Source organism: Sodiomyces alcalophilus (genome assembly GCF_042370955.1).
Source record: "Sodiomyces alcalophilus JCM 7366 unplaced genomic scaffold ACRALscaffold_2, whole genome shotgun sequence".
Lineage (NCBI taxonomy): Eukaryota > Fungi > Ascomycota > Sordariomycetes > Glomerellales > Plectosphaerellaceae > Sodiomyces > Sodiomyces alcalophilus.
Window position 1 is genome coordinate 6,288,541 of NW_027263533.1, and position 65,210 is coordinate 6,353,750.

Here is a 65,210-nt window from a genome sequence, read left to right on the forward strand (position 1 = left end):
TATAAAATCGCAGCTATTCTGACCTGTTTTCTATTATGTTAAAGTACCCTAAAATATATTATATCCTCGAGGTAGGAAAAGGTGGTGGAAAAGTGGTAGAAAAGTGGTAGAAAAGTGGTGGAAAAAGAGGTATAAAAAGAGGTGGATAAAAAGGTAGAAAAAGGAGGTGAAAATTTTTTAATATAACACGTAGTAGTAGGTGCTTATATAACCTTATCTATTATATAGATAAGGTCTTATCTATTATATAGATAAGGTCTTATCTATTATATAGATAAGGTCTTATCTATTATATAGATAAGGTTATATAACCACGCACTACTACGTGTCACGTTAAAAAAATTTTACCTCCTTTTTCCACCTCTTTTCCCACCTCTTTTTCCACCTGCTTTTCCACCACTTTTTCCATCATGATAGCGTATATTCTTCTTAACTAGAGCTTTATACACGGAGGTTAAAATAAGCAGTGAATTTATAGTAACGGATATTCGTAATAAGCAAGGGAGAGAAAACCTTGTCCTGATTATATGTACCGGTACGGGATATTTACAGCCAAGATCGTGGCGTATGCATACTACTACGTGGGCTCGCGTAACCTTCCTAATTAAGTTTGGGACGCTTGCAAATAGTAGATAGGCCGCTTATAAATAGTGGTACTCTCACTTTCTATACTACCTACCTAACCTACTGCCTACTATATATATATTAGGTAGGTACGTATTCGTATATATACTATAATATATCCCGGGGCTATAGAGCTCTGAAAAAGTGCCTATATACTTCCGTGGGAGTTTTAAGTTATATGGTTTAGGTACTTAACTTATATATACTAAGTAGGTATAGTACTTATAACTTTCGGTGTCGTTTTTATAGATCCACTTAACGCCTTATTTCGCCTTATTTTATAGCCCGGATATTAATCCGTCTAGGCTCCCTAGTCTGGCCCTTTATTATCTCTTACTCCTCTATCCTTATCCTACCTTAAGTAGCTAGGAGTTAGAATTCCGACTATACGGTCCTTCTTTAATACCTATAGGGGCGAAAACCGAAGTATAAGACTTAGGGAACTAGTATATAACTTAGATAAAAACCCCTATGCTCTCCTCCTTTAGGATTGCTGCCTATGCGGGTGCCGCGGCGGCCCTATTACTAACTCGATATATATCCGAAACTCGTGGCTTCTATTCTAGGAACCCTATAACGTTTTGCCCGGCGCGGCTTTAAAGCCGACTACATGCTCGATTAACGGCGCGCGCGTGATTATCTCTATTTATTTTTATACGCCTTCCTATAAGCCCTAGGGCCAACCCCTACGGGCCTACTATAAGCGACTTATATATGCGTTTCCTAGGGCTTAAAACTCCTAAGCCTCCCTGTTCTATAGCTATAGGTGGAGCTAACGCGGGCTATAGGCCTCCGCAGAACGCTTACATAATAGCATAAAAGGCTGCCTCCGTATCGTGGAAGAGATACCGTGTATTTTACTTACACGCTTAGGGATAGCGCGATACCGTCTTCTTGTTTTTATCTATGGTAGGGCGATTAACTCCCCTATAGCACCTGTTATTAACTAGTAAAGCCCGGCGGAAGGTGGGTCTAACGGGCCCCCTATTTAACCCTTATTATACGTGCTAAGGCAGGCAAGGGCCCCCGAGAACAGGATCCGAGTAGCGTAAAAAAGGAAAGGGTTCCCTTTTTTACGTGCGCCTCTAGCCGGATTCGAACCGACCCGGTCACCTTAACCGTGTGCCAGGTATACTACCACTATACCATAGAGGCATAGGATTATTTAAGCCTAGGGCTAAGGCAAGGCTAGATCCTGTAATTATAGTATAATATATTAGAGTCAAGATATAATATATAGGCTTAATATAAAACCGTAGATTTAAAACGGAACTATAATAGGTATTAATGTGATTGGTAGTAGAGTGAATTAGGTCGACTAGTATTCGATAGTATTTAATAATAACTATAGAATATACTAGCTAACTAGGAAAAGAAGACAGATAGAAACAGAGGGAGACATAGCAGGTATATATATATAAAACAGATAAAGAAGAACCTATATTAAAGCAGTAGCAGTAAGCTTAATGTATTAGATAGTAAACTTAGTAAAGTGTTCTTTAGATTATATAGTAGGCTTTTTATTACGCAATACCCTCTTTGTTATGTCATAGATTATAACATTATATAATATACTTTTATCTCTGCCTATATCCTATATCTTTATATTATTCATAATATTGATTAATAATTAAGGCATAGCTACGTTATTAATTTAATATAACTAACTTAGTATAAGAATATATATATACATATGCTTCTGATCCTTCCATCTAGAGCTATATCATAGTTATTAATAGCAGGTATTACTAGAATATACAGTATACATACAAAATAAGTATAATTAAGTATAAATATAAATATATAAGGCAGTATATATACTAAGTCTAGTAATATAATGATATTAATATTAAATAGTAAATACTTAATATCTTAAATATAAAAGCATTTACTAAGCTATTATACTTCTAAGTATTATAGACTCGCTATATACAATATTATTACTGGTTAGGAACTAATACTCTAAGTATTTAAGATACTATTTTCTAAAACTTAGTAGACTATATAGTAAAGGTCTTTATAGCGAGCTAGAAACACAAACCTCTTATTAGTTATAAGTTATAGTTAATTATACTAGGGAACGTAGTTAATACTAGGGAACTTAGTTACTCTAAATAGGGTAGTACTAATAAGAGTAGATACTAGATACTACTAGTTATACTTATATATACACACTAATATATCTCTTATTTACCATATTTTATATATACTAAATATTAACTAATAATATAAGTAGAATATTTAATTAATACTAGTAGGGATCTAATTATATACTTATATTAGTAATATTAGTATATTAAATACTTATTATATATATTATTATTATTATTATTATTATTATTATTCTCTTACTCCGCTATCCTAACTAGTCTAGGAGCCCGGCTTAGGCTATACGGTCCTTCTTAGCTAGTTATAGGGGGGAAAACCCGTCCGGGTAGAAAAACCCCTATACTCTCCTTATTAGGATCGGTGACGCGTCGGGGCCTCGACGGCCCCGGTAGTGACTTAGTACGTATCTGGATCACACCTCTAGTCTAGTGGCTAACAGGAAGGTAGCAAGCTAGGGGTTTTGAGTTAGCCTAGGATACAGTATACTATACAGGGGGCCGAAAGAGATCCGTAGCGGCTCCGCGCTCCAGGAATCCTCCCTATATCGGAGTGGCCGGTTTATTTACGCCTTCCTTTTAGGCGGGGGATTTTAGTAGGGGCTCCTGCCTTTATTATATATGCCTACCGAATTCGGTAGCCTCCTATAGTTATAGCTAGGTTAATAGAAAATTTTAAGGACCTCCGCCCTTCTTCTTATTTTCCCTCCTTTAACCCTTTTATCGCGATATCGTAGGTTTCCCTTTAAGCCGCCCGCCCCCCTACCCCCACCTCTATTCCCGGCTCTATACCATTATTACTAATAAAGCATTAGATAGTCTATAGATAGACCGGGTCTTTATTTTCCGTTTTTTCACGGTGGCGTCTATTTATAAGTAGTAGCGTGGTAACGCGGGTAGGAAGTCGGCGGTTTTAGGGTGGGCTAATAAGATAGGCTATAGTTAGTTAAAGTAATAATCAGAATAATTAATAGCCCGGAGTCGTTAATATAAGTTTAAGGGGGTGCCGCGGGGGGCATATTAGATCTAAGCTCGGTATTAACTATTTCCTAGATACCGCCTAAAAGAAATAGTCTAAGAAAAGGGGTAATTCCCGCTATTATAAGGCTATAGCCGCGCGAGTACTATTATAGGTTTTCCTAGAGGTTCCCTTAGGGTACCGGAGTAATACCGCTAAGTGGCCGTCTTTAACTTTAAATAGATGTCTTAGATACACTAAACGCCTCGGGGGCGAAAAGCCCGAAGATATAAAAGTATATACTAACACTACTAGAAAAGGAGCGGTATACTACTAGTATACTAATAGTCGGCGGACTTATAAGAATATAAGTTAGTCTTATAGTGGTATCTTAGTGGTATTAGGGCGGTAATAGCGGGTTCTAATATCTAAAGTAGGTTCTAGCTATAGCTTTAAAGTATTAGTAGCGTATTCTTAAACGTTATTAGAAGGATATAGCGGCCGTTAGTAAAGGCGGTAACGGAGTAGTTATAAGTTATAGCCCTAGGGGTGCCGAAGCTATGCTATACTAACTTAGGATAGGCTCGAGGTCGACTTATAGCGGCGGTAGTATTCTTTAAGCGCGCCGCTAGGCGTGCTCGCCCCGCCGGCCGCCGCTATAATAGTAATACCACGCTAGCTAGCCTAGAACACCGATTAAATCGGTTAAAGAGAATAATCGCTATCCTATTAGCGGTGGCCGTATATATTCTTATAGTCCCTTTATAATAGAATAAAGCTAATATAGCGGGACAGGGCTATAAGTATAACTCTAATAATAATAATACTACTAAGAATAAGAATAAAGAGGAGGGTGCCGAGACTAAGGCTAAGTAAAGAGTAAAGGCCGCTATAGTATATCCCTTTAGTACCGCCGGGGCCCGGCTTATAGGGCCCTAGAGTAAATACGAACGTCTAGGTTAAGTACTATCTCTGTTTCGTGTATTCTATACCAGGCCGGTCCTATTATAGGGTCTTTAATATATAGTTTCTTATAATTTCTAGGGCGAGACGGAAGTTATTTAGACGGCTAAGATATAGGAACTATTTCGTAATTACTTTAGCCTTTTCGGGGTAGTTTAGGGCATCGAAAAGGTCTCCCTTAGTCGAGATCGGCCTCCCTATAGCGCTATAGAGGTCCCTTCGCGACTCTAGAATAGTGTTTTAGTATTATAGGATAATATATTTAGCTATCTCCGCCCCTTTATCGCCGTAGGGACACTAAGCAGTAGCGAAGCCGGGAACCCTGGCTCTAAAGAAGAAGGCCCTAAGGCCTAGTTTCTCGGAACGGATCTAGGTAAAGACGGAGCTTTATGGTTTTAGAAAGCCTTTATATCTTTAAAGGTCCTTTTTATATAGGTTTTAATCCGGTACCGCTATAGTATAGGTCGGGTTCCGTATAGACCCTATATCTCGCTACCTCTTCTTTTACTTTTCCCGGAGGGCGGTGTCTGTGTTAGAATTATTTATTTAGTTTTAGGCGGTAAAGGATTAAGCGGGCTAGGCGAGTACTTACTAGCTAATATAGTAACGCCTTAGTGCCGCTAATACTCTTATAGCGGCTTAGGTGCTAGCTAGGATAAGTCCCTTAGTTCTAGTATTTTAGTAGTTAAGAGCTCTCTTAGCTATAAGGCGGGTAAGATATAGATCGAGTAGGGGGATACACGTCTTTTTTTCTAGGATCCGGATTAGCGTGGCCTTATAGGCTCCTATAATAGTCCTAAGGCACTTATTCTAGGCCGAGCTTAGAGCCGTAGCGAGGCTATAGCAGTGCTTATCGGTGATTTTATAGAAGATAGGGGCGTAATAAGAGATAGCTAGGCGGATTATAGCGGTATAAAGGCGTTAGGCGTCGGCGAAGCTATAGCCCTAGGCTATTATAGCGAGCCGGGTTAGGGCGTAGTTCTATATCGCTAGTTTACTCTAGATCTCCTTCCCATACTATAAGAAACTGAGTTTCCGGTCTAGCTACACCCTAAAGAACCTAGCCTTTATCGAGGGTAGTACCGGTATAATACCGAGGTAGAGAGGTAATAGGGATAGGGAATAGGATTTTATAAAGGGTATAAAAACGTATCTTAAGGGCTTAAATTAAAGGCTACTTGCCTAGGACTAAGCCTTATATATCCGCTAGACGGAGGCGAGTCGGTACCGCGTTTAGGCCTCTATACGGCTAGAAGTAATAATATTTATATTATTAGTAAAGCCGATAATAATAGTTCTCGCGGCGTATTCGAGTTCTGTACATAGAGTAGAAATATATAAAATAAAGAGGATTAGGGAGACCGGAGACCCCTATAGTACGCCGGCGCTCGGGGCCGCGGGGTTACTATCTGGCTATCGAAGAGGAGGTGGACTATCCGGTCCTAAAGAAAGCTGCCGGTTAGCTAGATAGCCTAGTCTAGGAATCCCTTACGCTTAAGGGACTCGAGAAGACTAGTATAGGGGACGGTGTCGAAGGCCTCGCGTATATCTAGCTAGAGCATCGCGGGGGTGCCGCCTAGGGCCTAGGCGGCCCTGACGGCCTCTGTCGCGCGCCACACGGCCGTCTCTGTACTGCGCCCAGGTCTGTTCCCTATCTGGCCGTTTATTATATATATATATATATATATATATAATATTAAAAGGGCGATATACACTTAATGCCTTGAATATATATTAATAGAAGAATATATATAAGAAATTAATCTAAGCTCTAGTAGTATTACCTTATTTAGAAGAGGTAAGTATACTAGGTAGAAAAGTACTATCTTATAATAGAAATTAATATATAGACTAAAAGAATAAGATATCGTTTAATATATCTTTATCTTACTAACTTAAGATAGTATAATAACTAATATATATATATATATATTAAAACTACTTGTCATTTAATCTTAATGTATTGGGGTATTCTATATCGATAACTATATTATGTATTCTTATTTCTTTGACTCCTAATAGCCTTAGCGTATATAATATTTTAGGAATAGATGTATAATATTAAAGAAATATTATACTACGTGAATATACGTATTATAGAACTATTAGAATTATACCTAAGTGGATATGATATAAGCCAGGGAAAAGACATAGTATTAAATAAAAATAGTAACAAGACTAATTCTAAAGCTCTGCTATATAAATTATTATTTTAAAATTATTAATTTATACTATAGGCTTTAAGAATAATAGTTCTAATTCGGGAAAGTATAATATGGTTCTATAAATCAGATAATATCTATATATAGTAATGGCTATTTATAAAAGGAAGCTACTCTATAATAGTCCTAGAATAAAGGCAACTATTATAATACTAGATATACGTCTTTCTATATAAATAAGTGTAATAAGACGATCGCAGAGCCGTCGGTATATAATTAGACCGATTGCCAGGTATAGACCACTAATCCGAGCCTATATTATTATAGGTATAACGAGATATAGTTTAATGCCTTAAGTTAAAGTCTTATTTAAAAGTCAGCACTTAGTTAATGATAATATAACGACCACTCTGCGATTCTAACCTATTAAGCCTTTTCTATGATATCCTCTCCTTTAATAAATTCTACGAACTTTTCTTTTATTATAATAAGTTTGATAATTTATAAGGCTTTCTTTAATGAACTAAGTAGTTATATAAACTAGAGTTAGGCTATGGCTCATTAACTGGATTTATAGAGGTTATAATCATCTTATACCTTATAATAAGATTACTATTATATGTTTATGAATTTGGATAGTTTATTTAAATTAGGAAACTATTAATAAAGTATACTTCCCTAGAATATATACTATAGCCTGCTATCATTAAGCTATTCTGATTAGCATAACTTATACTAAGAGATATCTCGGCTAATATTATACCTTTATATTAAGTGTTTATAGTACCTAGTATAAGAATAGCTAGTTATAGGAGCATCGTAAGCAATATTATATAGAATATATACTATTTAAAGTATCCTTATATATATATATATCCAATTATAAATATATATAGTATGTCATCCCCTATTTAGAATATAGAAGATATACTAATTTAACTTGTATATATCGTTTAATATAGAAAAACTATACTGAAAAAAGTGTAATTTGTCCCCTTATATTACAAAATTACATTACAAATTACATATAATGTAATGTAATGTAATTTGTAATGTAATTTTTTTAATGGTCTGGCCCTAATAAAGGGCATAACTACGGAAAAGGTCTTTATAGTAGTATAAGCCGACGCCGCGCCCTATATCGCTACGCGTATAAAGGACTGTTGATATCATATTCATAACAAGTAATAATCATAATAATAATAAGTATAATATGTAAGTTAAAATAAACAGTATATGGTTATAGCTATGTAACTAGACATTTACTTTATAACCAGCTTAACATATACCAAAATACTATACGTATTATACGTGTATATATACTTGGCTTATGATATATATTAGATAAATACACTAGGTATCGTAAATACGACATCTTGGTTATTACTTAAGCTAATAACGTGGCGTGACAACCGTCGCATAGGCTGTTAACGTAACAGTCGCCACTCAATCTTCCAGGGTCTTTTGCCAGCCCCGGATCCAGGAAGAAATTCCAGAAATCAGTTCTTTATATATAACTATACGTTCGCGTAATAAGCAGTAATCCTACGGATCTACGAATTCAGCAGCTATTTGCTTGAATTTCCTCTCTTCCGCGCGTACAGCTGACTTTTCGTAGCCCAATTCATTAAAAAGGACTCCTAAAAGAACTACGATCTTGATAAGAATAAGCCGTTCTTTAACCTAAGGAAGGTAGCCGCCTCGCTAAACGACTAGAAGGACCTGTTTTAGAACTATTATAATATTAGGATATATAATAATCCCAGGGAGATCTGGATTAATAACTTCTTTAACGCTATATGGCCTGCCCTAGGTAACTAGGTGTATATAAAGGTGGTAGAACTAGATCTTAAAACGGTAACGGCGATAACCTTTGTCGTCGAAAGGAAGAAGGCGGCGGAGTAACTTAACGCGCTGCCTACTCGAAGCCATAGAACTGTAGCCTTCCCGGCCCTAAACGTAAGTAAAGGTAACGATAATAACGGGCTATAACGGGCCGTGAGGGCTAACCGGAATAAAGCCTAGCGGGGCTATATCGCCTATTCTAAAAGAAAGTTAACTAACTGTATAAGCTCTAAGCGTAAATAATCCCTTTTTAATAAGGATAAGTACCCCGTATACTACCGGCGCAGTCACGATCCATGAGGCTATTAGATACTACTCCTAAAGTTAGCCCCAGTGGGCTTTTAAGATAATGAACTCTATTAAGAGTGTTATAGATAAGTCCCTTAGAATGGACCGGGACCTATAAGGCGCCGTGGAGAAGATTAGATCCCGAAAAAAAAAAAGAAAAAAAGACCGTTACCGATAATAATAATAAAGCTACTCATAATAATCATAAAGCCTTAGAGAAGGCGTGACTATATACGGATACGGAATCACGTTGGCTAAAAGCCCTGGCAGCTACCCTCTTAGCCACCGTATATCCTCTATAGCAGTCCGCTCTACTAAATTCAGATACCACCGCCTACGGCTTTAATAATAGGAGCAGATTTACGGATTATAAACCGGCCTATCCTAGTACGTTAGAATCGCCGGAACTATAACGGTGCCGATTTAAGCATATAAAGACGGTATTATTTTAATAAAATAAATAGCCGGCCCGATTAAGTTCCGGTTAAAAGATATAGCCTATTATAAAGATTTTATCTATACCCTAGTCTCTAATAACAAAATACGTTAAAACGGTTACTAGTAGGATTAGGAGCCGCTAAAGGATTATATAAGGCACCGCGATCGTTAAAATCTTTATAAGGTAAGTATCCACTATAATTAAACCGTTATAAAGCTCTTTCTTGTCACTAACGCCCTAGCTACTACTCTTCTAGGTTAATAGTATTCTATCCTACTAGTCCACTTATTAAGTAAGGGCCCGGCTAAGGAGCCTAGACGAATTAATATCCGGGCTATAAAATAAGGCGAAATAAGGCGTTAAGTGGATATATGAAAACGATTCTGAAAGCCGTATATACTATACCTACTTTGTATATATACTTAGTACGTTGTGTACGTACCTCTGAATAAGTTCGATGCCCAGACTATTAGAACTCAGGATATCTAGGGGCGCGTATACGGAGTAATCGAAGCTCTATAGGCCCCCAGGCTTATAATAGAAAGGCCACCAAGGTATATCTTTAGGAATAGGTAAACTTACGCAGTGTGACTAGGTACCTTCTTATAATAAGTACCTACGTTGCGACTCAAACTGTAATTAGGTATATATTAATTAGGTATGGTACTTAGAGCTTTCGGAGTTACAGCCATGAATCCACTATCAGCCTTATTTCGTAAGTACTACTATTTGCAAGCGGCCTATCTACTATTTGTAAGCGTCTTAAGCCTAATTAGGAAGGTTACGCGAGCCCGCGTAGTAGTCTGTATACGCCACGATCTTAGCTATAGATGTCCCGTACTAGTACGTATTATAATAGAACTTTTATAGTGTTAAGTTTTAAGTGGAGTACCACTATTTGCAGCCGCCCTGTGTGGTATTTGCAGCCCTCTCTATCCTATTTCGGAAGGTTACGCGAGCGCGCGCAGTAGTCTATATACGCCACTATCTTGGCTGCAGATATCGCGTACCGGTACGTACCCCGGATCACGATAAAATTTTTATGGTGTTAAGACTGCCGCTGTTCACTGTGACTTATGTCGAATGCTCTGTACTGCAAAATCACTGCTATTTTTTGATTATTTTCATTATTTTTAAGTATGTTAGAATACCCGATATCCTTAACCTGTCCGAGGGCTAAAAAGAGGGTGGAAGAGTAGTGGAAAAGAGTGGTGGAAAAGGGTGGTGGAAAAGAGTAGTAGAAAAGAGGGCGGAAAAATTTTCTTATAAGGTCACGTAATTAGTCACGTAATCAGTCACGTAATTAGTCACGTAACTAGTTACGTAATTAGTTACGTGACTAAGAGCTAATTACACGTATACCTTAATATAATATAATACGGTGTATAAGTAGTTACGTGATTAGTCATGTAACTAATTATATAACTAATTACGTGACTAATTACGTGACTGATTACGTGACTAATTATATAACCTTATAAGAAAGTTTTTCCGCCCTCTTTTCCACTACTATATCTTTTCTACCCTTTTCTACTACTCTTTTCCACCCTTTTCTACTAGTCTTTTCCACCCTTTTCCACCACTCTTTTCCACCCTTTTCCACCACTCTTTTCCACCCTTTTCCACCACCCTTTTCTATCACCCTTTTCCACCACCCTTTTCTACTACTAGACGTGATATATTCGTATCGCCTAGAGGTTTATGTATAGAAGGTTATTATAAGTAGTGAATTTATAGTTCCAGATATCAGAGATAAGATTAGATAAGAAAGTCTTGTCCGAATATGTACGTACCGGTACGCAATATCTGCAGCCAAGATAGTGGCGTATACAGACTACTGCGCGCGCTCGCGTAACCTTCCGAAATAGGATAGAGAGGGCTGCAAATACCACACAGGGCGGCTGCAAATAGTGGTACTCTTTTAAGTGAGTCTAAGTAAAACTTGAGATTCCTAAATTAAGTTAAATTTACTAGTAAAATAGCTTATTTCTGAATCGACTATCTTATTTAAACCTATCCTAAACTTAATCGCTATCTATCGTAAAATAACTATTCGACTAAGGCTACTAATTACGCTACGTTGCCTGCGCCTACGGTATAACCCAAAACTCACTCCTAGCCGCCTATTAATTTAACGGCGGCATATCTATATATACCTGGAACACCTCCTATTAAGTAGACTAATATACCTGCTAAGACTGTGGCCACTATATTTAGCTAGGCGCCTGCCTATAAGGTATATAGCGATACCTATTAGTAAGTGCCGAACCTATCTTGGCCCTAAGCTTAGTAAATAACGCGCGAGTAGTCTTTATAGCTATTATAGCAGCGGCCTATACCGGATTAATTCTCCTACGCCGCGGCCTTAGTTAATCCCTCTTATACTACGATAATAAGCGCCTACTTCGAGCCCTAGGGCCTTAAGCCCTAGCCGCCTAAGTCCTAGGCACTTGAATACCGGGAGGGCGTGGCCGTTACGGCTCGCCACGAGTAGCAGGCAGCTCCCTTAATCGATTCCGTTTCGATCGGATAGGAAGAGGATCTAGGATTCGGGTTCTTTCGCGTATTTATCGTATTTCGGGCTAAAATAGGTGGTAAACAGTTAGAAATAGGATAGCGTAAGAGGTGCGGATAAATATACCAGGGTCTAATTAACCCACTAGTAAGGGTTAACTTAAGTACGTTCTAGCACGGTTATAGCCTTTAAATAACGTAATATCGTGTAACGGCATAGCAGCCCGAATTACGACTAAAACGTCCCTATATAGTCAGGAAGAGGCTAGCAAGTTCTGAACGCCTAGTCTATAACTAGATACTGCTACTATATAAGCTCCAGGGCCTTAAACGTGACTTCGAAAATAAGATTAGAAATAACGTGTCGATTATATAGATTACGGTATATTTCCTACCCGCTTCCGCTAAACTAATCTTTAGCCGCTTAGTATTCTTTATTACTATTAGATACACCTAGGAAAAGAGCTTATCGTGGTTAGCTAGGCGGCCGCGAAGATAGGTCTTAAGCTCTGTATAGGCGGACTCTATATAACTTATAGCCTTAATACTATAGTTACGGAAGTGCTTCACTACATAGCCATAGAACTAATCACGATACGGTAAATAGGTTTATTCGAGATAATCCACGAGAGTTAATACGGTGGTTAGTAAAGATAATAAATAGTAGGGCGGCGGAAGAGACTCACCGATCTATTCGCGGCCGAACCGTCGCTTTAACGAGTCCTAGTACTTATTAAATTCGTTCTTGGTCAGTGCGTATATACACTATTTCTAAAAATCTATAAACTCATTTATAGTCGATCCATTAAACGGCGCCTATACCGAAACATATAAATTTTACTATCTTCTAGTATAGCCACTATCCGTGATTTCGCCGGTAATTAAGGCGGCGATTTCTGGATTACGAGCAAGTTAAGAGGCGACGAGATCATTATCCTAGTCTTTTTCGCGGGCGCTAGCGTTATATTCCGCGTTATTATTAGATTCTAAACTTTATATAGCTAATACTAGGTTAGTAAAAAAAATTTATATACTAATCCAGATTAGGATAGTAAAGCGATAATAGGACTAATAATACCATAAAAGAAAATTCATCGCCTTATAGCCCCACCCTATAAATAAGGAATATTCTATATATAATAAGTAAGAGTAACCACTAAAAAAGGATTATAAACTTACCCGCTAAGAAAAGACCAGTTCCCTTAAAAGGGCTAATCCATTTCTTTCTAATATAAAGGTCAACGTTCTTTAGGACATACTATATACAGATTTATTAATTGATAGCTAGGAAAACAACGCTTAACGCATTTTTAAGGGCCTTATCGAAATCAGTGATTATAGAACTTAGAAACTCGATATCCTCAGTTACGAAGACCTCTCTAATCCGGCGATAGATCTATCTAAAGGCCTCCTAAGTCTCCCTCGATACTAGGGTAAAATAGTAGTTATAGGAGCTATAGTCCGCCGCTACGCCTATAACCTCGAAAAAAAGCATATTAAATCGATTTACCTAAGTAAAGGTTAGTTAATAGCAAATAATCATAGAGCTTTTACTAATAGAATAGGTGTAATCTATACTTAAAAGCTCCGGAATCTTTCTTTATTAATTAACGTAGTCTCGATACGTCTAAAAGATTATATCGATACGGCCTATATCGTAGTTAAAGTGTTTATACACGTAGTATTCGCCTAACGATCCCGCCTCTAACCTCTCGAGGAAATACTATATCGACGATAAAGAACCGTACTTCTCCCGCTATAAGTACTATTAATAGTTACGGATATCTTATAGGCTAAGTATAAGACCGCCGGAGACGTCGTACTTGAATTTTTGCTATAGTTACGTAGTAATTTAAGAGGCCGTTAGTCTGCCTATACCCGATAACTACTCGACTATTATCTTAATCCGCGATACTCTAATCGCTTATTATAGATCTAACCTCGCGGTTACTGACGCCGCCGCCACGTTTAATATAAGTGGAGGGTGGTTATAATAGTCCTTATCGCCGATAAAGAAATGCCACGCCTCCCTAATTAGTACTATCTTAGTAGCCTAAAGGTATCTAATTTTAGTTATTTTAGTAGCCCTTATAACGGCTTTAGATAGCCTCTACGCACCGCCGCGGTTATAGGCAAGGGTAATCCGAGAGACTATACCGTAGCGAGTCTTCTATTACCTGACTTTATAACACCAAAGCTATAGCCACGATAGTACGCCTTAACGGCTACTAGTAGCTTATCCAGGTAGGCGGACGCCGGGATTACGGGTTTCGGATACATAAAGAATATAACGTATTCTAAGATACTTTAATATAATAAAGAAAGGGTTGAAATAGCTGTGAATTTGCTATATAGAATATTAGGTATAAGTCGCAGTAATTAAGGCCTGTCTTAACACCATAAAGATTCTGTCGTGATACGTACCGGTACGGGATATCTGCAGCCAAGATCGTGGCGTATATAGACTACTACGCGGGCTCGCGTAACCTTCCTAATTAGGCTTAAGATGCTTCTAAATAGTAGACAGGCCGCTTATAAATAGTGGTACTCTTATTTCGTAGCCCGGATATTAATCCGTCTAGGCTCCCTAGTCGGGCCCTTAACTATTAAACCAGAACCCCTTCTAAAACCGATTAAAAGAATAGCTAGCTAAGCCGACGGTAATATTCGGCTAGGGTATACTTATTAGGGATATTCTATTCGAGGGTTTTAGATAGGACTTAGAGGCGTTAAGGAATATATTAAGAACCCGGAACCGGTTCTAAGGTTAGCCCTAGGGATATTTAGGACCGAGTTATGTTTTAGAATTATTAAGCTGGCCTAAGACCTATAGTCTTAGAGCTTTAGGTTATTATATATCGATCCTAGGGAGGATGGTCAATAGTCCTTAAGTAGGGCGTTTCCCGTTAATAATGATAATGATATTATTTAACGTCTAGGGGATCTCTAAGAAGAGCAAAGGACGCCCAAAGTGGTCGTCCGCCTTTGCATATAATTTAAGTATAGTGTTTATACAGTGCTACGCATATACCATGATAATATAAAAGAAAGAGTATAGACACCGGAATTAAACTATATACGTTAGTGGATATTTAGGGGGTTCGTGGTTTTATGGTTTACGGAGCCGCGGGGCGTTAAACGCCTACTAGCTGTAATTTCGTAGAGGCCGTATAGTATCCCTGCCTATAGCAGGGGGTGCTATACGAGTCTTCCGCCTATATAGCGGCCGTTTAGGCCCGTGTCTTAAGCGGCTATCGATCCCTTCGGGGAGGTAGGTAAGATTAGAGGCGTCCCGGGTAGTTAATCGAGGCGAGCGCCCGGCGGCGTTATAACCTATCGATAGCTCGAGTAGGTATATTATACCGTGGGGCTAAAACGGGGGTAAACTCTTAAGAAGAAGTTCGTTATAACTACGTGTTAAATAAAGCTAGGCTATTCTAGGCCTAGCTATTAGGAGACGTGTTAACGGCGTCCGACCTATAGGGCGGCCTGGCCTCGGGCTTTATAGCAGAAAAGAGGGTAGGCGGGGGTCTTATCTTTGCCATAGGAGCATATCAGGAGGGCATCCTCGTAGTTAAAGCGGGTATAATATACGGTAAAGTCGCCGTGTGTTATATAGGCTACTAGCAGCTAGTAGAGCTGCTAACGGTCTAGGGTCAGGAGCTCCCCGGTGGGTTTAGTAGACGTATTTAGGGGCAGATCGTCGTAGCTCCGGGGCTTATTCTCTTACTACTAGGTCTAGAAGGCTTCTTTACGGGCTAACCTTATATGTTATTTAGCGTGGCTATACGTGGGCTTAGGTTCGAAATAGGGGCGTATATAGGCGCCTTCCTTCGTAAGCCGGTCTATAAGTTTATTACCCGGGATCCCCGTATAGCCGGGTAACTATTATACTAAGATAATAGGGTTACGGGCTTTCTATCGGAAGTCCAGGAAGGCTTCTTATAATAAGACCGGGGTAAGCGGTCCGTCGATACCCTAAATAACCGAGGTGTTATTAAGGTATACCGTGATAAAGGTAGTCCGTGTATCTACGATAAGGAGGGCAGCCCTTAGGCCGGCCCTAGCGCCCTTAATCTTAGCGTTAAAGACTTCGGCGTTTAGAAAGGGGCGCTTACCTATATATACAAGGTTAGTGCCCTTATATACTACGTATCCGTATCCCGTCCCTGCTTTAGTAGCAGAGTCGGTTTAAGACCTATCGGTGTATACTATAATATCCGTCTATACGCGGGCGGCGCTCTAGGCCTTAAAAGTCGACGTGGCGGCTTCCTTATCCTTTAATACCCGTAGGGAATCGGGGACTCTATCGTAGACCGGCGGCGTAAGTACGGGGGCGGGGAAGTCGGGCGCTGCTTATAGAGCGTCTATAAGGGTAGTTAGGCGTGGTTCGTTACCTCTATTCCGGAGGGTCTTATAGGTAGCGATCCTTATACGGAGTAGGTAGTTACCGTCCAGGGTTTATAACCGTATAGCGTGGCGGGTACGGGCGGTATCAAGGAGTAGTGCGACTAGGGGAGTACTAGCTTCCCTAAGTATAGCAGGGATTAGGGTAGTCTTCTAGACCGGGAGGCAGCCCTGGAGGGTAAGGTTCGTCGTGATCTAGAGTTTATCGATCTAATCTATAAGCCTAGTGCCTACCCTAGGGTAGCCCCTATTCCTACGCTTTATACTAGGTCGGGTATAGCCGGGGTACTAGACTTTAGAGGTAAAGAGGGCTTTAGGGAGGATAATAGTATAGATAGCCTTACGTATCGTGGCGGGTAATGCCCCGCTAAGGACTCGGTTAAGGCCCCGGATATAGCCGGCGCTAGAGCGGGCCTTTACCGCTCTAGTCTCGATATAAGATTTAAATAAGAGCGTCTTATCTAGCCAGACTCCGAGCCAGCGCAGGGACTAGCTCGGGGTGACCTAGCGGTTATCGTGGGTAATAAAGGGAAGGATAGGTTCCCTTTTCCGGGAGAAGTGGATAACCTCGGTTTTACTAGGGTTAAAGGTAACTACGTTTTAACGGCCCTATTTAATAGTGTTATTAAGGAGTGCCTATACCACAGTAAACGTCTTTTCTAGGCTCTTTCCGATACACAGGATACCGTAATTATCAGTATAGCCGAAACAGGTATAGGTCGGGCCTATTTAATAAATAGGCTTAGTGTAAAGGAGGAAGAGGATAAGGGAGGCGGGGGATCCTTATAGGAGGCCGCACTATAGGGGGGATATTTAAGTGGTATATCCCTCGTATCGTACGCGGGCCTATCTATCTTCTATAAAGCTTAAGACCTAGGTAATTAGGTTATAGGGCTAGCCTTATTCCCTAAGCCTATAGCAGAGCCGGTAGCGGAGTACGGCGTTAAAGGCCCCTTCGATGTCCAGGGTAATAAGTGTGGCGACTTATTTCCTAGTAAAGGCGGCCTCGACGTTATGCGTTAGGGACCCGATAATATCGGTGGCGGAACGTTTCGGGAGGGCGCCGGCTATCTAGGTGTTTAGCACCTTGTTCGAGATACTTACCCAGGCAAGGCGGCGGCCGATCAGGCGTTTAAGTCCCTTCCCGAGGCAGGAGAGGAGGGCGATAAGTCTCCAGCCCTTATAAGTGCTGGCATCTCTATTTGGCTTAGGGATCATCACTACCTCGGCTTCCCGAGCGTTTCCCGTTAAGTTCTAAGTTAAAAGCACTTAACGAATAATCTTATAATTATTCCTCCCTAAGGTTAGCTTCGTAATCTATTCTTATTATAGTCTTAACGACTCTTTTTACTCCTTATATAAAACCTATAATATTTTATTTATTCTAACCGTTTATAGGTATAACGACTATTAAGAGTTCGAAAGACTAGTTATTTTTTTAAATCCTATTATTACCCCTAACTAGTATCTAAGATACCCCCTAAGCGTACTACTATTATTTATACCCGGGATACTTCCTTTATTACTAAAAAAGGTAAAGCCAGGCTATTAGGCGCCGATCACGAGTAATCCCTTATGCCTGAGTTAGAGGATAAAGATAGTAACCCCGAATTCGAGATTCGTGGATAAGCTAAACCGGATCCTTATAATACCGTGGTAGGACTATTATTAAACTAAGAGACCACCTAAGTTATCCGCGTAAAACCCTAATTCGATATTAAAGACCTTAAGAGCCGCCCCCCTGGCACTCTATTAGTAGCGGAACTCGATTTCCTAATTAAGCAATATAAGGATTGCTAAGCGCGCGAAAAGAAGGATAAGCGCCTTATTACCCTTTAATAAGGGAAGGACCCCGATACCTCCGAATATACCCCCCGAGGGGACTCCCGTAAAAGCTAGTATAAGGTCCTATAAAAGCTCCCCGAATAGGATAGGTAGTTTTATAACTAGTTCTAGACGTTAATCGAAGAAATCGAGGAGCGCTTTATACTCGGTAAGGTTAAGCTATCTAAAGTAAAGACGATCTATCTTACCTTTACCCTACTACTAAAGATTATAAAATCCCGATAGCGTGCTTATTATAGGTGCGTTTATAGGAAGACTAAAGGTGCTACCTAGGAGGACCTTAAGACCTTCCTAACCGAGTAGTTAGTTAATAATAAGACTTATAAGATATCTTTAACTAAGAAGCTATTCTCGGACTAGACTATATAGAAACCTAATTAGACCTATACTAAGGCTATTAATAGGCTAGACTTATTATTTAATAAGGTATCCTTACCCTTCCCTGATAAATAGTATTTATAGTTAATTTTAATTAAGCTTAATAAGCCGCTATATAACTAGATTATAGCCGCCGATATCCCTACTAATAGTAAGGTATTAGGTATTATAGCCTAATAGGTAGAGATTACTCTTGTATATAAGAATAAAAAAGAGATACCCCGGAATAATCGCCTAAGGCAGCCCCGCGGCGAGAAGCGTAGGCGTAATAGGGCCCCTAATCGGGCCTATACTATAACTATTCGGCCCTTTATATCTTCTTAAGGTTTTATAGAATTAATTAAAATAAACGATATAAAAGCCCCTGGGCCTCTTAAGAGGCGTAATAATAGCGGCGTTATATACTATAGCTATAATAAAAAGGGCTATTACCGGAACGAATATCTAAAAGAGCCCTTTAAGTTAGGTTAGTTATCAGGATACTCTATTAGTTAGAACTCGAATAACCTACCGGTTAACCCGAGGCACCCCGCTATTAGATAGGCTTAGGCCTAGGAAGGGCCGCCGTCTTAGCCGTTCTTTACTAATAAGGGCGCGATTAAGGCGAAGTTAGAGTTACGGTTAAGCGGCAGATAGGGCTGCTAAAGTGCTAAGCTTAATAAAGGCGCCGAGGTTAACCTAATCGACTAAAAGGCCCTGCCTCCTAATCACGGTCCCCTAGGACTACCGAAGCGACTTAGATAGGTTATCGCCAGGGTCGATATATAGTTTATCGGGTCCTTTAAAATACATATTAAGGTTATAGATAATTAGGACCGGACCCGGATATATCCTATTAAGTTCGAGGTGCTAGATATAGACCCTAATAGGTCCTAAGATATCCTTAGTATACCCTAGTTAGTAGAATATAACCCGATTACCTTTTTCTAGTCCGGCGAATAGATATATTAAAGAACGGCGAAGCCGTTACTATGCAGAACGGCTCCGCTAGGGCCAAAACAAACAACCAACCTATAGGCTAGCCGAAGGGAGGGTCAGGCTTGTCACGGGTCCGTATCTAGAGCTAAAGGGTCGCGAGGAGACGGTCACCGGGCCTCTAGAAGGGTCGGCAGTGGTCCGATTAGGGAAACGAATAGCTATAGATAGGCAGGCGGGCCTACGGTTAGCTCTTCTAGATCATCTAGATAACTAAAGAGGGAAGGATAATATAAATTATAATTATAATAGAGAATAGATAATAATCGTAAAAGATCGGACGAAAAGCTAGCTAGATATAGTGGGTTTATCTGGAAGAATAGCCGTATATCAGACGAGATCTCTAGGACTAAGTAGTTACATGATATCTAACGTCTTAACCCGGAAGACGGGTCTGCCCCTCTATAATCGGCCCTAAATTATTAAGCCACGCCCTCGAGGTCTTAATAATTTCTAAATATAAATAATAACTATCCTAAATATATCTCTATTACCCTAATCAGGGCATCTATAAGCAGTCCTTCTTTCCTCGCGTATATATATATTCCTACAGACGTTTCTCGAAGACGCGGGCTTAAAGGACGGTGACCTTATAGATAAAGGTAACCTCGTAGGTCCTTCGTGTATAAGCTAGGCGGCGGCGGCGGCTTCCTCGGTTCCGTAAAAGGAATAAGTAACGCGGCGGCGGTAATAGTAGTGGGCGGGTGGCGGGAGTAAATAGGCGGGGGCCCTAGCGTATTCTTCGAGAAGACCGTGACAACGATATAGCGGCGAACGTATATATAGGGTAGGCGGCGGCCTTTTCGGTTCCGTAATAAGGAATAAGGCGGCGCCCTAATAAAAGATTAATAACGTAGAACGCTAAACTAAGCCACGTAGAGTATATCTATCTCTTTCTACTACCTAGATTAGGGCAGGTAGTCCACTTCGGTTCATAAGCGTAAAGCACGTAGGTCGGATCTTTTTAGTGGCGTAGTATAGTACGTAGGAGGCTAGGTCGGTTCGTTATTCTTTTATAGAGTCGATAAGCGAAGAACGGGGTCGGGTCTTATAGCAGGACTCTTTAAGGCGGTAGTACTATAGCCGGGCTTAAAGGAATAGGAGGAAAAAGAGCAGGATTAACGTGATTAACTAGATTAACTAGATTAACTAGATTAACAAGATTAACTAGATTCACTGGATTAACTAGATTAACTAGATTAATCGGATTAATAGGATTAATCGGGTTAATAGCAGGTAGGCGGATCAGGCTCGGGCTAATTAAAGGAATAAAGATATCGGGAAAAGAAGAGTAGTAAAAGAGTAGGAAAAAGAGGAAAAATAAGGAAAAGGTCGGTGGTGACTTTGCCGGCAGAAAATAGTAGGCAGGATCAAGATCTAAAAAGAGTAGGCGGGATTAGTAGTATATAGTCTACTTCGAATATAACGAAGATATCTAACGCGTACTACTAACCTAACTAATAAGAACTTAATAAGTAGTGTGCTAAATTAATTGAAATCGGAGCCGTTCGATTCGTCTTCTTCTAATCAGGCTAATATAGTTATAAGCGAAACAAATAGTAAAGAACTATAAAAGATATAGTCTAATAAAGAGGTAAAAAGAAAAGAGGCTGCTAGGGTAAAATCGGGGGAGGGCAGGACTCTATATCTATCGGCCCTAAAGCTATATAAAGAGATCCCCCTTAAGGGCAGCTTTTAAATTACTTAAAAATAAAAATAAAAAGAAGGGTAGAAATAATATATCCTGATTAGGTTAACGGAGTAGCTTTAGGAAAAAGAAATCCGGCCCCGGGGCATAATCTAAAGTAAAGACACGGCCCTAGATACCAGTCTACGAACACGGCCCCCGTTAGGAACTAGAAAAGCAGCTCCCACGGACTCTAGAAACGACTTCTGCTTCCGAAAATGATTCTATTACCCTAATCAGGTAAAGGAATAGGTAAAGGAAAAGAAAAAAGAGGAAGAGGAAAAAGGGAAAGGAGGCGGGAAAAGGAAAGGGAAAAAGAGGTAGGAAGAGGAGGAAGATAGTAAGGAAAAATCCCTTAGCCCTAGAGGTAAATCCACTAAAAAAGAAGACGTTAACGCCTATTAAGAACTAGAAAAAGCTCTTATAATATCACGAATATCTTTTTCTCCCGACAACGATTACGTTAACGCCTAATTATTAAGGCTCTGCTTTCGCTATACCTTTGCTTCTATCGTCTCTATTACTAACTATAAAGCTTAAATCTCCACCTTCTTTACCTCCTCTTTAAGGGAGGTGCCGAATATCTCTTCGATATATAGCCGGCTTAATAGACTATAATAGCCTAGATACTATTAGAGATAAGGATTTTCGAAGTTATCGGGTAAAAGGAAAGCCGTTTATTTAGGTAGGCGGGTAAAGAGGTTAATGAATAGATTAGGACCGGCTTCCACGGTAAGAGGCAGGCCTATATTATATCGCCGCTCCTCTTTTTTATCCTCTGCTATATATTTATCGATATATACTTATATTTTATCTTCTAAGCCTAAAGGTAGGCGGAATAGCTAATCGATAGGAACAGTAGGAGTAGGGGAGTCTATAAGGGGACTCTTAACTAGAGGAACGGGACGGGCAGTGGTGTAAAGGGGTGGATCGGAGACCTAGTACTATATTATTAGGATATCACGTGATATTATAAGACGCGCGTATCGTTTTTGCTATTTATTTTATATATTATATATACGTAGCGACGCTACCTAGATATAGAGGATGCTTATTATCCTATATAATTATTATCCTTTTAACTCTAAGTTTTGCCACGTTTATTATATTCACTTTGTTTAAGCTAGGTTGCCCTGATTAGAGCAGCGCGCACCTCTAGGAACCTTTTCTGAAGGTCTCCTTATTATGTGTGTTGTTTTGGTTATATGCACTTCGTGGTCTTGAACACTCCTGTTATCGAAGACGTGTCCAAGATCACACTGCCTAAGCCGTTCTATATAGTAACGGCTTCGCCTTTTTTTAGTGGTAATAGTAATAGCAGGTTCCTTTATTATAGAGTCCACGGGAGGACCCTTCGGAACTAGTGCTATGGAATCGGCGGAGGCGGTAAAGCTAGTATAAGAGCTTTATAGCAGAATAAAGGGAACGGCGGGGTCCACGGGAGGACTCTTTTCTATTATAGGAACGGTAGGCACGGTAAAGCTAGCACGGGAGCTTTATGGCGGAGTAACGGGAATAGTAGGAACGGCGGGAACGGTAGAGTCTACGGGAGGACTCTTTTCCGCTATAGGAACGGTAGGCGTAGCGGGCGTTTTCTTCTTTATAGAGTCCACGGGAGGACTCTAGACTAGAGGAACGGAATCGGTGGAGGCAGGGGAGCTAGCACGGGAGCTTAGCGCCGGAATAACAGGATTAACGGACTTAACGCGCTAGTTCTTCTAAAGCGCGGAGCCATTATAGCTTTTCCTGATTATAAAGCTAATAAGGCTCTTCCTTTCCGGGTATATACGCTAATAGTGGCTATCCTAACCGTAGGAAAAGTACCTGATTAGACGAATAGGAATAGGCCGGGTAGCGGGACTCTGCTCCTAACTCTTCTACTAAACGGGACTCTTCCATAGAGTTATACTTTTACCGCGGCGGCGGCTTTTCCGATTACTGCTTTAGCTTAGGCTATAGGCCGTAGATTACCTATAAGCGATATTACCGTTAGTCTAATTAGATAAACAGGAAGTAAATAACGGTAAAGAGTCTTTGGATCAGAGAGAGTATAGCTCTTATAAAGCTGCCTTACACGCCTTAAGCGTGACTCTCGCGACGACCTCGAAATAGGAGGTAAACCCGATTCAGGGGAATAGGAATATATCCTATACACGACTCTAACTACCCTGGTATTATATCCTCCTCTTTCCACGATATCGCCGTTATAACGTCTTCCTCTTTATATTTAACTATTAATATATAGGTAGTCTCTGCGTCGGTTCGGGGGACTATTAGTGTGCAGGTAGTCTCTGCGTCGGGATAGGTTATAGCTATTAATCTATAGGCAGCCTCTACGTCAGATTAGACTATTCTTTCTAAGCAGGTAGTCTCTGCTTTTCCGTATCCATAATACTAGGACCCGTCGAATCGGAACTAGTATCGGACTATTAATTTATAGATAGTCTCTATATCAGAATAGACTATTAATCTATAGGTAGTCTCTGCTTCGGGATAGATTATAGCTATTACTAATAAGCAGGCAGCCTCTGCTTTTCTAAAGCACTATTAGGATCACTTTTCCAGAGACTCGGGCCCTAGGAAACTATTTTTATGATTTTTATTTATAGTGTTTTTATTATTTTTATTAATAATATATCGTAGCCGGAATCAGAACTCGTATCGTAACCTTCTCTTTTTTCTTTTCTGCTACTTATATAACGCGCAATTCTTCCGGGCCTTAACTTAAGCCCTTCAGCCGCTATTAGAGGACGAATTAAAACCGTGCCGTAACTAAAGCTATATCTAAAACTATATCCTGACCGAAGTTATGTCTAAACCTATATCTTATCGTATCTAAAACTATATCGAAACCGAAGCTATATCGTAACTGAAACTTAAGACTTAAGACTAAAGACTTAAAAGGAAAAGCGTGACCGTATTAAGACTAATAACGTGATAGGCCGTTCGTTTAGGCAGGCCGGAACTACCCTTATGCGCAGGATTATAATCTCCTACGCCAATTATAGCCGCCTCCGAGCACTAATTAAAGAAAGGCGAAGCCGTTACTATATAGAACGGCTCCGCTAAGGCTAAAATAAATAACTAACCTATAGGCTAGCCGAAGGGAGGGTTAGGCTCGTCACGGGTCCGTATCTAAAGCCAAAGGGTCCCGAGGGGACGGTCGCCGGGCCTCTAGAAGGGTCGATAATGGTCCGATTAGGGGAACGAATAGCTATAGATAGGTAGGCGGGCCTACGGTCGGCTCTTCTAGATCGTCTAGATAACCAAAAAGGGAAGGATAATATAAATTATGATTATAATAGATGATAGGTGATGATCGTGAAAGATGAGACAAAAAGCTAGCTAGATATAGTGGGTCTATTCCGAAGAATAGCCGTATACAGAACCAGATCTCTAGGACCGAGTAGTCACGTGATATCCAATATCCTGACCCGGAACACGGGTCTGCCCCTCTATAATATCGATTCTAATCAGAGGACCTTTAAGGCGTCCCGGGTTATAAAGAGTTAAAGAAGGCCAAGAAGTATATATAGCTTATTATCCGCCTTATAAAGTCCGGTACCCCCTATATCCGCTAAGTTATTGGTATAAAGTAGAACGCCACTAAGGAAGAAGTGGATACGTTACCTAATAGTCCTTTAATCCCTATTATCTAATTAGACTTATCGTAACCTATACCCCCCTTATCCCTAACCCCACTTAACTAAATAAAGGGATACTAGAATATCTTTATTCCGGGCCGTATTAAGAGTTACTATATAAGGATAAGTTAAGGAACGTTATCCCCGAGTTCTATTAAGAGTTTTGAAACGTGTTTAATACCGTAAAGGCCGGCTATTTACCCGCCTACTAGTATTAGGATTATATAATCGAGATAAAAGAAGGTAAGTTACCCCTATTCGGCCTTATCTACCCCCTAGCTACCTAAGAACTAGCCATTCTATAAGACTATATTAAGGAGGCAATAGCTAAAGGGTGGATTCGCTTATCGATAAGCTTTATAAGCGTCCCGATCTTATTTATATTAAAAAAGGGTGGATAGCTATATCTATATATAGACTATTAAAGTCTTAATAAGGTTACCCGTAAGGACTATACCCCGCTCCCCTTAATATATAAAATCCTTAACCGCCTCGCGTCCTTTACGGTTTATACTAAGTTAGATCTTAAGGACGCCTATTATTACTTAAGAATTTAAGAAGGGGATAAGTAAAAGACGGCTTTTAGAACTAAGTATGGATACTTTAAGTACTTAGTAATACCCTTTAGTCTATATAATACCCCCGTTAATCTCTAGCATTATATTAATAAAGCCTTAAAGGGTCTTGTCGATACTATCTATATTAAATACCTAGACGATATCCTGATCTATAATAAGGACCTTAGTATTATCACGTGCCCGTTAAGGAGATCCTTACACGCCTAAGGGAATAGTCCCTATTTATAAACCCTTAGAGGTGCGTGTTTAAGACGTAAAAGGTCGTGTTATTGGGCTTTATCTATAGCCCTAATAGTATCTTTATAGACCCTAAGAGGGTTAAGGCTATTAAGGACTAGGAGGAACCTACTTTTATTAAGAAGATTTAGGTCTTCCTGGGGTTTACTGGTTTTTACCGACGTTTTATCTAAGGCTACTCTAAGGTCGCTCTCCCTTTTACGGACCTATTAAGGTTAGGAGGTAGACTAGGTATATTCTAGTTAGGGGATATAAAAAGGGCCGCTCTTAAGAAGTTACGATTATTATTCTAGACGGTGCCAGTACTAAAGTATTTTAACCTAGCCTTACCTATTTATATAGAACCTAACGCGTCTAACTTCGTATTAGGCGCTATAATTACCTAGTATAAGGACTAAACCTAGCGACCCGTGGCGTTCCTATCTAGGAAGCTAAGGGGACCCGAACTAAACTATTCGATACTAGACACCGAGTTAATAGCGATTATTAAAGCATTCCGGTAATAGCATTACTATTTAGCGTATAGTTAGGCCCTAGTAAAGGTACTAACTAACTACTTAAATTACCGGTATCTACTAAATAAGCCTTAAATTAAACCTTAATACGCCTATTAGCTAAAGGAGCTATTAAGCTTTGATTTTAAGATTCGTTACTATCTAGCCATTTAGAACCCCGTAGATAGGCTTTTACGGAAGCTATAGCTGGCTATTAATTAGGCGGATCTCGAAGCGGAGCGGTGGAAGCCCCTTAAGGGATTTACTAAGAAGTTTATTATTAGTCTTATAAAAGCCTAAGGTGTACCTAAGCCCTCGGGTCCATCTAGCCTAAAGAATAGGATTATCCTTGCCTAGAAGGACGATCTCTTTTATATCTCCTTAGTATTAAAGGATAACTTAGCGGACCCGTGGTCCTATAATAGTTAGGGTACGGTTTACTTTAGGGACCGTCTCTGTATACCGAACCAGTTAGGTTTGCGAGATAAGGTCCTCTAGGGAGTTTATAACGCACCTACTACGGCCTATTATAGGTTAGGTCGGACTATTAAGAGGATTTCCGAGTCCTACTACTAGGAATACCTCTTATAAGATATTAAGAAGTTTGTGCCTATATATAGTATCTATTAGAGGACTAAGCCGCGTTAGTATAAGCCTTCTAGGTACTTAGCACCTTAACCTACACACGGATAGCCGTTCTAAGAGATCTTAATAGACTTCGCGATAGGCCTCCCCGCTATAACCTTATAGGGAAAGAAAAGAGATTCTATTCTAGTCGTGGTATATCGATATACTAAGTACGCACTTTATATCCCTTATAGTAGCTTTTTAACGGCTAAAGGTCTCGCTAATATCCTATAAGTATACGTTTTTAGTATCTACGGCTTACCTAATAGTATCCTATTGGACCAAGGGTCCCTATTTACTAGGAGGTTCTAGACCACCCTATACGACCTCCTAAGCGTAGGCGGCGGTTATTAACCGCGTTCCACTCCTAGACGGATAGCTAGACGGAATAATAGAACCAGAACTTAGAGTATTTCCTATGGGTATTCGGTGCCCTATAATAGGACGACTAGATTAACTAGCTACCCCTAGCCTAGTTTACCTATAATACCGTATAGTATATAGCTATCTAGTAGTCCCTTTCCGTTACGCTAATAGGTTTTAACCTACACGGACTATATAATATATAGATATATAAATCGGGTAAGGTTCGCGCCGTTATAGCCGAGTAAAGGGTAAAGCACCTTATATCGAATCATAGGGCTATAAAGGTCCTTATTAGGAAAGCCTAAACTATATATAAACGGTACTATAACGCTAGCCGGGCGGCCTAGCGCTTTAAGATTAGCGACTATATACTATTATCCTTTAATAATATTAAGTAGCGTCGCCCTAATAAGAAACTATTACATAAGTTCCTCGGCCCTTATAAGATTATATCCCCTATTAATAACTACTTTATAGTTATAGGCAGTGGAATCAGGAGCAACAAGATATATATCTTTATACTAATTTACTTATCTTAATACCTGATTATTAATATGGGTAGTTAGTAATACAGAGATATAAGATATAAGCAGAGATAAAAGTCTATTACGTAATAAAGAGTCTACTGTATAATCTATTATGTAATAAAGAATCTACTACGTAATATAATATATAATAAAGAGTCTACTGCGTAATAAGCAACTAGTCTATTATGTAATAAGCAAAGCTTATTATTACTGCTTTAAGACTAGTCTCTCTATATACTGTTTGTCTATATATATCTGCTTTCTCTCCTTCTTTCACTCTTTTTTCTTACTCTTCGTTTTATTAATTACTATATTCTACTATTAGTACTATAGAATATTACTCTATTCGATTTACTTAGCCTTCTATTACTTAAGCCCCTTTTACTATCTCATTTTTTAATCTACGGCTTCTAGTTAAGCTTATGGATTTTATCTAAACTCTTATAGGTTATGAGCCCGGCAAGCTTGAATATACGCAGGCGCTAGGTTTTATAAACCCCTTTATTCACTACTTAAAGCTCGAAATCTATCTTCAAAGCAACGAAGAAGAGGTTCCTTTCCTACTAATTCTTAAACGTTACGCTCTTAATATAAGAGCTTCGCCGATCGAGCTTTTTAGGAGTATTCGGTATTTTCTAAATCAAAACGGACTCCTTCCACTAATAGTCTTAGACTCCCCTCCTTTTCTTTATAAGGATAACCTCTCCTTTCTTCCTCACGACGATTATTTAGTATCCTACTTCGAAAAGAGGTAATAAGAGTTTATTTATAAAAAGAAGACCTATTTCTTAACTCCTTATTATATCCTAAACGAAAATCTTTAACCTTTTATCGACTACTAAGAACAGTACTTCGAAGTAATAAAAATCAAGGATAATATTAAATAAAATAAAAGGAATTAATAACCTCGCTATCCTTCTATACCACCCACTTATCCTTTTCCACGGCTAAGAAACAGCCTAATCGACGAGTCTAAAGATATTGTCGATCTTACTAACAATAATCAGGATTAATCTTTATCCTAAAGTAACTTAGGTCTGGGTATTTACTCTCCTAGATTATCTCTTTAGGAATTACTCTTATACAGCTCTTTCCTATCGGTCGCGTTTCTAATTTATTAATCCACGGCTCTTTTCTATCGGTCGCGTTTCTAATTTATTAATTCACGGCTCTTTTCTATCGGTCGCGTTTCTAATTTATTAATACACGACTCTTTTCTATCAGCCACAATCCGTTCCATCGGTTTAATTACCTCTTCCGACCGATAAAGGTTATATGGTTCTATTCTATAGGTTCCACGATCCGTTCTATCGGTTTAATTACCTCTTCCGACTAATAGGGGTTCTTGAAATTACTACCTTTCGAATCGATCCGATTATCTATTATAAAGAAAAAATCAGAAAAACATAAAAACAAGTATTAATAAGAGCGGGAATTAAACGTAGAAAACAGCTATATCTTTATAACTACGTCACTATTCCGTTAAGGTATATAGTGACTTGTAATTAACTGGTATATACACTTAGTTATAGTTAAGTAAAAGTCTTATATATCAGATATTATCTATAAAAATTAACCGTTTTAAATACCGTTTTTAGTTTCTAATTCCTCTATTATTCGTGTTATAAAAGCCCGACCTTATTCTCTATCTTTATTTACTTAAAAATAGGAAATAACGAAGATATTAAAGAGATTTCCATCTCTAAACTTCGAGGTCGAGAAGGCTATAAAATATAGACTCTTAATATTAAAGGTTACTTTTTTAAAAAAGGAAAGCCTCTAGAAGAGGTTATAGCCCCACTTCCGGCTAACCCTTCTAATAAGCAAAGACAAGAGTCGTTAAAAGCTATAGGAGATCTTCTATCTACCTTATTAGCTGGACCTTTAACCTATGTTTATAACCTTAACTCCCCACACAAAATATAGGAAAGGCTTAAAGAATTATATAAGGCTAAAGGCTTCCAGGCTAATTACGAGGTCCTCTATTCACTATTTAACCTTATAGTATCTAACTTCTCTAAGTTAGAAAACCTTCTATATAAGGTATAGGAAAAGATAGTAGAACTATAGACCCGTAATATAAAACTAGTAGATAAGGTTATTTTTACTTAGATATTAAATAGCCTTAATAATAGATATAATCTTTATTATTATTATTATTATTATTATTATTATTCTCTTACTCCGCTATCCTAACTAGTCTAGGAGCCCGGCTTAGGCTATGCGGTCCTTCTTAGATGGTTATAGGGGGGAAAAACCCGTTCGGGTAGAAAAACCCCTGTACTCTCCTTGTTAGGATCGGTGCCGTAACAGGGCCTCGACGGCCCCGGTAGTGGCTTAATACGTATCTGGATCACACCTCTAGTCTAGTGGCTAACAGGAAGGTAGCAGGCTAGGGGTTTCGAGTTAGCCTAGGGACGCGGCACCCTATATAGGGGGCCGAAAGAGGTCCGTGGCGGCTCCGCGCTCTAGGAATCCTCCCTATATCAGGGTGGCCGGTTTATTTACACCTTCCTTTTAGGCGGGGGATTTAGTAGGGGCTCCTGCCTTTATTATATATGCCTGCCGAATTCGGTAGCTTCCTATAGTTATAGTTAGGTTAATAGAAAATTTTAAGGGCCTCCGCCCTTTTTTTTATTTTCCCTCCTTTAACCCTCCTATCGCGATATCGTAGGTTTCCTATTAAGCCGCCTGCCCCCCTATTCCTACCTCTATTCCCGGCTCCATGCCGTAGTTACTAATAAAGCGTTTAATAAGTCGTGGATAGGCCGGGTTACTATTTTCCGTTTTCTTACGGTAGCGTTAATTTATAAGTGGTAGCGTAGTAATGCGGGTAAGGAGTTAGCGGTTTTAGGGCGGGCTAATAGGATAGGCTATAGTTAGTTAAAGTAATAGTTAAAATAATTAATAGCCCGGAGTCTTTAATATAAGTTTAAGGGGGTGCTATAAGGGGGCGTGTTAGATCTAAGCTTAGTGTTAATAGCTTCCTAGATACCGCCTAAGAAAAAATAACCTAAGAAAAAGGGTAATTCCCGCTATTACGACGCTAGAGCCGCGCGAGTGCTACTATGGGTTTTCCTAGAGGTGCCCTTAGGGTACCGGAGGGATACCGCTAGGTGGCCGTCTCTGACTTTAAGTAGATGCCTTAGATATACTAAACGCCTTAGGGGCGAAAAACCCGAAGACGTGGAAGTATATACTAATACTACTAGAAAGGGCGTAGCTTATTATTAGTATACTAATAGTCGGCGGACTTATAAGGATATAAGTCGGTCTTATAGTAGTATCGTAGTAGTGCCGGGGCGGTAATAGCGGGTTCTAATATCTAGAATAGGTTTTAGCTATAGCTTTAAAGCACTAATAGCGCGTCCTTAAGCGTTATCGAGAGTATATAGCGGCTATTAGTAAGGGCGGTAATAGAGTAGTTATAAGTTAAGGCCCTAGGGGTGCTAAGGCTATACCGCGCTAACCTAGAATAGGCTTAGGGTCGACTCACGGCGGCGGTGGTATCCTTTAAGCGCGCCGCTAGGCGTGCTCGCCCCGCTAGCCGCCGCCGCGGTAGCGATACTATACTAGCTAGCCTAGAGCGTTAATTAAATCGGTTAAAGGGAATAATCGCTATTCTATTAAAGGTGGCTATATATATCCCTACGGTCCCTTTATAGTAGAGTAAAGCTAATATAGCAGGATAGGGTCGTGAATATAACGCTAATAGCGATAATACTACTAAGAGTAAGAGTAAAGAGGAGGGTGCCGGAAATAAGGCTAAGTAGAGAGTAGAGGCCGCTAAGGTATATCCTTTTAGTACCGCCGGGTCCCCGGTATATAAGGCCCCTAAGTAAATATAAAAGTCTAGGTTAGATGCTATCTCTATTTCGTGTCCTCTATACCGGGCCGGTCCCGCTACGGGGTCTTTAAGGTATAGTTTATTATAATCTCTAGAGCGAGACGGAAATCGTTTAAACGGCTAAGGCGTAGGAACTATTTTATAATTACTTTTACCTTTTCGGGGTAGTTTAGGGCGTTAAAAAGGTCTCCCTTAGTTAAGATCGGCCTCCTTATAGCACCGTGGAGGTCCTATCGCGATTCTAAAGTAATACTATGGTATTATAGGATAATATATTTAGCTATCTCCGCCCCCCTATCGCCGTAAGGGTATTAGGCCATAACGAAGCCGGGGACCCTCGCTTTAAAAAGGAAGGCTCTAAGGCCTAGTTTCTTAGAGCGGATCTAGGTAAGGATAAAGCTTTACGGCTTTAGGAGGCCTTTATATCTCTAGAGGTCTCTTTTATATAGGTTTCGATCTAGTACCGCTATAGTATAAGTCGGGTTCCGCGTAGATCCTAAGTCCCGCCACCTTTTCTTCTACTCCTCTTAGAGGGCGGCGTCCGGGTTAAAATTATTTACCTAGTCCTAGGCGGTAAAGGATTAAGCGGGCTAGGCGAGTACTTACTAGGCGATATAGCTACGCCTCGGTGCCGCTAATACTCTCGTGGCGGCTTAGGCGCCGGCCAGGATAAGTCCCTTAGTTCCGGTATTTTAGTAGTTAAGAGCTCTCTTAGCTATAAGGCGGGTAAGATATAGGTTAAGGGGGGGGATAAACGTCTTTTTTTCTAGGATCCGGATCGGCGTGGCCCTATAGGCTCCCGTAATAGTCCTAAGGCACTTATTCTAGGCCGAGCTTAGAGCCGTAGCGAGGCTATAACAGGGTCCGTCGGTAATTCTATAAAAGGTAGGGGTATAGTAGGAGATAGCTAGGCGGATTATAGCGGTATAAAGGCGTTAGGCGTCGGCGAAGCTATAGCCTTAGCCTACCGCGGCGAGCCGGGTTAGGGCGTAGTTCTATATCGCTAGTTTACTCTAGATCTCCTTCCTATATCGTAAAAAGTTTAGTTTCCGGTCTAGCTATACGCTAAGGAACCTGGCCTCCGCTAAGGGCGGTACCGGAACGGTGCTAAGGTGGAGGGGTAACGGGGATAAGGAGTAGGATTTTATAAAGGGTATAAAGACGTATTTTAAGGGCTTAAATTAAAGGCCGCTCGCCTAGGACTAAGCTTCGTATATCCGCTAGGCGGAGGCGAGTCGGTGCCGCGTTTAGGCCTTTATACGGCTAAAGGCGATAATATTTATATTATCGGTAAAGCCGATAATAGTAGTTCTCGTAGCGTGTTTAAGTTCTTTATATAAAGTGGAAATATATAAGATAAAGAGGATTAGGGAGACCGGAGACCCTTATAGTATACCGGTATGTAGGGGCTATGGGGTTACCGTCTAGCTATTAAAAAGGAGGTGGACTATCCGGTCTTAGAGGAAGCTATTAGTTAGCTAGACGGCCTAGTCTAGGAAACCCTTACGTTTAAGGGACTTAAGAAGTCTAGCGTGGGGGATAGTATTAAAGGCCCTATATATATCTAGCTAGAGTATTATGGGGGTGCCGCCTAGGGCCTAGGCGGCCCTAACGGCTTTTATCGTATACTAGATAGCCGTCTTTATACTACGCCTAGGTCTATTCCTTATCTAGCCGTTAGGGAGTAGCTAGTATTCCTCCGCTATGGCTATAAAGCGGTCCGCTATAATACCTTTAAGTAACTTTCCGATTATATTAAGGAGGGAGATCGGTCGCTAGCCTCTAGCTATCTTATAGTCGCCTTATAGGCGGCCTTCCTTTCGGATAATCACGATAATAGCGGTATAATAGTAGCGCGGGAAGTAACTTATAGCTAAGCAGGCTAAGAGGATTATAGCTAGGATCTAATATAAGACCGGGCCGTAGGCCTTTAGGAGGCCCGTGGGGAAGCCGTCCGGGCCGGGGGCGGCCTATAGTTTAGTCCGGCGGAGGCGGCCCTAGATATCCGCCGTAATAACGGTCTAGTCTATATCCTACCTAGAGGGGTACGCCCGGCCTAGGGGCCTAGGGTCCGAGTCCCTGGGGGGGGGAAAAACTTAGCGTATAGGATATTTACTTTCTCGCTATAGGATATCGTAGGATCGCCTTAGTCGCGGCGTAGCGGGGGTATAGTAGGGGGCCTAGGCGGTTAGTATCCCTTAGTTCGGGCCTATCTTTAGAGCCTTTAAAGGAGCCCGTTATTTGCTTAGGTCGAGTAAAGGAGGTGGCGCTAATACTACCTTTTCGCCGCCGCTATAGCTTTATCGCGGCGGAGCTCGGCTTACTTATACTCTTCCTACCTATTCCGTGATTTCCTTATTATATATCGCCTATATATTCTACGGGCTTCTTAGGTTAGGGATATTAGTTTATCGGTCTATTACGGGTAAGGTAGGTGGCCGGGGGGGCCGGGTCGGTATCGCGGGGCTATCTAATCGGTAACGATAGTAAGGTTATATATTAGCTAGTCGAGGGCCTTATCGATATTAAAGGGCGTTATTAGGGGGCTTAGTTATAAGAGGATCCTAGGGGCTGCCTAATAGGTAAAAGAGGGTATAAATTCCTTTTATACCTAGTAAGGGCGGTCGGGGGGCTATAGCGGGGCCGTATCGGTAAAGCGGTCTATACTAAGGTAGATAGTCGCGGTTTAGGAGAGGTGGTCCGATCCGATAACCTTGTTATCTATACCGTTATAGCTATAGCGGAGCCCCTAAGACGCCTAGATAAGGTTAATAGTGCTTAGTCGCCGGCCTAGCCTATACTAGGTAGTTATCCCGGGGGGGGGGTAACTAGGTTAAGGTTTTAGCGGGCGGTTAGCTTAAGAAGGGTGCTAGACTTAGGATAAAATCTAGGGTAGCTAGCCTAAAGGGGATAATAGAGGTTAAAGTCTCCGAGGAGGATATAACGGCCCCGGGGTAAGGCCCCCGCGAGATCTATAGTTAGGGGGGTATACTACGGGGTAAAAGCGGATTAGTAGTTCTTAGAGTAGATTAACTAGATCGTGATAGCTTAGTTACCTACGCCGAAGGTGACCGTATAGGAGTCCTGGTAGGCTCGCTATATCTATATACTAAGGGGGTATCGTTTATAGATATAAAGCAGGGCTTTACCGCCTCCTTAGATTAGGAGGTATAGAGCCCTACTTAGGGCTTTAGGTCCCTTTATAAAGGGGTTAAGCCCTAGCTTTTAGATAGTTATTATATCGTACTCGGTATAGGCCTATAGCGGAAGCTCCGCTTAGGCCTATTTAGCCCCTATATTCTATATTAGGACACGGAGTTTTATTATTTAGAGGGGGGGGGGTTCGAGGTCGACCCGGCTAATACGGCCTCCTAGGTATCGTGTATCGGGGTCGGGTCGGTCCTATAGGGGATAAAGAAGGGCTCTAGGGGTTTAGAGGCCGGGGGGTATTCGCGGGGTCTCTTTAGCGGGCGGCCGGGGCCGCGGCGGATAGGGGCGGCCTGCGATAGGGTAGGGGAGGGGGAGGGTAAGGGATAGCGGGGGCGGGATCGCTAATACGCCGCCTCGGCCTACCTTAAGATATCGAATTCTCTTACCCGGTATTTATATACTTCCCGGGCTCTTATGGCTTCTTATTTTCTGACTTAATAGGCGTTATTAAAGGCTTCGTGGTTCCTATTATAAGCGGCGTACCTTTAGGTAGCTTTCGGGGCTAACGCTAAGCAGTTCTTAAAGCTATCCTAATAGGTGGACTCGTGTTTAGTATAATAACGGCACCGCTTCTCTGCCTTTAAGCACTAAGCGGCCCTATACCCGAATTATAAGTAGGTATAGTACTATAAGAGGTTTATATCCGGGTTATAAGGCTTATATAGGAAGCTATTATCTTCGAAAAGGAGATTATTCTACATAAGGCTTTCCGCGCCTTCCGGTATAATAGTCTCGATAAGTAGTATCGCTACCTTACCGGTGCCGTGTCGGGGGAGCCGGGTCCTTACTCGGTGTATTTTCGTATCGGGATTAAAGGTGCGTAGGGATTATAGGGGCTTATTTTCGGTTAGAGGGCCTAGGATTAAGCGGGGGATAGTTTTTACTAGGATTAGGTAGGTTCGGGTAGCTAGCTTAGCTTTAGCGCCGAAGGCCTATTCGACCTAATAGTTAGCGAAGGTAGACTATTATTACGCCCCTCCGGTAAAGGTTAGGTATATATCGCCGCTAGGTAACCTTTAAGCCGCCGCGGCGTTATCGCTGCTAGCGGCCGTGTTTATAGCTTAGATAATCTCTTTAGGTATATAGGCTAGGAGTGCCTAGTCTAGCTAGTCTTTATATTTAATAATTAGTTCTTTATAGTATTAGGCTAGAATCACTTTAGGGGGGGCTAGGTCCTATAGGGGCGTTATAGTAGGTAGCGATACGGCCACTATAGCCTAGGTTAGCTTTATTCCTTTTCGGAGTTCTTCCCTAATTATACTCTAAATAGTGGTATAAAGGTGTATAATCGGGGCTATTATAGTGCTCTGGCTATTAAGGCAGCGTAGCTTAATAAGCTCCTTTACTAGCTCCACGACCTAATTAATCGTGTTCCTATTAGCTAGTAGACTTCGGATTAATATCTCGACTTATTAGATTTTTATTCTGGGGGCCCGCGGAGCCCCCGTATTAGTCTTAGTTCGGTTACTTACGGTATTACCCTGGTTTAGGCGATAGGAGTCGAGTAGTGGTTATTATCGGTAGGGGCGGTTTATAGAATTTTTAGGTGGTAAGCCGGTCGCCACCACTCCTTTTATCGTATCCGCCCCTGCGTCCGCACTACGGCTTCTACTCGGTGCTATCGCGGCGTAGAGGAGGGAGTTAGGTTCCTTTTCTAGTTGGTTTCGTTGTTTTTACTTGAGTTGCGCGTCGGGTGGCTCGAATCCTATCCGTTTTTTTTTTTCTTATATTTTTATATTAACGAGCGGCTGAGATATAATCTTATAACTAGCTAAATAACTTAAGCCTTACGTTATAATATTTAAGAATATTCTCTTAATAGGCTTATAGGCGAGTTAATCGATGCCTCCCGTAAAGTAGAACGCTCTAATACTATATTGCTTTTAAATAAGGGATATAAAAAGTCCTCGAAACCTTAGAAAAAGACTAAGGGAAAATACTATGAGTACTATAATAAAGCTAGTTATAATACTACCGATTACTTTAAATTATACCCTAAGAAAAAACCTAGTTGGTTTAACTCTAGGGGGGGTAAATAGCAAAATGTCTCTAAAGAATAAAAGGGTAACAATACCGGATCTAAATCCGTTAATTTATTTACAAGAGATCGGCAGATTTTAAATCATCTATCGAAAGGAGACCAGTTTTTTAAAAAAGAGTAAAAGGTTATAAACCTTATATCTTAAACTCCAGACGGAGAAAATGATTTAAATAACTCCGAAGTCGTTAATATTATATAATAACGTTAACAAAGCCCTACTATTAATACCAGAGAGCCTAGTATTAATATTAATATATTTTTAAGGATATATATCCTTTACCTATCTATACAGAAAAAATATATATGATAGAAGATACAGAAGAGGTATTAAACCCGTTAATCTTCTTTATACTAACTATAATTCACTGATTTAAATATAGATCGAATAGTAGAAAGAATTCACAAAGTCTAGTTATCTTCGTGCCCTTTAGATCTTAAATAGAACTTCTATATCGATGGTAGAGCTACGTTTTATATTATATCTAATAAGGGATTATTTATTTCTGTTAAATCTACGTCCAGAATAGCTAAATAGGGACGAGTAAACAGTATTTTAATTACTTAAATTAGAGATACCCTAGTTAAATTTAAGGATACTAATAAACAGCTTCTTTTAAAAGACTGTTTATATATTCCTGAACTAGGTACTAATATTATTAGTCTTCCTGTTTTAGACACCGAAAATCTTCGGGGTCTTATAGGGAATAAAAGACTGGTAATTTTTAATAATAAGTCTTTATTCAAATATACTACTGCTTTATTATATAAAGGTCTTTACTGGACCATTATACGGGCTATACGCGTTAAAAAGTCTAAGCTATTTATATCTGATAATAAGCTTTAAAAACAAAAAAGAAGGAATCTAAAAAGAAGAGTCCTTTATTTAAGAGATACTTTATCCTCATAGCATGACCGACTAGGCCATATCAATCCTAAGGCTTTAAGCAGTTTATCACAAAATACCTTACTTCCAAAAGATATAGCTATATCTAAAGAAGAGTTATAAAAGATTAATAGCTGCTATATCTATAAAAGCGCAAAACCTATTACTTTAGCTAATACGTGCTCGGCTAATAAGAATAGGGCATATACCTATTTAGAGCGTGTTTATATGGACCTATATGGCCCTATTACACCCGCAACCTATAACCGAAAACGCTGGATCTTGTTAATTCAAGACCGATTAACTAGATATACTTGGGTTATTTTACCACCCCATAAATCTAAGGAACTTGTTACTAAGGCCGTTGCCGAATAGAAGTTATAAGTTGAAAATATATCTAAAACCACTATTAAAGAAGTGGATACGGATAGGGGAAGCGAATTCGTTAATGATTCGTTTAAGCGTTATTTTATAAGCGCTATACATCATATTAAACCCCCTTATACACACGAACCTTAAGGCTCCATTGAAAGAGCAATAGGGATTATAATCATTAAAATTAGGACTCTGTTATATCATTCAGAGCTACCTTTTTATCTCTAGGGAGAAGCAGCAACAACTGCAGGTTATATATATAACCGAACCCCTATTTCAGCTATTGGCTTTAAAACGCTATGTGAGTTAAAGAATAATAAAAAGCCTGATATTTTAAATAGTAAGGTATAGGGGTCTATAAACCATTTTATAGCTTTAAATAGGATCTGAGCTTATTTAAATACCTATCCTGATATTGGTCTTATTTACGATTGTAATAAAGACCTTAATATATTCGGTTACTCCGATTCAAGCTGGTCTGATATACCAGAAGACAGAACCTTAATAGGCGGTTATACCTGCTGCATAGAGTTAAATAATCCTTTTGATAAATTAGGCTACGAGTAGTAGGCTGTACGCGCAGAAGAGAGGAATATCAAGCAAATAGCTATTGAATTCGTAGATCCGTAGGATTACTGCTTGTCTTACTTATATGTAAAGAACTGACTTCTGGGATTTCTTCCTGCATCCGGGGCTGGCAAAAGACCCTGAAAGATTGGGTGGCGACTGTTACGTCAACAGCCTACGCGACGGTTATCACGCCACGTTATTTGATTAAGTAATAACCAAGATATCGTATTTACGATACCTAATGTATATATATAATATATATCATAAGCCAAGTATATATACACGTATAATACGTATAGTATTATAGTATAGGTTAAGCTAGTTATAAAGTAGACGTCTAGTTATATAGCTATAACCATATACTGTTTATTTTGACTTAGATATTATACTTATGATTATTATGATTATTACTTATTACGAGTATAATATCAATATATAGGAACCACGAAGATACCTTCTCGATACGTTTATTAAGGAATATTATAATTAAAAGAGTAAAACTAGTTAATAGTATCGTCGGTGCCCTGCAGGGACTTTTCTTATTCAGGTCTAGGGAGGTAAATAAAAGAAAATACAAAAAGAAACATAAAAAAAGAAACATAAAAAAAGGGTGAGGTTATTCCGACTAGGCCATTCGTTTATTCTGACTAGGGTCCTCTATTAACAGCCGTTGACACCCGCTCGCTTATGCCGCTTATACCTAGATACTTCTATATCCGCTTTAATACTCGTCGCGACGATGCCAACGATACACTCCATTTAATCGTAGCCACGATACCGACGATATACTCTATTTAATCGTAGCCACGATACCGACGATACACTTAATTTAATCGTGGGAACGATACCGGCTATACGCTTAATTAAGTATACCTATCTATATATACAAACGCAAGTCGTGGCGGCTAGCGTTAGGCATTATCAGTATTGCCCTAGTCGGAATAAACGAATGGTCTAGTCGGAATAACGTTATTCTAAAAAAAACACTAAACGCTAACGCCCCCCCTAAACTCCCCCTAGCTCGACCCTAATAACCACTGTAAGTAATCCTTATTTATTTTTATAGCCGGGTTTTTATAAAGACCGGCTAATTTCGAATTTTATTTAACTAACTAGCCTAGGCGGTAGGCGATAGTGGCTAGGTAGCGCTCCGTATTAAGGGGAGTATCGCGCCGTTTCTTCTCCACCTCCTCCTTCTCCTCCTAGCGACGACGTGCTACGGGGTTAAAGCCCTTATTATCCAAGGCGTATTTCTTTATAGCCTCGAGGGCCCGATATAACTTAGTTTAGACCCGGAAGGCCCGGCGCTTATATATATTAGCGGTGCTTTTTATAAGGATATTAGGCCGACTTATAGACATTTAGTCGTTTAGACTATTGCCGCCCCGTGTAGCCGCTACTAATATCTTTTATAGCTTCTTAGCTAGCTGCTCTGCCCGTAACGAAATCTATATATCCAGTTGGTAACCTTAGGAGCGGTTAAAGTAAAGGAGATTATCGCTATATAAACGTACTAACTCGTAGTCACCGCTATTACTATTATAGTAGTAATAGTACTTATTAGGGGTACGGTTAGTCCGACTAGGGCACTTGGTTATTCCCACTAGGGCAGTACTGATAACACCCCACGCTAGCCGTTATAACTGCTTTTTGTACCTAGATACTTATAGACACGTATTAAGCGTATCGTCGTTACGATGAATTGAGCGTTACTACGATTAATTAAGTGTATCGTTACTACGATTAATTAAGTGTATCGTTACTACGATTAATTAAATGTATCGTTAGTATCGTTGGGACCGTCGCTACGATTAATTAAGTGTATCGTCGGTCTCGTCTCTACGATTAATTGAGTATATCGTCGGGACCGTCGCTACGATCGATTAAGCGTATCGTTATTACGATTAATTAAGTGTATCGTCGGTATCGCCTCTACGATTAATTGAGTGTATCGTCGGGACTATCGCTACGATTAATTAAGCGTATCGTTGTTGCGATTACTTGAGTGTATCGTTAGGACCGTCGCTACGATTAATTAAGCGTATCGTCGTTGCGATTAATTGAGTGTATCGTCGTTGCGATTAATTAAGTCTATGGTCGGTATCGTCTCGATTAATTAAGTGTATCGTCGTTGCGATTAATTAAGCGGATATCTTATAGTATATAAAAGTATCTGGGTATAAGCGGAACGCGCGGGCGGGTATTACCGGCTATTAACATAGGACCCTGGTCGGAATAACTAAGTGCCCTAGTCGGACTAATCGTACCCTTTATTAGGAGTACCGGTATTTATACGCCCCCTGTTCGGTATTTGCTGTCCACTTAACCCCAAACAAGAAGGTAACGCGAGCACGTGCATAAGCAAGATCTTAACTATAAATGTTATGTACCTGTACACGTTAGAGTAGGTAATCAGGATTACATGGTGTGTATAATAAGGTTACGTGACTAGGATATCGGGATTACGTGGTGTATAATAAGGTCACGTAACTAGGGTATTAGGATTATATAGTATATAATAAGGTTATATAACTAGGGTATTAGAATTATAAAATATAAAGGCATAATATTCCGACTATACTATTTAGATATTCCGACTATAGTTCTAATATAGGCCCACTCTTTTCCTAGTTCGGAATGCTAGACACAGCTACGGTCGCAAACCACTCTAACGCCTTTTAATACCTTGGATTAATTTAATCGTTTGAATTAATTTAATCGCTTAGATTAATTAAAGGCAGTAACTAAAATAATTAACTACTTAATTAAGACCAGCGATTCTATTTCGTATCCATTTACCACTAATTAGGGCCTTTTTTACGGAACCTAGTTCCCCGTCTCTCCTGCTGCTGCTGCTCCTGTTATTATTATTATTATTGTTATTATTGCTGTTGCTGTAATTAACGGATCTGTTCGATTAAAGCAGGTCGCAGGAGAAATAGCTCTATAACCTTTTCCACGACCTCTTCCACGACCTCTTCCACGCCCACGCCTACGCCCACGCCCACGGATATCGCCCACGGATATCACCTTATTATTATTATTATTATTATTATTGTTATTATTATTATTATTATTATTGTTGTTATTATTATGGTTATTGTTATTATTATTGTTGTTGTTATTATTGTTGTTATTATTGTTGTTATTATTATTGTTATTATTATTGTTATTATTATTGTTATTATTATTGTTATTATTATTGTTATTATTATTGTTATTGTTGTTGTTGTTATTATTATTATTGTTATTATTATTGTTATTATTATTATTGTTGTTATTATTGTTGTTGTTGTTGTTGTTATTATTATTATTATTATTATTATTATTATTATTATTATTATTATTATTATTATTATTATTATTATTATTATTATTATTATTATTATTATTATTATTATTATTATTATTATTATTATTATTATTGTTGTTGTTGTTGTTGTTATTATTATTATTATTCTAAGGTAAGGAAAATAGCTAGTAAAAGCGTAATCGCGTTATTAATTAAAGTTAATTAACGATAATCTTAGAGACCCGTTATTCCGACTATACCACTTGGTTATTCCGACTGTAGTTTATATATATAATATAGATAGAACCTTTGGAATACTAATATAGTACTTCGTAGCTATGGTCTCTAATATCCTTTAACAAGTTGATTAATTTGATTGCTCGGATTATTTGCGTTGTATTGATGGACAAGCTTATTAGTTCGATCGAAGCTAATAGCAGCAGTAATAGTAACGTATCTTCCTCTTCCACGTCCATGTGCGTCCATATCCACGCCGCCCACGCCCACGCCTACGCCCACGGCTATCTTATTCCTGTGACGAGGCAACGAACGCGCCGCCTCCTATTCCGTAGATTGACGACGTAGATTGACGACGTAGATTGACGACGTAGATTGACGACGTAGATTGACGACGTAGATTGACGACGTAGATTGACGACGTAGATCGATAAGGTAGTAGGAAGATTGGGTCTGATTGGAACTATAGTCGGAATAACTAAGTGGTATAGTCGGAATAACGGGCCTTCGGAATAACGGGCCTCTAATCTTAATAGCTTAATGGGTTAAATTAGCGATCGTAACTTTATATAGAGTCTAGGATATAAAATTTAATTAGCTAGAAAAGTGGACCCACTAGAGCTATAGTCGGAATATCTAAGTAGTATAGTCGGAATATCCTGCCTTATAATATATAATAAGGTACCTAGCTTAAGGACATTATATATTCTTAATGCCTTAGGGTTAATAAATACAGAGGCAGAAACAGTAGTGATTTAGTGGCTTAAGATATCTAGTTTTGATTATAGAGATTAAGGCTTATCGTAAGGTATACATACGTAGTATATACGGCCAAGATCTTTCTTATACACGCGGTCGCGTAACTTTCTGAAAATGGATTGAGTGGATAATAAATAGTAAACCAGGGGCGTATAAATACCGGTACTCCTTTATTAGACACCTTACTGCCGCGGCAGGGCTGTCTAATAATAGGACCGGTGGTGTTATCGCTATATAATACTAGAGAACCTAGTATACGGGCGTACCGCCTATAAGGAGCACGAAGCTCTAGGCCCGCCCTAACTATAATAACGGGACGCACTGGTATTTTAATACCGCTACCGTCGCTAAAGTCCGAGGGTTTATTACTAGACTTAGTGGGTAGAGCGAACTCCGATAATAATAACCTATCAGAGTTAGCTTCCTTATTATTAAAAACGGTGGCTTTATTAGTATTACCGCTTATAACGATATCCTGACTAGTATAGTTAAGGACGCCCTTTAGGTTACTAAGGGGCTTAAACGCACCTTATAGCGAGTAATTACGCCCTAAAGGGTAAGGGCCGGTTAACTTAATTACCGGAGTAGCTATAGTACCCGGCTTTTTAATAGTCCTGACCGGTATAGCTTACTTAGCTATAGTAGCCGCCGTACCTGGCTGCTTAATAGCTTTATCCTCTAAGGAGGAAGAAGACGATAAATCCGAGAATAAATCCGAGGATAAATCCGATAACGAGTCCGATAAAGAGTTAGATTACTACTGCTACTACTACTACTACTACTACTGCTGCTTAAGAGTAGCCGCTATAGCCGCGGCCTTAGCCTTAGCCTAAGCCGTCTTAGCGGCCCGCAGTGCCTTTTTCCTAGTAGTCTTAGGTATCTCCTTATCGATAACCTTAGGTGCCACCTTAGTGGACTTAGTGCCGACTATATCGGACTTTTTACTAGTCTTACCGGACTTTTTAGATAATTTACTAGCCGCGCCGGACTTTTTATACTTATTAGCTAAAGCTAGGGGCGCTATTATATAATAGTGGCCTGCTCTAACACTATAAGTTAGCCTAAGGTCTACACGAAGGAGACATAATACTTATAGTGGTGATAGTAATAGTGATAGTGATAATAATAATAATAATCTGCTACAATATTAGCTAAATCCTAAGCCGGCCGCGATCCTATACGTAATTAAGACGATGCACGGAACTGCGTACAGATAATGTATACCCTAACAAGGACTTTATAGGATAAGGTGATACCCTTAATATGGACGGGGATGGATAACTTACCGTTAATAGCGATGCTATTATTATTATTATAGGTAGGTAAATAGGAAAGGGTAAGGAAAAGGAAAAAATAATAAGTCAAGTTGGGTAGATAGAAAAGTCCTATATTAGAATAGTCGTATAACCTAATATAGGCCCTACTTATAGTATTCCTTCCCCTTTTACCTAGATACGACTACCTGTTACGGGATTCTATAATACGGTTATTTAGTTAATAATGGGCGCGCCTAGAGTGCTATTATAGTGCACGCGTTTACGGATAGGCTTTATTATTACGAATATTATAATGGATATCACGCCTTGTTAATTACCCGGCCTTGAGCTAGATAAGCTATAGGCTTTGCTATTGTCGATGTCACGCCCTATTATTACCCGGCCTTAGGCTAGATAAGCCGCGAGAGGACGATAAAGGAAATAGGATAAGTTCTTTTATTATTTAGGACTATAGCGTGACAGGCCTTATTCTGGAAGTGTTCTTTATATAGGCTTTTTAGGTCGCCTTAATAATAGCAGTAGTGTAAGAGGAGTGGACGAAAAGAGCCTTAGCGGACTACAAAAGCAGTAAGGGCTATGATCCACTGCCTATAAGTGCTACCACTACTAACCTAATATCTGCTTTTAGAGTTATGGTTTATTCTGACTAGAGCCCTTTGTCTGGACGGGGCCCTGGCTAGAGCGCTTAGGGCTTTATTATAGTGTAGTCGTAGTAAGGAAGATAAATAAAGAAGAACCAGGGGAGTTATGCTTTATCTAAAAGATAACTAGGCCTTTTAGTTTATAAACACTATGGTTATACTATACGAGGTAAACGGGATTAATTAGAGGAAGGTTAGGTTAGGTTAAAGGAGGACGACTAGTTTAGCTTAGGAGGATAAGGAGGGAGTTAGTGGCTCTGATAGGTAGAGCTTAGGCCGGCTTATCCGTCCCCGGGTTAGGGTGGATTAACGGATAGGCCGAACTAGTAACGGTTACCGGCTCCTGTGGATAGGAGCCTTAGATGGAGGGGCCTGATACTAGGGATATTTTATTTAAGGGTTTCGGATAGGACTTAGAGGCGTTAAGGAATATATTAAGAACCCGGAACCGGCCCTAAGGTTAACCCTAGGAATATTTAAAACCGAGTTATATTTTAGGATTATTAAGCTGGCCTAACACTTATAGTCTTAGAGCCTTAGGTTATTATATATCGATCCTGGGGAGGATAGTCACTAGTTCTTAAGTAGGCTATTTCCCGTTAAGTCCTGAGTTAAAAGGGCTTAACGAATAATCTTATAATTATTCCCCCCCAAGATTAGATTCGTGACCTGTTCTTGTTGTAGTCTTGACGACTCTCTTCACTCCTCACATAAAACCTATGACAATACTGGCCCTAATAAAATAAAGTAACTAGACGAGTGCTTATAGGGCGTTAAACTAAAGGGACTAGGAACGGTGGACTACCACGCCTACGTTTAATCTAAGATCCCGTGTTAGATTAGCCGGCGGAGCCTAATAGCTTCAAGCTACGCTGGCGAGAGGTAGGGAATCGATTTTATACACTTCTAGCTAACTACCGAAGGCCATATACGGATTATATTCTTTATAAATCGATATAGCGGCTTTATTACCTGTTATATTATAACGTCGAAGAAGGCCTCCGAGATCTATATAGTTATTACTTAATTTACCTAATAGGTTTAGCGCTATTCTAACCGCCAGGTACGGGTTTTTAGGTATAATGACAAACTAATATAATCGTATAAAATATAAGGCTTAGCTAAGGGTTTTAGTATCTAACTAGAGTCCTCTTTAACAGAGACCCCCGTATGGAATAGCGGTGCCGAAAGGTCTAGGGCTATTGTTATATCTAAATTATAAGCTATGAAACTCCACTCCCGATTACCTGATTTCTTATAGGATAAGGTCGTCCTATCTACCGCTTACGTATATAACAGAATACCTATAGAGCGGCTCGGCCAGAAGACGCCGTTTAAAGTCCTCTATTAACGTAAGCCGTAGCTAGCCCACCTTCGGGCCTACGGTTATAAGGCTTTCCCTATAACGAGGGCGGCTCTAATAAGATCTAGAAAGCTTTAAAATCGACTAGCGGCACGGGCCTATATCGGCTACCTTATAGGATACGATTAATTTAACTAACATCTACTATGTCTAGGTCTCTGACCTTAAAAGTAATCGTATCGTTCGTATACATAACGTCCTTTCTAATGAATAAGAATATTTTACTGAGAGCCTCGAAGCCCTAAAGGACGATTTACGTTAATTAACGGAAAAGTAGTTAATGGATATTATTAATCAGATCCACCTACTAGATACTTACGTAATTAAATACGGCGAGCCGTCGTTACCCGGAATATATATAATAGCATACTTCGAGCCTATTCTCTTATTAAGTAGCGAGGTTAATAAACCTCTCCTAAGGGCTACACCTACCGGCCTTAAGGCTCGGGTGGTAGAACGGTTCATAGATCCCGAGAGGCCGGAACAGTAAGAGGAGCTTATTATCACAGGCATAATTCATCGAAGTCAGGGATAGCCTGGATAGGAGGAAATGATATGTCTTGATGGTTATAAAGGGGATTGGATAAGGGCATAGCGTACGGAGATAGACAGTTAAGTCGGCTCCGGGACTAGTACTATCCGGACCGACCTAGTATAGTGTGATAGGGAGGATTATCGATAAATAGGTCGTGGTTCTAGAAATTGTTTCGAGGGGATTCTCTAAGCTTCCCGGGGAAAAGGCTCTAGTTATCTATAAAAGGGATAGGTAAAGCTAAACTCCTAACTTAGAGATTTAGCAAATAATTTAACTCTTAATTCGACCTATTAGTATATATTACCCTTTTAATTATCTTATAACGTCCCTTTACTCTTAATATAAAAACCCTTAATATATTATTCACTAAACTATTCTAATAGGTAGAATAACCGTTAAGAGTTATTAGTATAATTCACCTTTACTAGTTAGCTAATAAATAACTATACCTCCTCGCACACGCTTTAGTACCACTCCTCCCCAGGATAAAGATCACGAATCGGTTTATAAGTATACGCTATCTCCTGGCCCGGGAAGCGACACCACTATACCTCCACCTAAGGAATAGAAGCCTGTTATTCCGCAGGGTCCTTTAGAGGTATAGCCAGAACCGTCTCTAGCACCCTAACATAAGCCTCTTATAGTCACTTAGCGTAAAACACCCGCGGCTCCCTTATCTAATACTATAAAGCCCTAACCCGACCCTTAGTCGAGTATATATTATAATATTAAGGAACCAAAAGATTATACGACGGATTGACGGCTTCCTAAAAAGCTAGACTTGCTTCTAAGCTACTATAAGGAATATAGAGAGTAAGAGCGTAAGTTAAAGCGGCTAAAAGCTATTTATTATAGCGAAGACCCGGACGCTACCTTACCCCCTTACTTAGCGAACCACTACTATCCCTAAGGTGGTCGCGGCGATCTATTTAAGGTAAACTTTCCTACCCTAAAATAGGACGGTAACCTTTATAGAAGAGATTAAGGAACGCTTTTACCTTGATCCAGCGAGCTTTATACCGGAGACGAAAAAGGTTTACTTTACCGCTAGCTACCTTAAGAGGAATATAAAGTCCTATTAATAAGCTTACTAGAGGAGGGCCTATAGTTCTTTAATACAAACGATATAGGCTAAGCTAAAGGCCTTCTTAACCGAGTGATTAATTAATAATAACACCCGCGAGTTATTAGTTATAAAGTAGATCTTGTCGGAACGGACCTTTTAATAACCCGGTTAGACCTATAATTAATTTCTTAATAAATTAGATTCCTTATTTAATTAGGTATCTATCCCCCTCTCCGATAAGTGGCGTATATAGTTTAGTATATCTAAAGTAAATAAACCTCTACACGATTAAACTATTACCAGAATTCTACCTAAGACCTTCTAGGAGCTAAATATCACGGCATACTAAGCTAAGGTTATGTTATTATATAAGGGTAAACCGTCCGATTAGGACCGCGGCTATTATATACTCCGTGATTAGGGTTATAAAAGGAAGCGCGGAACTAGTAATAAACCCTTACTATCCTAAGCCAGCGGTTCTTATAAAGACTCACCTACGCCCCCTGCTACTATCACCGCGGTTAATACTACTACTCCTACCTAATAGCGGGATAACCCTAATAGAACCTCGGAATTCGTAGCCCTCGGAAATATTATAAATATAAAGAGGAGGGCTATATTCGACCTTTTTACCCTTATCTACGGAATAGGCGGCCCGGCTAAAGTTCTACCTCGGCTACTAACCCTAATTAGGAGGCCGTGGCCCCTAATCGACCTACTTTAGGTTATATACAGGCCCTACCCTAGGCCTTATAGGGTTAGACCTAGGATAACGCGTAGTTAAAGTTATCCCCTCTCCCTAGTCTAGTAAGGGTAAAGCTTAATATACGACTAAACGGTAAATAGGATTATCGAGTTATAATTCTAGATAGCGCTACTAACTTTTACATTATTAATAAACGCGTAGTACCCCCTAGTAAAGTAATTACCGGACCTTCTAGGGAAGTTAGGTAATTAAATAAGGAATATATAACCTGGATACTAGGATCGATCTTATTTATAAGTCGGATTATAAATAGTTAGAATCGTACACGGATATAGTATATAGAGTTATATATTATAGATTAAGGTAAAGATAGGTTCGAGGTTATCCTCGGTATCCCCTAGTTAACTAAGTATAACCTAATAGTTGACTAAGTAAAGAAGAGTTAGACGTTTTGTATTTAGAAGGAGGAGTTAAAGTTTATAGGTTCACGGAAAGAGTTAAAGAGGACTATAAATAAGGCCAAGGTGACTACTAGGCTTATTAAGGCCTAGGTAGCGCGGGTTAGCCGTGTTTAAGCTTATATCTAGGAGGATACGACCACGCCTACTCCCCTACCTAAACTATTACCCGAACCCCCGGAGGACTCTTTACCCGCCGCCGTGCCGGAGTAGTATTATAAGTTCTTAGATATATTTAATATAGAGGAGGCCGGTAAGCTACTTAGTTATTATTAGTAGGACCATAGGATTAAGTTAGAGGAAAGGAAGACGCCCCCGTTTAGGCCGATTTATCTATTAGCGGAGGAGGAGTTAGTAGCTTTACGGGAGTACCTCTAAGGCGCCCTCGCTAAAGGTTAGATTCGTTATTCTACTAGCCCTATAGGTACTCCTATTCTTTTCATACTAATGAAGGGTAGATAGTTAAGACTATATATAGATTATCGGGGGTTAAATTAGATTACTTATAAAGACTATATATTGCTCCTATTAATATACCAGATTATAAACCGGCTTTTATTATTTAAGGTCTTTACTAAGCTAGACCTTAAGAATACCTATTATTAACTTCTTATACGACCCGGCGATAAGTAAAAGATAGCTTTTAGGACTCGCTACGGTTATTTCGAGTATATAGTTATACCCTTTAGGGTTACTAATACCCTAGCTAGTTTTTAACGGTATATTAACTAGGCCTTAAGTGGGTTAGTCGATACGATTTATATAGTTTACTTAGACGATATCTTAATCTATAATAAGGACCTTAAGGTCTATTAAGTATACGTTAAGGAGGTTTTAGGGAGGTTAAGGGAGTAGTCGATATACGCGAATCCCGAGAAGTATATATTTAAGACTTAAGAGGTGGAGTTCCTAGAGTTTATTATTAGAGTGGATAGGGTTCGTATAAATTAATCTAGGGTTAAGGCTATCCGTGATTAGTAAGAGCCGAACTCGGTAAAGAATATCTAAATCTTCCTGGGTTTTACTAGGTTTTATTACCGTTTTATTAAGAACTATTTAAAGATTATAGCGATATGATTAGACTTAACGAAAAAGAGTAGAATAAAGGGGGTATTTATATTATCTATAAAGGAGAAAGGGGCGTTTAATAAGTTATGCTAAAGGTTTTAGGAGGCTCCGGTTTTATAGTATTTCGATCCTAAGCTACCTATTCGACTAGAGCCGGAGATATCAGGGTTTACCTTAGGGGCGGTGATTAGTTAGTGTCTAGATCGGGTATAGTACCCTATCGCGTTCTTTTTAAAGAAGCTTAGAGGTGCGGAGTTAAACTACTTAACTCTAGATATAGAGTTAATAGCTATCGTTAAGGTATTCTAGTATTAAAGGCACTACCTAGCCTATAGCTAGACCCTAGTAAAGGTTCTAACGGACTACCTTAATTATCGGTACCTAATAGATCAGCTAAAGATTAAGCTATACTATACGCGATAGGTAAAGGAGCTATCGGTATTCGACTTTAAGATTAAGCACCGGCTAGGAGCTTAGAATCCGGCTAATAGTATATCATAGAAGCTATAGTATACTTTTAATTAGGCGGACCTAGACACGGAGCGTTAGAAGCCTATTAAGAGGTTTACCCGTAAATTCGTCTTAAGGGTCGTTAAGAAAGCGGGCGGAGCACCTAGGGTTTCTAAGGACTTATTACTAAGCTTAAAGGAAAAGGTGGCCGATACCTAAAAGGATAATCCATTTTATATTTCTTTATCTAAGAAGGACCGGTTATCCGACCTATGGTTAAGGGATAAGGAGGGCCTAATTCTTTTTAAAGGTCGACTGTTTATCCCGGATATATAGGGGTTAAGGAAGAGGATACGATCCTTATAGTGGTTTATTATTATATAAAGTATTCCCTTTATATCCTTTATAATACTATACTAACCACTAAAGGTTTAGCCGATATTCTATAGTTAAGAGTCTTTAATATCTACGGGTTACCGGATAGTATTATTTCGGATCGGGGTTCCTTATTTATAAGTAAGTTTTAGAGGACCCTATATAGTCTTTTAGGTATTTCCTATATAATATCTACTATACTCTATCCCTAGAATAAGAGGCAGACTAAGTATTAGAATCAGAGTATTAAATATTACCTTTATAGTTATTACTCGCGGGAGTAGACCGACTAAGTAGATAAGCTATCCCTTATATAGTTTACCTATAACACCGCGTAGTACTCGGTAATTAAGTAGACGCCCTCTATGGCGTTAATAGGCTATAACGCTTATAGCCCTAATAATATCCGGTTACCTAAGTTATTAGATATTAGGGCGGTATCCGCTAAATAACGGGTAAAGCACCTCATTACTAATCGTTAAGTAATAAAAACCTTTATTCGGAAGGCTTAAGAGTCTTATAAGAGGTTCTATAATACCGGGCGGACTTAATAGCGGTTTAAGGTAAGGGACTATGTTTTAGTCTCCTTAAAAAACATGAAGTAAAAACGGCTTAATAAAAAACTTTCAGATAAATACCTCGAGCCGTATCGTATTACCTTTGTTATTAATTATTATAGTCTCGCCTATAAGCTAGACCTCCCGTAGTCGATAAAGATTTATTGATTAGAACCCTGACAGTCTCGCGATAGTTAGGCCCCTAATCCGATAAAGGTGGATATAGAGCTACAGGAGTCGGAGGAGTATAAGATAAAGGAGATTTTGGCTTATCGGTGTAATAGGAAGAGGAGGTAGTATTTAGTTAAATAGGCGGATTATAGGTATAAGGATAATACCTAGGAGCTAAGGCGTTATATCCTAAAGGGACTTCTTTAAGAATATTATACTCGGTAAAAGGAGAGGGCTCGAAAAGTGCGGAAACTATTTTAACCCTATAGGGTCTATTGTCATTATTACTAATTGATTATAGTATAACCCCGGAGGGTCTTATTATTATTAAAATTCGTTAGAATATACCCTAAACGCCTAAAACAAAAATTATATCCGTAAATCGCATAGTATATTCATAATACCCCCCGCCTAAACTCTTATCCTACCTTACTTATTCTATTAGCCATTAGCGGCCTAATAATAATAATAAAGTCTAGTATAGTTAATATCTCTAGTCTTTAGAAAATTATAAAAGCCCTCTAGGAATTAGTTAGCCTTCCTTATCTTATTTATAACGGATCGCTTATACTATATATAATAATCTGCTAGTTTAGCACGGAGGCGGCGATTATACTTGTTTTTATTAAAACTATCGGTATTATACCACTAATTACCGGCTAGAGCCCGGCGTAGGCGTCCTTATAGGTACCCCGTATACTATAGCTCAGTATCTCTTAAACCACTAAGCTTAATAGTATTAAGTAAAAACTTCTAACAGGTCTAAGCAGCCTTAGTAGCGGTCCAGTTTAAGTATGGTTTTATTAGTAATCCGGGGCGGTTTATAGTAAGGAGGGGGCATAACTTATAGTCTTATAACCAGTATTATTACTAATAGCCTAATAGTAGAAGCACTTAGTAGACGCTATGGACTTACTTAAGTCCTGGTATAAAGAAAAGATAATAGGGCCCTCGCTATCTAGGATAATATTAAGGTACCTATAATAGCACCGCTAGCAGGGATTATCGGATTATCGCGGAGGTCGCCCCCTTTAATAACCTTTATTACCGGGTATAGATTAACGAGATCGTTACTATTAAGAGGTATAGTATGGCCGCCACCCCTATTAGCCTCCGGACTAATATCGGTAATATTTTTATTACTAAAGATATCGTTACCCGAGGAGCTCTTACCTCCACTAAGGATAAAGTCATTATTATCGTCTTCGTCGCTATTTATATAGACGATACCGTTAGCGCTACCCGATATAGTTATATCCTTATTATAGTTAACGATACCACCTTTATCGTCGGCACTATTATCACTATTATAGGTAACTAGACGTCTAACTAAAGTTTTCTAGTTAGCGGTGGATAGACTACTAGCTGAACCATTATCCGAGTCGAATACTAGGAATAGCCTCTCTAGCACTTTTTTAGCCTTACGGCCGACCGTATTAAGGGTATCTTTATTAGGGAAGGCAGAGCCCCTTGCTTTAGTAGGAGTCGTAAGTAACTCTATACCGGGTACGGCTAACCCCTTTACTTTAGTAGGCGTTTTAGTAGCCGTACCGGGTATAGTTAATCTATTATTATTATAGCACGCTTTAATAGGCGCGGTAAGGCCCCTCGCTTTAGTAGGAGTCACGGATAACTCCGTACCGGGTACGGGTAACTTATCGTTATTATTACTACCCTTATTAGCGGTCCTCTTAATAACGCCGTCTTAGATAATAACGGACTTCTTTATAATAGTGTTAAGGCCATTACCGGCCTTCCTAGGACTCTACTTATTAACGGCCGCCTTCTTTTAGGGGCTCCTGTTAGCAGAGGCGTTAGTAATGCTAACTAAGTTAACCCGTCTAGCTAGCTTCTTAGCTACACGTAATTATTTCTTCTACGAGACTATAATATTACGGGTTAACCCCGTGGAGATAATCCGGTAAAGCACCGGATCTTCTGGCTAATCATAGCATGTTCCTAGCAGGTCGCCGCGATATCATATTTAGGTCGTAAGCACCTATAAAGTTTTCCCCTTTCTTTCTTTTCTCCTTAGCTTTAGATAATTTAATTATTCGGCCTTACTCTATAAATAACTTATAACTAGCCGCTTATATATCTAAAACTTAGCGAAACCCATACGCTACGCCTATAAAGATAGATTACTAATTCGATCCACCTCCCGGCGCTCCGTTACGCCTAGTAGGCGAGTCGCCTAAGGCTACGGAGTAGAGGAGGGAGATTATTAACCCTCTATAGACCCAGGTCGCCACCCTAACTACCCAGGTCCAAGAATAATAAAACGCTATTAATTAACTACTATAAGCGATATAAGATTAATAACGTATAGCTACGGCGCGCCTAACTACTCTATTAAAGGAGGTTATATAAGGCTCCTAAACGCCTGCCCCGATACGTATATCCGACCCGACGCCCGCTATAAACCTATAAAGTAAAGCACTCCCACTACTATAAACATTTAACGGAAAACGCCTAGAGTATATAAGCTAGTTATCCAAAATACGTAAGAAGCTCCTATTAGATTAATACCTCTTCTAAATCCCTCGGGAGAAGTAGTACTTTATTAACGCCTACCTAGATAAAGCCCCTCGCTGTATCGTCGCCTCCTTATAGGCGGCGGGCGGAACTAATAGGTATTATAACCCCGAAGACTTCCTTAATTACCTTAACCGTATCTATAAGGATATTAAGGAATAACCTCGCGCGGCTAACGCCCTATAAACGTTACGATAACGCGAAGACTAAGTATTTGGTAGTTCTATGCCTAGCTTCGAATAATAGCTAGCTATAACGGGGAAAGGATAATAAGATAATACGGCGATGATTATATTCCTAGAAGGAGCTCTTAGTAATCGCCTCCGTGCCGCTTATATTACTACGGAGCTCCCGAATAATTACCACGCTTAGGTAATAAAGGTATAGAGTATTACTTAAAGACTTAAAGCCCTCGCTATAAGGCCACGCTTTAGTTAAACACCCCGTAATAGTAATAATAATAATAACTATACCCGCGACCATGATAGTAATATAAAGATAAGAGGGGTTAATCGAGTATAGACTAAGAGAAAAGAGATAAGAGAGTGCTATAATTACGGGAAAAAGGGATACCTTGCTAGGAAATACCGCTTTAAGAAGAAGGACGCCGAAGATTAGAAGGAAGGCCGCGTAGCTAAGGTCTTAGTAACCTCGGATAATAAGATAACCTATATAGGAGTTATAGATAATAACGAAGACTCGGAAAAAGAATGGCTCTAGTACGAAAATAGGCACTAGAGTCTATTATAAAGAAATAGAGGAATTAAAAAGAGTTTATATTATAGTCGCGAAGTAGTTACTTAGCTCTTATATAAGCGCGGATAAATAAGAAGTTAATTACCGCTCTCGTAGATACTGAATATAACTATTACGCTACTATAAGCGAACGTTTTATAAAGTCCCTCCGCCTCCTATTAGTCGATAAGACCAGAAGACCCCTCTCGGGGTTCTCCGATACTATAGGGTCTACTAAAAGTTCCGGTATCGCCGTATACGATCTTAAGATCGGTGGATATATATAACGATTATTCGCCTATATAATACCAGGATTAGATCACGATATATTCCTAGGGAAACCTTAGATAGAATATAATAATATTACCTATTATATAAAAAAACATCGCCTTTACTATAGAGTGGCTTAGATTAATATTCGACTCTGGGGCGAAAAAGAGCCCAATAATATTAAAGCTATTCGCGGAGCTTAAGTAGTAACTGGGTTAGTATTCGCCGGTATTATAGACCGGTTTTAAAGAAAGTAACGGTTTAAAAAAAAGGACCTAGCACTCTACGTAGTTAGTATTAAAGATATTAATAAGGTCCTCTAAGGTAAGTCTCTAGTCGACCCCTAGAAGTATATTCTAAAGGAGATCCTATAACGATTTCCTAACTTATTCTCCGATTCGTAAACGAACCGCCTTCCCTTATATTAACCCGGGATAGACCACGAAGTAAACTTTATATAAGGGCCCGACGGTAAGGAGTCAGAACTACTATAAGGCCCTTTATATAATATATCTAGAGAAGAGCTGCTGGTCCTACGGAAGACCCTTACTAACCTAATCTATAAGGGGTTTATATAAGCTAGTAGCTCCGCCGCTAAAGCTCCTATTCTATTTATAAAGAAGCCAGGAGTGGGGCTATAATTGTATTACGACTACTATGCCTTAAATATGATTATATAAAAACACCGTTACCCTCTCCCCCTAATTATAAAGACACTCCGAAACCTAAAGTAAGCTAAGTAGTTTACGAAACTCGATATAATAGCTATGGTCTATAAGATCCGAATAGCCGCTAGCTATAAAGCGAAGATAGCATTCTGAACCAGATTTAGCTTATTTAAATAGTTAGTATACTCCTTTAGACTTAGTAGCGCCCCCGGGTTCTTTTAACGATATATTAATAAGACGCTATGGCGTTACCTAGACGATTTCGTTACCGCTTATATTAAAGATATCCTGATTTACTCGAGTAGATCCCTATACGACTATAAGAAAAAGGTTAACCTAATACTATAATCGCTAAGTAACGCAGGCTTAACGCTTAACCCGGTAAAGTATAAGTTTAACGTAAAGACTATAAAGGATTTAGGGTTTATGGTCACCGCCGGTCAGGGCGTTTTATACAACCCCGATAAACTAAAGGCGATCTAAGAATAGGAAGGCCCGACCTTAGTAAAGGGAGTCCGAAGCTTTCTAGGCTTCTTAAACTATTACCGTATATTCGTAGAGAACTTCGCCTATATTATGGCCGCCCTAATAAGACTAATAAAGAAGGATCGAGTATTCTCCTAGGGTCCTAATAAATAAGCGGCCTTCGAAGAGGTTAAACAAGGTTCTAGGAGGAACCGATCCTATAGTAATAGGTCTTAAGTAATAGGACCTTTATAAAAACCGACTACTCAGGATTTATACTAGGAGATATATTAGTTTAAGGAAATAAATAGGGATATTATTACGTGGTCGCCTACTACTTAAGGCGACTTATAAGAGCTAAGTATAATTACCCTATCCACGATAAGGAGATATTAGCGATTATAACTTATATAACGTATTAGAGGGCAGAGCTCCTAAGTTATAGTCGCTTTACGATCCTATCCGACTATAAGGCCCTAGAATACTTTATACTAAAAAAGATACTTAATAAGAGATAAAGCCGATAGGCTAATAAGCTAGTCTAGTTCGACTTTATACTAGAATACTATAAGGGTGCTAATAACTATACCGCCGATACTCTCTGGCGAAGAGAATAAGACGAACTAAAGGACTTCTCCGATAAACAGGAATAGGCGCGATATATGTAGCTAATCTCGGAGACCTTAATCTCCCTAAAGATCCGCCTCCTTCGTAAATACCTATAAGTATTTAAAGCAGATAATAAATTATAATAGCTATAGGACGCTAAGGTAAAAGAAGATAATTAGTATCGCTAAGCTATAAGCCGTATCTAAGGGTAATAAATAGTTTCCCCCCTTATTAGGTCTCCGAGCCTAGAGTACCGAATACGGGACTACCTTATAAGGACTATTAATATTCTAAGATCGCCTATAGGTACCGGGAGCTTAAGAAGTGAGTATATTACGAACACGAGTAATCTAATCTATACACGACTCCACGATTAAAGACTATCCGGGGCGAGATAATATAATTACTTTTATAGTAAGACGCTTCTTTTAGCCGGGAATAAACCAAGACGTGTATAGGTTTATACGTAACTATAACGTTTATAACTAGAGCTATATAAAGAGGAACGCTTAATAAGGACTCCTAAAACTATTCCCGATTTCTAAACGAATAAGGAGCGACCTATTAATAGACTTTATAACGGATCTGCCTCCCGCTAAAAAGAAGAAGTATAGGTACCTATAAGTTATAACTGATCGATTTATAAAGCCTATTACCCTTAAAGCGATAGACTTTATAAAAGCGGAAGTATACGCTAAAGGGTTCTTATACTATTACTTTCGGTTCCACGGTATACTTTATTTAATTATAAATAATAGAGGTTCTAACTGGATAAGTCGCTTTTAGCGATACTTTTAGAAATTAACTAGAATCGAATAACGATTAAATATAGCTTACTACCCCTAGACCGATAAAGCTACCGAATAAACGAATTAAGAAGTATAGGCGTACCTATAAGCCTTTGTTTACTACGCCTAAGACGATTAGGATAAGTTACTACCCGCCGCCTAACTAGTATTAAATAACCGGGAGAGCGTTACTACTAAGATAAGTCCGTTCTTCCTTAAACATAAATACTATATCGACCCGATCTAGATCTATAAGGAACTAAGCAGCGACGCTTAGGAGTTCGTAGCCTATAACCTGCTCCGCCGCCTCTAAGAAGCTATAGAGTTCGCCTAAGCCTCGATACTAGCTATATAGCTATAATAGGAAGAGTCAGCGAATAAGCGCCGTATCCCCGCCGAATAGCTTTGTAAAGGCGACCTCGTATAGCTCTCGCTTATAAACTACTCTACCCTATAACTATCGCGTAAATTAAGCTAGCTATACTAAAAGTATAGGGTTACTAAGGTTATTAACCCGTATATTATAGAACTAGACGTGCCTTTATACGTATACCCGAGGTTTTATATAGACCTTCTACGACGTATAAGCGAAGACCCGCTTCCTAGTTAAATCCTATATAACCCCTAACCCTGACCGATTCGTGATAGTCCAAAGGAAAACGAATAGATAGTAAAGGAAATCCTATACGCTAGGAATAAGAAGGTAAGCAGAGTCGTGGTAAGGGAGGCGTTAATAAAATAACAAGGATACGTGCTACGCACCACCACCCGGCACTATACCAGGACCTAAAACCATATAGCTCCAGATTAGTGCCAGCACTATACGGGCACCAAACCCGTATAGTGCTGGATTGGTGCTAGCCCTATACTGGCACTAAACCAGTATAGCGCTAGATCGGTGCCAGCACCGTCCTAGCACTATACACAGTATAGTGCCTAGCCTTAGATAGCCCGAGGTTCCCCCGTAGATATACACGGTCGGAACCTCGCCCTCCCCTTTAGAGAATCTATCCTTTTAACACATCATTTACTGGACCCTAAGGTTGCCTAACTCAAATCCTCTCGTAGGTCCTATAGTAGTGGCTGGCCAGAGATATATACGGTTAGTGCATATTAAATGGTAGTAACTACGAATATTATAAAAAGAAAAAGGGTTATAGAAAAGGCGGTAAGGATTAAATAAAGGTTAGACTAATAGTAAAGCCGTCTATATTAATTAAGTCGGGGCGGATAAGCCCCGCCCCTAGCTACCGGGTTTAGGTATTAAGATTAACGTCGTTACGAATATCCTCACGACTATTAACGCTTTCCGCGATAATAGGAGACGATATAGACACTATAACCTTAGCCTGTCTATGCGTTTCCTTCCCCTTAAAGGACTTAACGTCCTTTACCTCGACGCGTATAACCCTCACGATATTCTTAACCACCTATAGGAACCGGTTAAGCCGGCGTAGGCCTTTTACCCCCGTAAAGGTAATCGTCACGCTAAGGATAGGGATAATAATAATAGGAGGCGCCGCGATAGGTATAGGTCTACCTACCGTGATATAGGAGTCCCCGCGGGGGGGGGGGGGGGGGGGGAGGTGGGGGGGGGAGGCGGTAATATATACTAATAAGTAAGGCTTACTAACTCCTAAGTGAATAGGCATTAAAATAGCCTTATCCTCTTATAAAGTGCTAGAAGCCTTCTAAGACCCGGACGCCTTTTAAAAGGCCGAATAAGCCGCTATAAGCGCCGTTATCGCCTTAGGGCTATAGAAGGGGTCGTTATTAACCACCTTTACTGCCTCTAGGAGTACTACTAATAGACTAGTTATTCTAGGCGGAGGAGGAATATACCTATAACCGCTCTTTAAGTAGTTATAGTATTTAGGATTAAGTATCTTTACTCCGGGTCCCGACTAGTCGCGGTAACGCCGCTTATCCTAGCCGTTAATAATTACTTTTATATAAGCAAAGTAAGAGACCGAACGGATCCTTCTAGGAGGATATTTTATTCTATAAGCGCGCTACGCGGGGCTTTTAACCACTATAGAAGCTTTACCCGCGGAACGTTTACCCTTAGCCTTAGCGGCTCTGGCTAGCTAAGCTCGGCGGTCTATAGCCGAGGCAGGAGTAGTAATCTCCTTACTAGCCGGGGCGGGAGTAGGTGCCTCCTCGCCGGTATTATTATTATTATTAGTATAATTATTATTAACCCCCTATACTATATATATAAGTTAGTAAACGTTACGCGACGTTCTTAAGAAGAACGAGAAGACGTACCTTAGGGGCCGGGGATAATACTAAAAACTTAAATATCTTCTAAAAGAAGGAGATAAGAGGTTAGCGTGATAGCACGAGGTATAAAGGAGTTATAGTCGACGGAAAATATACTACGGATAGTAATAAATATTATTAAAGAAAAGAGAGAAAATAGATCTATAAAGGCGGCGGCGAAGTTAGTATTATTAATATAAGTAAGTCATTTAGTTAGGGAAGGTATACTACCAGGGCTCCTTATATAGCAGGAACGACCCTATAACCCGACTACGAATAATAACTATATCCCTACACGGAACATTAATTAATCACACGACTATAAAGGCTCGCCTTAAACGCTCTTTAATAAATAGAGAGGTTATTTATAGCAGAAGTCGTTATTTAAATGAATAAAGAGGCGTTATTTAACTAATAAAGAGACGTGGTTTAATTGAATAATAACGCTTTACGAACCTATACCGAAGCTTAACGGCTTACCGAGGGGGGAGGGGGGTAATATTACGGGTCAACCCTATAGAGATAATCCAGTAAAGCACCGGATCTTCCGACTAATCACAGCGTGTTCCTAGCGGGTCGCCGCGATATTATATTTAGGTTATAAGCACCTACAGAGTTTCCCCTTTCCTTCTTTTCTCCTTAGCTTTAGATAATTCAATTATTCGGCCTTACTCTATAAATAAATTATAACTAGCCGCATATATATAATACTATAAAGCACGGGGATTAGTATAGGTATATAAATAGGTACGCGATTACTTATATTATTATTCTATAAGGAGATAAGGTATATTATTATTAAGAGTTATTATTCATCGACCAATAGACGCTTATAATAAGCTGCTCCTTAATATTAGAACTACTAGAACTAAGGAACCGCTAGGAACCTTACGTACTATAATAGGAAGACCCTTAAAGAACTCGAGATAAACCACTAAGATAAGACCTTATAAGTTACTATACTACTTTTAATAAATTAAGCTACGAGTAGTAGGCTGTACGCGCAGAAGAGAGGAAAATCTAGTAAATAGCTGTTGAACTCGTAGAACTGTAGGATTACTGCTTGTTTCACGAATATGTAGTTATGTGTGAAGAACTGACTTCTGAGATTTCTTCCTAGATCCGGGGCTGGCAAAAGACCCTGAAAGATTGGGTGGCGACTGTTACGTTAATAGCCTACGCAACGATTATCACGTCACGTTATTAGCTTAAGTAATAACTAAGATATCGTATTTACGATACCTAGTATATTTATATTATATATATTATAAGCTAAGTATACATACACGTATAATACGTGTAGTATTATAGTATAGGTTAAGCTGGTTATAAAGTAGACGTCTAGTTATATAGCTATAACTATATACTGTTTATTTCACTTAGATATTATACTTATGATTATTATAATTATTACTTATTATGAGTATAATATTCACACGCCCTCGTAAGCTAACTCTTATATAATAAGTGCAGCTTAGTTAGGTTATAATTATGGTTATGTTATAGCGCAGTAATGCTAGTCTATCTAAGACTAGAATATATAGAGGAAAACTTTTAAAAAAACCTCTTCTTTTTAATTTAAGGGAAATTTCAAAAACCCTTGTTAGTATTGTAGTATATTATGCAAAGGAAAGTTCAGAAAAACCTTTGATATCTAGGAAAACCCGAAAGTAAGGAACCTAGTTATATCCACTTATAAAGAACTAAGAATACTAAGTATTAAAACCTAGTATTTTAATTCTTTGATATTATTATAAGGCGGTAAGTCATACTTAGGCAACGTATCGTCCTTATGACCTAGGTTTATATAACCGCAAAGAGTACTATGAGTGTCTTTTACAAACCCTTTGGTTATTATATCAGCTGTATTAAATTTCGTATTTATATATACGATTTTTATTTTATTATTATATAACTATTACCTGCAGTAATGATACTGCCTATCGATATGCTTTACCCGTTTATAAAATATAGGGTTTTCGGCGAGCTTTTTTATACTCTTACTATCTATTAAGATAGTAGGAATCTCGAGAGTTTTATTATTATTATTATTATTATTATTGTCTCTTATATTAGAATCTAGACCTAGATTCTATAGTATATCTTTATATAGATTATAGAGATAGATTCTTTCTTTAGAAGCTTCTATGAGAGCTATATATTCGGCCTCTATTATTAATAAAGCAACGACTTTTTATTTAGTTAAGGTCTAACTAACGGGGTTATTTACTCCCACGCAGTAAATATAACCTAAAGTCGAGGTTCTGACTTCGATTATATCTGAAAAGCTAGTATTAGAATAACCGTAAATCCTAAGGTCTTCTTTATTATAGTTATATAAAAGACCGATATTAGGATATGCATTTATATAAGCCCAGATTCGATTTAACGCAGTAAAGTAATTTTACGAGGGATTATGTATATAGCGAGAACACTGGTTAACTGCGTACGTTATATCTGGTCTTAAATGCAAGGCTAGATATAATAAAGCCCCGATTTCCTGTTAGTATTTATTTTTATTATTGTTAATGCTTGTTTAGAATTTGTGCTAGGACCTTCCTATGTATATAAGGGGTATCAACCCTTTTCAGACTTTGTTTATTATACCTTTTAAGTATCTTATCAGTATAAGGCAACTAACTTATAGAAAGAGTCTTACTATCTTTATTTATATTTATTATATAGCCTAGAAAGGTATTTATTTTATCTAAGTCTTTAAGTATAATATCTTTAGATATTTCCTTAAAGAAGTAGTCTAAAGTGTTTTTAGATGGGCTTAGAGCTACTGTATCGTTAACGTGGCATAAAAGAATAGCTCGTTCTTTTATTCTTTTAATTTTATTATCTTTATAAAAAGTAAAAAGTCTATTATCGTATTCAGAGACCCGGCAACCTTGTTTAGATAATATCTTAACCAGGTAATTATACCAGAGTCTAGGACTTTAGTTTAACCCGTACAAAGCTTTATTAAGCTTATAGAGTATTATATTATTTTTATTAGTATTATTTTCTAAGCTGTCTTCTTTCTCGCAGCCTATAGATTATATAGCGTATATCAGGGTATCTATATCGGCATGAACGAACCCGTTTTTAGCATCGAACTGCCTGAATTTCCAGTCGTATGATACGCCTAGTATTAAAGCTAATTTATAGCTTTCTGGCCGGCAGGTAGTTACAAAGGTTTCTAGATAATTCAGACCTAGAACCTAATTAAACCCCTGAATAACCCACCGAGCCTTATATTGAATAGCTTCGCTAGAGCTATTATATTTGATTCTGAAGATCCAACGACCTCCTAGTACGTGGTAGTCTTCTTTTATTTTATAATAATTATTAGGCGTATTTCTTATACCTATTAAGTCCCAGGTCTTTCTCTTTTCGAGCTCTGATATTTCTACTACTGTCGCGTCTATCTATTTATCTTTATCTAGGCAGTTTATAGCCTGTTTATAGGTAGCTGGTTCGTTAATCGAATTTATAGTTAAAAGAAATAGAGAATTTTCTTAAAACCACAGGTTTCTAAGCATAGTATCTTTTATAGGGTATAGTGCACTATTATTAGTGGATATTAAATCCTTATAGTCCGGTTTTAATGGTTTTAAAGGTATTTAGACTTCTAGCCTGGTACTTTAGCCACTATTATTATTATTAGCCGGGCTATAGTTGATATTATTATTATTATTATTATTATTATTATTATTATTATTATTATTATTATTATTATTATTATTATTATTATTATTATTATTATTATTATTATTATTATTATTATTATTATTATTGTTGTTGTTGTTGTTGTTTTCTACCTGAGCTTTCTACTCTTTTATAGCTGTTATAACCGTCGTTTTAGACTTGTCTAAGAGTACTTATGTCCCTAGAAACCGGGTGGAACGGTCTAGTATAAATAAAATCCAACGCTTTTTATTATAAGAAAGAGGTTCGATCGGCCTGTAAAGATCTATATACACCTTTTCTAAATATAAAAAGTCTTTGTATTTATTAATTAAATCTTTATTTGTAAGTATAATAGACTTACTCTTCTTATAGGCATTATAACTCCGTATTTTAGTTAACTCCTCGTTAGTTATATTATGTTCCTTTGAGGAGTATTAGTATAGAGGCTTTTAAGGTAACAGGGTTAATATAACCTATCCTGTTATGCCATAGCGTTATGTTTTTAGTTATAGAGGTAGTTCTTCGGCGGTTATTACGGTCACTGTGTTTATAAAGCTCTTCTTAAGGTTAAAGAGGTTAAGGTTTCTTTGTTATATTATTTCTGTATTATGGTTTAACTAACTCCTTTATTATATTTCTTTGTTTATTTAGCTTCTTTAAAACCTGTTCTTTAAACCTTTGAAATCTCTTTATTCGAGTTGAGTCTCCTGGCTGTTTCTTTGGTATAAAACCCTTTTATAGCCGTTTCTTTATATTTATTGTATTTATTTTCAGAGACTCAGCCCCCCCGTACGACAGTGCCCGTGCTACAGCCCAGTACAGCCCGTTATAAAGCAAAGCCGTTATATAAGGCGAGAGGGGCTGTTGATTATTAAATACTAAGCGCTTCTTGTTTCCAGTAAGACCGGGAGCTTCACTATTGAGATAAGAGAGACTAATAATATTCGTGCCTACGTCCTGTATATAAAGGCACTCTTTTACAAGCAGAAGCTTTCTAGTATCCCTGAAGTTTATAACGCAGTGTCCTTCACCTTATATCTTTAATTCCTTTACCTAACCCTAATAAACAGTTCTTCTTTTTGGAATTATAAGTAGAAAAGAGCCTTTTATTAGTTATTATATACGCTAAAGCCCCGCTATTAAAACAGAAATTCAGATTAAGATTAATACTGTTTTCTGCTTATATTTTATAAATCTTTTCTACTAACTAATTAATATTAAGCGTAGTATTGTTATTGTTTTCTTTGTTATTAATTCCAGAACTGCCCTGTGGCTTCCGGGCAGAGACCTCTTTGCCAGTCTCCTATTAAGCCATTTTTAAGTAGCAGAACTATATTTTTGACTATTTATTTAAGTCAGAATTAACTAAGTTATTCAATATTTTATTTTTATTATTTCCCTTTATTACTTTTTCTTTACTACGTTATTAATAAAGGATAGAAATAAACAATACTAAGCCAAAGGTCTAATTCTGATTAGCCTAGCTTCGAAAAGTGGGTCCAAAAGTGGGTCCAAACGGTGAAGCTATTCATAGATCTCGCGACAGAAAAGCGATGCTCGTATAAAGCGAATAACAGGATTTCCACGGGCGGACTTTTTACTAAAAGCTTATATACCACGTTATAATATCCTGTTATTACAGACAGCGCGGCGGGTTAA

At 39.0% G+C, this 65,210-nt stretch overlaps 2 protein-coding genes and 1 non-coding gene across 3 annotated transcripts in view; all 3 read right to left on the bottom strand.

Moving 5' to 3' along the window:
- Nucleotides 1–1,704: 1,704 nt before the first annotated feature.
- ACRALDRAFT_t92 lies at nt 1,705–1,779 on the bottom strand. The gene has a single exon. It is a non-coding gene; the product is annotated as a tRNA-Val (tRNA).
- Nucleotides 1,780–30,131: 28,352 nt separating this feature from the next.
- Nucleotides 30,132–53,494, bottom strand: ACRALDRAFT_2018026 (uncharacterized protein; the record flags this gene model as incomplete). The annotated part of the gene is made up of 7 exons (XM_071019917.1): nt 30,132–30,144; nt 38,687–38,726; nt 41,416–41,483; nt 41,553–41,581; nt 41,620–42,048; nt 45,465–45,492; nt 53,475–53,494. 7 exons carry the CDS (start codon nt 53,492–53,494, stop codon nt 30,132–30,134), a joined length of 627 nt encoding a protein of 208 aa, XP_070878224.1.
- Nucleotides 53,495–62,966: 9,472 nt separating this feature from the next.
- ACRALDRAFT_208265 (uncharacterized protein) overlaps nt 62,967–65,210 on the bottom strand; it is a gene marked incomplete at both ends in the record, with an annotated part of 4,937 nt that continues 2,693 nt past the window's right edge. Inside the window, 3 exons of the mRNA XM_071022432.1 lie at nt 62,967–62,977; nt 63,514–63,678; nt 64,046–64,050. Coding sequence (XP_070878225.1) covers nt 62,967–62,977; nt 63,514–63,678; nt 64,046–64,050 — 181 coding nt within the window. The remainder of the gene's footprint in view (nt 62,978–63,513; nt 63,679–64,045; nt 64,051–65,210) is intronic.